This window comes from Arctopsyche grandis, chromosome 4, assembly GCF_051622035.1.
Source record: "Arctopsyche grandis isolate Sample6627 chromosome 4, ASM5162203v2, whole genome shotgun sequence".
In the NCBI taxonomy this organism is placed as follows: domain Eukaryota; kingdom Metazoa; phylum Arthropoda; class Insecta; order Trichoptera; family Hydropsychidae; genus Arctopsyche; species Arctopsyche grandis.
The window spans coordinates 15,366,554-15,438,642 of record NC_135358.1 but is presented as its reverse complement, the minus strand read 5'-3'; the positions used below and the strand labels follow the sequence as shown (position 1 = coordinate 15,438,642).

The following is a 72,089-nucleotide window of genomic DNA, read 5'->3' as shown; positions in this document are numbered from 1 at the left end:
AATGATGCTCTTTTAGGTTTTCACCCGTATAGAAGATTGAACGGAAAATTTTCTGAAAAAATAATGATCACTTCTTTCATAATCGTTTTTATTTTTTATTTTCTTTTTTTACCTAATTAATTTTCAACACAATTATCGTAAATAAAATTTATGTCACAATTATAATAATAAAATTTCAACACAATCATCAGACTCTAATAAATCAAAAATTGATTATTTAAACATCACATCTCGATAGTGCATTCAAAAATATACTCGGAATTTGATAATTTGTGTACTATTTGCCTATTAAAGTTAGTCCATTTTATTTACATAGTAAAAATATCAAACGTTACGTTTGATTAATGCCCACTTTTTATCAAGTGCGCGAATTCGTGCACCTGGTTATTAGTATATGTATGTATGTACATACATGTACTATAAATTAAACAAACTTATATTTTGTGTTGAATATCTATCTATAAAATATTTATTTTTATTAATGAAAAAATCCGATCCGATTCTATAATTAAATCATGGTTTAGAAATTGCAAATTTAATCTCATATTAAACTGTATTATATAAGTATGTATGTACCTATATGAACAAGCACATTGGTAGGTCTATCGGCTCTGCGCATAATGGGCTGATAAGTTTTCAGATATCTGCTGCAAAGTTAGAGGTTCTGAAACGGTCCAATTCAGGGTTGTGTAATGCTAATTAATTGAACCCACACTTTGACTGTGCGACCTAATAGCTTTCAGGGATACTCAACATCGCATTTGTACAATATATAGTACCCTGTCGAATTCAATTTGTTTTCAATTCAATGTTGTATTTCAGCAACAGCAAACGCTGCTCATGTGTGCAGCACGCAATAGGAGAGCTCGACCGGAAGTTCTCGAGGGGGTTTTGGGGGCCCTAGGGGCGGCGTCTGCGGGGGCCCTGGACGCGCAGGACAATGAGGGGCGCACGCCTCTGCATCACGCTGCAGCTGCGGGCCATGCGCGCCTGGTGCGTCGCCTTGTGATAGCAGGGGCGTCCCTCAACTCTATAGATAATGTATGCTGAAAACTCCATATTCCAAAAAATTCCATATTTTTTTCTATGCCATATTCAAAATGTCATCTACCTATGTATGTACACATGTGGACTATGATTAGATATCGAAACTAATCAACTACACAGATTTTATTGATAACATCACTAGTTTAAATATCATATTGAAGCACACTTCAAAATTACTATATCGTATATAAACTATTATTAAGAAAATACATAGAATTTTCTTTTGATTTGTTATTTTTATAGATTTCTAACAGTATCTGCTATATCGTTGCACTAACTTGTAAGCCTCATAAATTCAAAATTAAATTTTCTTCAGTAGAGAATGAAAACTGTTATAGCTAACTTTATTTTGTATAGCTTTTGTCACCCTTTTTTATATTATAGTTATGGTTGTAAAATTTTATACAAAGGTGAATCAGAAATATTTCTAAAATATAATATGAAAACATTGTTTTTAACAAAAATTAGATTCGCAAGGTTTGCAAGTTAGGGTTACAATATAGAAAAGTCACATACGACTGAAATTCACAATTAAACTTAGGTATCTAATATATAATTTCGAAAAAAAATTTGTAAGGTTGTAAGGTTTGGTACGGAACTTCAAAAACAAATCAAAGTTTCTATGACGATGGTTGTATATTATTTTTTTCAATTCAAATAAATTTAATAAAAAAACAAATTAGATTAACCATGTTTAAGCGGTTTATATTACAAATACCGAGCGAAGCTGGGTAAAACTACTAGTATCTGATTACATTTGACATTTCAGAACGTTCCCAACTTTTATTCAATACTAATAAATATTTTTTTTAATTATTGAAAAATTTATTATTTATGTACATACATATGTTGTAAGTAGTTTATATCACATGTACATATTTGGTATTTGAGTAATAAAGAGTAAACTGGGCCACTTTGAAATCGATTTCCTAGTGGACCTTCCTCAAAACGGACATCGAAAAATATTACAATTTACGAAGCTAAGAATATTACAATTTATGCATACATATGTATGTATATAATACATATCTTAAATCGAGAATAAAACAAAATATTTTGATACGCTATTTTCAAAAATAGATTTATTTTTTATATGTTTAAGTGCATGTATTTTCCTCTGTGTCCTATCTAAACGAATATTGTTTGCTTAAATTTTCTGCATATTATAAATATCTATATATGTATATACGTACATATACGCATGTACGAGTATACGGGTATACAAGCACTCTAACTGGCTCAAAATATACTTATTCATAGAATTTACATAATTTTATTTACATTATATTTTCGCACAAAGCCGAAACACGTTTTCCTAAAAACTTAAAAACCACAAACGAACTCCCACGGCCGAATTGTTTGCTTTCGAGCAACTAAAGCTTAGCTTGTGCAACCGCTAAATTATTGTTTCAAATCCCCATTACTATTACCCACCTTCTACAGATATTGTACACATCATTTCCATTCCGACAACACTTTTGAAGAATTGTTTAATTCGTGTTTGAGAGCAGTTGATGCGCACGTCATTGCACTTGGCCAGCGAACAAGGTCACCAAGAAGTAGTTTCCACTCTGCTTCAGCATGCTACCGAGTCTGGAGAGGAGCCTTCAAACCTTATGGACCTACGGGACAACCAGGGAGATACCCCATTACACACCGCAACTCAAAATAGGCAGACTGAAGTTGTGAGATTCTTACTAGCTTCGGGTAGTGATCCAAATGCTGAAAACTCAGTAAGTATATTTGTAGTTTTTCGTCTGAAATATTGAAAGTAAACTAAATAATGTACAGTAATTTCTTACTACGCTATCCAATATATTATAAATCAATTTAGGACGGTCGTAACTACTCATAATAATTATTGAGAACTCTTTTCTAATTGGGGAAGTTGTCAGGAGTGAAAAAACTCCATACAAAACCGCGAACGACAATGCCCCAAAAACACCCTGACAATGCCGCGCCAACATAGCCCGCACAGGACAAAATTAAATTCGTATGTATATATATTTTATATCCAATAAAAATTAAAACATGGCGTAACAATAATGCAATATGGCAATATGAATTAATGCATCATGAAATTTCATTCATATTTCAAATATTCACCAACAACTTGAGTCAATAATGAACAATAATTTTCTATTTTAAAATGGATTTTTAGTGACAGGCATCAACGAATGACTAAACAAATTTAAAAAGATATTTAACTCTTTCTGCTTGAAGTTGGAGTTCAAGTCTGAATTAATTAAAAAAAATCGTTTTTCAAAAATGAAAAATAAATTTCGAAAAAAAATCTATTACACCTTTTTAAAAAATATTGCGTATCAATAGTATAGAGGAAAGCCCAATTTTCAAAAACCAACAAACCCTTATAAATTTCTACAGTCTAGCAGTCCTGCAAAATCGAATAAAACTATAGTTCCATTTGGCGCGGCATTGACAGGATTGTTCTGCACAGTATTGTTATGCGCGAGTTTGTCGGCGCGGCTTTTTTGGGTCACCAATTTACATACATATTAGTATATATAGTAAATACTTAAATGTAATAGATAATAGGTATCAATAAAAAATAATAATGGGTCCTAACATATATTTGGATTGCCGAGCAAAGAGCTAAAAGTACTAAAAAGTCATATTTCATACTACATGAATATATAAATATGAATATAACAAATTCCTGGAAATTGCTGCCTCGGGTACAAGGTTTCGTTTTCATTCAATTTTGAAAAAATTCTGTTGGCTTTATAATAAGAACAACATTAAAAAGTATACTGTGTGTCGTTTGTGTGTATTTTAATCATATTCACCGAAATAAAACAAAATAAGAATATAATTGATTAAAATATTAAAAAACATATTAAAATTCAGTTATTTATATTATATTACCATATAATTGTAATGTACTACTTGAGACAAAGTTAAAGATAATATATTATAATTTGCCTAAAGTAGAAATGGGTGGGTATAATAAGAGTCCCTTCCGCTCGAAATTTCCCATGTAGAGTTTCAAAAGTGATTAGATATATAAATGTACATACATAATAATATAATTGATATCATTTTGCTCCAACAGAAAGGGTTAACTTGCCTGCATATAGCCAGCAGCCTCGGCTCCAGGGGGATCATCGATTGCTTGCTCCAAGCAGGCGCCTCCATTAGCAAACCAACAAAGGTACCTACACCCGCAGAAAAAGTCAGAAAAGCCGGTCACAAGTTTAAAAATGCACGAACACCTATTTTCCGCGTGAATTTTTCATGTGCGATTTTTCACAGGATGGAAACACACCGCTGCACATCGCCTGCCAAACAAACAACTTGGATATCGTTGAATATTTCATCGCCAAAGGGGCAGATCTCAACTGCCTCAACATGGTGAATATTCAAACATTCACACTTACGTACTGCATTCCCAGTGGTTCATTCTGGATTATTTTGTTCTATATAGCGTTTGGAGTCTGCGATGCACATAGCCGCTGCCAGGGGTGATGCTGGAGCTTGCAGAGCTCTCCTGGCTGCTGGAGCCGGAACCGGAAACAACGTCGGAGGGTCTCCATTACTCGCCGCAGCCAGGGGATCCTTCACGGCCATCGTGGACATGATAATAAAGACAGCCAGGCTCGACTACACGCCGGATGTGAGATTAAATATTTATTTGACCCATAAATAGAGGTTTCGATCGTCCTTCGCTATTTGGCACAAGGACGAAGGGTCGCTTTTAGAATTCCGTGTACATAGTAACGGTAGTCGTGGAGAGCTTTAGCCATAAGTTGAGGAACGTAATTAAGGAAATTTTTATCCGTTGTGCGATTAAGAACACACACAAAGGCTGAGAACTAATTGAGAAATTGTGAAATTCACAAAGCGACACGATCGCCTTGGGGGTGTGTGAAAATTTGCGCAAAATTAACGAACTGAATCGTAATGAAAACTCCACCTTGGAAAATTATGTTGCTTTTTTGTATTCATCTGTTATTATTTCAGCGCTGAATTGCGTTTTAATAACGGTGGAGTCTAAAAATACTCGCTTGAATTAATTTCATTCTTTTTTAATTTTACGTGTGAACAAATTGAAGAAAATTTCGGGAAATAAATTAAAACCAAGGCCAAAATAAAATACCTAGAATTTTAATGAATTTAGTTAGTCTTCTACACATACATACATTAAATGAATATGAAAATGCATAATTTTATCCAATTACATACATACATACATACATGTGTATATTCAATTAATTATTATTCAAAAATTGCTTATAATATATTATTCTACTTGCCTGTGTGCAAAAAAATTGTGCACTCGGTAAAATATTGTAATTCGGATCAACAGAATTAATAATTTTAAATTCAATTAATTAAAAAAAAAGTTTTTGTCGACCGATCATGTGAACGAAGTGATATGACGCGTCTGTTTCCACGATATACGATTCCAAGGGGAGAAAGAGAGACGGATCATGTAAACGAACATTCACACGAACTCCATAAGTACGCACGCAATAGACAATTATTATATACGACTAATGTTGTGCCCGATAAAATATCATGGCATGGGTTATGGGTTTTAAGTTATTAAATAAAAAAAAATATTTCGGTCCTGTATGTCGAACACAGCCCTGTGGCGCGGAAGCGGGAGCGCGTGGCGACTTGGCGCATGCTCCCGCGCGGCAAGACGGCGCCTGCTCCCGGCGCTCCCGATCCCGCGCCACGGCTGAGTTCAATCCGCACTCGGTCCAATTTTTTTCAAATACCTTTTAAATATATTTATCTTAATATTAAAATTTAATTGTTTAATATGAAAACAAATGGTAAAAACTACCTACCTACCTACATATAAACAATATAAAACACCGATAGAAAAATTAATTAATTAATTAAATAACTTTTCTATAGATGGCGGTATATTATTTCTAAATGTTTTCGGTCTATTTTCAAAAGAGGTGCTAGAATTGTTTCCCGAGAGAGTGCAAATAGGTTAAAAGGAAGACCGTAGGTAGGATGGATGAGAGTTGCGCACAATAAAGTAGAGTGGAAGCGTGTTGGAGAGGCCTTAGGGCCGGGCCGCACCGTGCAACTTTGTCGGCCGACTTGTTGCGCGACACGAAAAAATGTATGGAAATGTGTGCGACAAACAAGTTGACGAGTGTGGCATGTCCCATCTACCTGCATGCATTGGTCTGGTCGTCCTCAACCAAGTTGTTCGCCAGTTGAGCGGTGCGGCCCGGCCCTTACAGGCGAATGGCTGTAAATGATGATGAATAAAGGGCGGATAGAGAGCGTGCTTTTTCCAGGAATCACGGCATTTTGGGTCTATTCACAAAGCCAGAGTGCAATAAAAAAAGGTTCGGCGAACCTTTAACAAAGGTTCATCATAAAAATGAACAATGCACAACGAACAATAAACAAAGAACGGCACGCTTCCGGTCCGACCTCTAATGATGAATGTATGCAGTGGCGGATCATTTCACAGATGTACTAGGCACTCGCCTAGGACCCGCGATCCTTGGGGGAGGGGCCCAAAAGACTAAAAATTATAATAAATTATTAAAGCTTTAACATTTTTTAATTTGGTGAATATCTTTTAATTTCTGAAAAAAATGGCAGTATTAATTTATTTACTTTATTATTTATTCTGGAAGGGGAACCCATTGGAGTTGAACGCCACTGAATATATGTATGTATGTACCTATACATATGTTGAAAAATATATAACTCACATTACCAACGCAAAAGTTCAAAATTCGATTGATCACTTTGCCAACCACGGCATGAAGGTGTTTAAAATCTCAAAATCTTCTTTTATCGAATCCAATGAAAAACGGGCAGAAAACATGTATACCAGTAAAATTATTTTACGATATACGTACATATGTACTTGTTAAAAAATTAAATCCATGAGATAAAAAAATCACAAAAGTCACACGTAATTTTACGCGTGTTAGCTTTCCGTTATTTGCAATCCTCACAACCGAGCCATGCCATTTTTCGCTTTCATCAATAACAAGTACACACAAAACTCTCATCAAAGTTTGTCAGTGTAAACAAAGCCCAACGTGGACCTGTGTGTGTACATTGTTAGGATCGCTTTTTGTCCCAGAATGAAACTGACCTAATCCGCACACAGACACGGTCAATACTCATTAATTCGCACCCACTTCAGATGAAAATATTTACTCGCAAATCGATCTTAATTCAATTATATCCAGTATATAACAAAATAAAGTAAGTATATTGGGATATTAATTAGAAAATCGATGGGTGGATTTTATTCGTCGAAACTTATTTTAAGGTAAAGATTCTATTGCTACATATATATGGTTAGATGAAAATATTTTTATAGGTTTATGTATGACCTCTGGATATTTTTTTTTAATCCATTTGTCTATCTAGATAAATCTTTCGCCCACTTGTTTATCATCTGATTATCTCCCATAATCAGATGTCCATTTAATGATCTTATAACTGTCCCGCCTACTTCTACTACACACTTCTCACGTACTTATGTGTACATACATACATGTAGGATCAGGGTGCGAGGGATTCTGAATAATATACGTGGATATATGTAAATATTATTTATTTCACGTCTAACCGTCAGGCCTGCCTAAGAGCAAGTGTCCCACACACAGTTACATTGTTGCCAAACCCTCGGCCCATACACGCTATGCACTATACACGCTCGCCAACCACACAATCATTACGTTCAAAAATCTTTCCTACATACATATTCTTCTTTTGAGGTGTTTCACTTAACTCAATATCATATTTGAAAATATTACTCATTTTTTTCAAAAGCATCCCGTCCGTTATTTTTCCTGCATCCATTCGCAATTAAAAAAAAATACGATCATAAGATGCAATTTGAGATATATCCTACATTAATCACAAATGAAAGACAGGCGAGTCGCTTTCGAAAATTTTAACTAAACTTTTCAATTCGTTTAATATAATTCGAACGCGGATTGCGTTCGAAATAATAATAAGAAATTGTCGTCGTCGCCTTTCTATACAATTAATTCAATAATTTTACAAGAAACGAAACGACAAAACCTTTTTGTCTTTGTTTAATTGAATTTTGAAACGTAATCTCAATTTTAATTCAATACTATAAATCCTTGTTTCAAACAATATTAACTTTCAAAGCGTTGACTTGTTCGATGTTCATTTACAAATACAGTTTTGCTTCAAACCATCTTCAAGAAAAACATAAAACTCTATATGTATACGATGTTTTACTATTTATAATTACTTTAGATGTTGTGTATAAAATGAGTTATTATAGGTATAATGTACAATGTTTACGTTTTGCCATCCACTAAAAGTAAAAATGTCAACACTCTAATTTTAGTATTCTAAAAAAAACATCCATGAATGTGAATCATATTTTTCATATCAACATTTATTTCTTACTAATTAATATGCATGATTCACTAATATATGTATGAAGCATGTTTAGATTTGAAACGTTTGCTGTTTAACATAGAATATCAATAAAATACATTATCCAAATTTAACCACTGGGTAAATATCATTTAAATTTAATCTTAATTACTCGAAAATATTTACGAGTGAAACTGAAAATAGAAACTGAGACGGCCAAAATTATTAAATCTTTCATACTACTCCAGCTCTAGCCTCTACTCTCAACCCTAAATAATTAAACAATATTCTGCAAACGTAACCAACCGTGAAAATCACAAATTCGAATGAAAACTTTCAATATGTGTACATTAACGAAAATACTGCAGTACGAAGCTGGAACCGAACCATTTCCAGAACATTTTTTCTAAAACTTTCACGCTTCAAATACCGACACTCCCACTACCCATCACTTTTTTGCAATGTAGTCAGTTTATGTAGCAATGAAGCTTGCGAGTTAAAGCTTCGATGTAATATTTGAAACGAATTTAAATAAAAGTTGAAAACAAATAACTTTTTTTCGTATTTGAAGGAAAAGGTGACGGGGACTAGGACATTGACTGAAATACGTACCTTACGTAGTGCATATTCAAATATTTAAAGTCAGGTACGGCAAAATGAGACTTGTTAGGTGTTTCAAAACATTGTTTACAACTCGGAAAGCTACAACGATCTAAGCGTTCGTTAAGCATCACATTTACAAGATGACAACTCATATAATATATACATGCCAACTTAATCATTCATACATGCATTCATCTACATAAGTTAGAACACTAAATCCCACATTTATTCATTTAAAATTTATATTTACCATGGTGCCATTACTGGTTTTTGCCCCAAGGCGACACCTATGGCCAAATTTATACATATGTAATTTAAATATGCAAATGTATAACTTTATTATTATAAATTTGAAATTATATTCAAGTAATGGTGACAAATGAGGTTATGTTGCCAATTTGTTTTGAAACCATGTCTACAATGAAATCAGATAAATTGGAAGCGATCGTCCTGGAGTCACATATATCCTAGGTCTGACCAGCAACACCGAGCCAGGGATTGAACCCATGACCCTTAAGTTGATAAAATTATACGCTAACCACAAAGCTATGTTGCTGGTTATATGAATATGAAGTGATGTAGCTCCCTACCTCCTCTTTCTTCCACTCCTACTTTGATTATTCCTCGCAAGAGGATTTACCACACTATAAGAAAAGGGCAGTGGTGTAGTCGGGGCAGGTCACCACCCTGGTACTTCTTTTTGAGCCAGGTCGCCACCCTGGTACTTTGATATACAAATTGTTTTTCGAGTACAATTAAAAAATATTTTTGCTTATATTTCATATAAAATGTTGTATATCAAATATTGTGACTCTCGTTTTAATATTTGGTGACTATAACCGTATCCTCACTCAAATGCCCATTTGACTGTAGTAAAAAAATTAAAAACAGCCTAACAACAACCCATTGAAAAATTATAGACATTTTGATTAATGCCGAATTCGAATCATGTAACAAATTTTTCAGAACTGTATATTATATTGCAAAAAATAATAAGCCTTTTTCAGACCATTTTGATTGACTTTTCAAGTTAATTAGTATTTGATTTTTTTATAAATATTATATTTGTCTACCAATATTAGGATAAATATTTTTTAAGTAACGAAAAATGTGGGGGGGGGGAGTCGTAAAAAACACCACCCTGGTACGTTTTTTATTTAGCACTACACCACTGGAAAAGGGTATTCGATGACGTATGGATGCGAAACTTGGACATTGAACGCCAAGATGCTACACTAAGTCCAATGCACTCAAAGAAGTATGGAGCGTTGTATGCTTGGCATAACGAGGAAAGACAGGAAACGGAATACGTGGGTGAGAAGCCTGACAAGGGTTGTGGATATAGAGAATATAGTGAAGAGCTTGAAATTGCAATGTTCGGGCCACGTGGCTAGAAGAATGGACGAAATGTAGACAAAATAGGTGCTAGAATGGTACCCGAGAGAGTGCAAAAGGGTAAAAGGAAGACCGCGGGGAAGATGGGTAGACGAAATTAGGAAAATGTGTGGGGTGAGATGGATGACAGTTGCGCAAAATAGAGATGGGTGGAAGCGTATTGGAGAGGCCTTCATCCAGCAGTGAAATTTACGATTCATATCGCAAACGAGATCGCTCGTATGAAACGCCCGTTTTGCAACTCTGAATAGTATTTGTATGCATGCAGGATCGCAGCATCGACTGCAACCCTCATTCAACGGCTAGGCAATGCGTCCTTTGACACAACTCTCCCCTTCTCAAATCGTCAACTGAGAGGGGAAAATGAGCACAATGCGAAAAAAATACTTTCCATCCGGGTAGCAGAAAGGGGTAGTGGAGAAATTCGCGAATGGATTCGTACAGTCTGTACGTGCATTGCAGTGTATTGTACGTGTATAATAGTAGCTGGCATTGTTTGCCAGACGAGCAAGTACGATGAGGGCGTATCGAGTTTCAACCCCCGAGCATATTAGCCCTTAAAAGGTTTCTATTTGCGGAGCGAAGACTACCGAATAAGTATAGCTAATAAAGATGGATCGTCGTCAATTTTGTTACAGTGATAAATTTTGGCAATAAAAAGTACACGCACGCTTTCACTTTCACATAGGTGTTGTCTACTTGTGTTTTCTTATTTCAAATCAAATAAAACTTTCACTGTGTTCGCTCTCTGAAACGATGAAAGAAATGTTATGGTGGTGTGTGTATGTAATTTTAGGTGGTATTTGGTAAATTCGTGCATGTTTGATGGTAATGTCGCGTTCGGTTACGGCAGGTGCGTTTACAATTCGCGTCCAATTGAATTATTAACACATAGCCGCCCCGGTAAGCCAGAGCCGCCCCCTTGCTGAATAATCTAGGGGCGGCTTGCTCAGTCGGGTGACCAACATCCCTTGAAAATTGGTGCTGTAAATTTAAAAAGTCCTGTTAATATTCGTATATCCATATACATATGTACATACATACATATGACGTTTAGAATTACATTTGGCATTTAAAAATGTATACCCAAAATTTTGCGGGAGATTGGTTAAGCATATTTTATATACATATATATATATACAAATATAACGTCTGGACAAGTTAAGACCTGTCGTATTGAGACAGATTTTTGAACGTGTCGAGACAATAGACGAACCGGATTAACATTACAGACCGTAGTTCTGGGTTCTGCTGACACTCTTGAACGAGCGGTCATCCTGTGTGGACCTCCTGGGTCAGACCAATACATCCTGGGAGGCATGACCTTTATTTGCATCCTTTAGCCATCCCTACGAACAGCAAGAAGAGAGAAAACGATCGAGACATGTGGGAAAATTATGGAGCCCACAAATGAAGTTCCTTGATAATTCGCGTATTGGCAACGGCTGTGTTTGTAATATGCCGAAAATATGTTTTACTAGGCGCTAAATTCGTCTCAGAGTTTCCAATTATTCATATCCCAGCACTCCTAATAGAAACGCCGTAGGTTATAAATATAGGTAAATACTATACTCCTTTTTATACAAATGCCGAAGAAACTTCTGTACTCTCTTGATGAGTAATCGGTATTTCACCTCAAATGGACTCCAAATCTCAGGCTAAACTTTTGATTCTGAGTACCAGAATACAGAATACAGAACAGGTAGCTCAAGCGGGTTGTAAAAATGATAAGCATTCCACATAACAAATCCAAGTATCGTTGAAAGTCTGTTTCTTACATACATACATACATATATGTGACGATCAAATGTCCATCCAGCTTCGAAATTAATTCCCAAAGCTTTATACATGTGCTGACTCATTTCAGATCGTGCTGTCATTGGGATCTAAAATGGAATCAATCAAAAATCTTGGAAAATGAAAAATTAAGAAAAAAAACTTTTCAGGATAATAATAGTACGAAATAAAGATGTTTTAATAATTACTTTTAATTTAGTCACACGTAATGAATTCTTTCATAATAAATCAATTTTTTGATATGTACATATATGTAGGTATGTTACCAAAATGCCACTTTTCCCATAGAAGAAATTAATGCGAAACTTTGGCATTTAAATCCAAAATAATGTATAAAATCAAATGCAATCAATAAAAAGAGACGATAGAAAACGAAATACATACGTTTATAAAAAATTATGACTGTGACCGTGGAGCAAATAAATGCATACATTAAAAATCCTATCGGTGTGTCATGTGGCTAGAAAAATGAACAAATTAGACAAGAGAGATATGTACATATGTATGTTAAGGTAAAGATAAGAAATATGTGTGTGGTTATGTAGGTGAATGAGCGCTGCTCATAAAAGATATAATTAATTTGATGTATCTACATAGATTTAAATTATTTTATTTTTTCCATTTAAACGAATTTTCGTTTATATTTAAAAAGAAATTGCATATTTTTATTTATTTGTAACGAATGGTCACCCTAATATTGGCCACGCCGCATGGCCGGTGGTGCACGACCCTTACGCGATCTGAAATACCAGGACGACATGAGAGAGTATCGGAGTCGAGGAGGTATCGCAACCCTCGCACCTCCGTCATATCAAAACGAAGGGGTGGCATTCTCACCGGACGAGTAGGGAAGGGGTGAACTCGCGAAACGACTAACAGTAGGCGGGGTTTTATTCCTCTACCAACCCCCACTCGTATGCAAATTAAGAAATTTGAAAGAAAAACACTTCCCCCATAGACTTACCCACCTCTACCCCCCTCCCCCTCACGCATAATAAATTATCTCTTTACAACCCTCTGACAACACTGTATTAAGTATGCATACATTTATATGTAGATATTCAACGTTTTTCTTCATTATCAACATCATCATCTACAGGCATTCAACATCCACTGCTGGATGATGGCCTCTCCTTCACGCTTCCACTCGTCTCTTTTTTCCGCAACTCTCATACATCTCACCCCACACATTTTCCTAATTTTGTCTACCCATCTTCCTTATGGTCTTCCTTTTACCCTTTTGCATTCTCTCGGGTACCATTCTAGCACCTCTTTTGTCCACCTTTCGTCCATTCTTCTAGCTACGTGGCCCGCCCATTGCCATTTCAATATCCTCACTCTGTCCTCTATATCCACAACCCTTGTCAGGCTTCTCACCCACGTATTCCGTTTCCTGTCTTTCCTCGTTATGCCAAGCATACATCGCTCCATACTTCTTTGAGTGCATTGGACTTAGTGTAGCATCTTGGCGTTCAATGTCCAAGTTTCGCATCCATACGTCATCGAATACCCTTTTCCAGTGATGTAGTGCTAAATAAAAAACGTACCAGGGTGGTGTTTTTTACGACTCCCCCCCCCCCCCCCACTTTTTCGTTACTTAAAAAATATTTCCACTACCCTTGTCATACTTCTTCCTCACGTGTTTCGTTTCCTATCTCTCCTAGCATACAGCGTTTCATACTTCTGTGATTGCATTGGACTTTGTGTAGCATCTTGGTGTACAATGTCCAAGTTTCACATCCATACGTCATCACTGGCAAAACACATTGATCGAATGATGAAACATAATATGTGGTAGACCGAGCTTCACTCACCAAATAAAATACGAGGCATACAAAATATTTAATAAATTGTTATATGTCCATTGTGCAAGTTCTTTTTACTTTATCTATGTACGTAGTAATAATAGATGAAGTTTTGTGATCATGCGAAAATTTGAACTCGAGATTTTGACTGATTCGAACTCAGAATCGATCACTGATCACGTTTTCATAATCTAGAAAAAATGTGTGTGAGTGTGTGTGTGTGTGTGTGTCTGTGTATTTTGGGGATATTTTGAACACCGTTAGTCCTATCGAACTGAAACTTAGAATCGGTTACTGAAATTCTTATCGACACAATGAAATTTTTTTGTCAAATTTTTAAGTTGACCGGAAATGGCACCTCATTCAATGAATTCAATTATCTCCCAAACCGCTATCGGAATCGGACTGAAATTTTTTTACATGTAATTAAAGTTATAAATTTTATAACCTAATATTTTTTGAATATTTTTACCTGAACCGGAAGAAGTACTTTTAGTCTAGAGAACCGAGGTTTTTTATGTTTTTCTCAGAAACCTTTTGGTTTATTGAACTGAAATTTCATATCAATACCAAGTTATGTATAAAATTTGGTAAGTATCCGTCAACCGGAAGTGGCAGTTTACTCTTGTTCGATTTTTCTTCCACTATTTTTTTCGACCCCTTTCAATATGTGTGCTGTTTACGAAAAAAATCAAATATACATATGTAACTCTTGCATCAATGTGATGAAAATAAAAAAAACCACTAAATTTAATAAACCAGGAGTGTGATTTTTTCCAGATCAAAAATGTTGTGGCCACTATTCTGTCCACACCCCTGAACGTATCAAGCTAAAAATTTATATTTGTATTCTTTATGTACTAACTTAGAGCTGATAAGATTTTGGTCAGAATTCGTAAACCGGAAGTAGTATTTTTTTTAAAACAATATTTCATTATTTTATTTTGACCTTTTAAAATATTTTAATCTTTTTGATATTTATTGTGTATAATACTGATAGTGATTTTAAGTAATAAAAAAAATTGAACAAAATCCAAAAACCGGAAGTAGAACTTTTGTCTTGTGCAAGTTTCCATACATTTGCGCTCAATTCGTATCGAAAATGCTGTCATAGCTATTAATATTTCATAATGCTGCCGATACGTGTGAATGTGTCTGTACGGTTCAATGTCGATTTTTATTGTGTGGCCTTATATTCCTCAAATACATAGATAAATTCATGGGTTGCTCACATCCGAATTTTTTTTAATTGGAAAACACCAAATTTTGTGTACTTTCACATTAGGTGTACTAAATACACGCTTTCATTCGTCTGTTTTGAGTAACTCACATATGTACATCTCACCCTACACATGTTTCTAATTTCATCCACCCTTGTGGCCTTACTTACACACTTTTACATTGCCATTCGAGCACTTCTTTTGTCCATTCTACTGGCTACGTGACCCACCCAAACGAGATTAACTCGTTTAAAGATACATATATACCTATAGAATATAAAAAGTTTGGGGTAGTATGTAGTACATACTACCCCATACTTTTTTACTGTATTTGTATTTTTATTATTTATTTGTATTTGTATTTTTACTGTATTTTTTTTTTGTACATACTATGTACTGCTATACAGTTTAAATGTACACTTATTTGATATCTATGTATGAATTATATTTATAACCTGTACAGTATAATTTTTAAATAAAATACGCATTCGTGAGTTAATAACGAATACAATATGCATGTACATAGATCTTAGATTTTCAGTCGCCTTGATGGAACTTGAAAATTTTCTGGTTATCATTTTAAATCAAATTATGTAATTAATATATAATTGCTTTGAAAACTTTCCTTGAAAGATATGAAAAGTGGATGAGAACAATCAGGTAATTAGACAACGTCTGCAGTAAACTCGTATTTATTATCTTACAGTGATGCTCCTATTTAAACACTGAAAAGTACAATAGAACAGAACATCGTAACCTCTGGATATTCGCAGCACACATTGTTTACGACTCGTAGAGTTTGTCAGCTACGTACATATGTCGCTAGTTATTCCGTTTATGCGTAGGGATAACTAACTAACATCGGTTTTCTCCATCACACGCGATCTCACTCGCACGCATTAGGCCGAAGTGCTGTTCGGAGAACACATATTACCGCGGTGCACAGGTTACGATGCTCTCCGATAGAATCATTCATGAGATATTCCTAATAGAACAGATAAGAAACACAAAATCCCAATGCGTTGTTAAGGTTTATACGTATGTATATCTCTTAGCAGTAATTATATGTACGTTACAGTGATATATACTTTCACTGGCATTTTAGGGAATTCATATTAAAATAAGGTAAAACCATCAGCTCAACAACAATAAGACAAACATAAGTTGAGTAATGTTTATATTTCTAGGTAAGTTACATTTTTATACTTATTTTGTATTTATTTTATCATCTGGTTACTCCCTCCATCACCGGTTGGTCTGTAAGTTTTCAGGAGAATATCGAACACTTGTTCCGTTGGAACATAATAAAATATTTGTGAATCCTGCCACTGGGAATATTACATGTTCTCTTACCCCAATAGATATCGTCGTATTGTATTTATAATTTATAAATTTATTCTATGATATCCTTTCACCAACCAAGGCCGCAAGAGTATACTTCTACTAGTGAAAATACTTTTTCTAGGGTATACAAATTCACTGTAATATTATTTATTTTAAATAGTAGTTCATTATTTTCTGGAAGACATTGCTTTTCAGATTTCTACTTTAGATTAAAATACATACTTACATGACTTCTTATCGTGGCGTTTTATTATTTTTTAAAACAATAAATAAAATACGTTTGAATATACCTATACACATGTAAAAGGATATGATCTTAAATAACTATAAAGCTATTGTGAGATATGCTTCCACCGACTAAATTAGCGAAACTATACTTCTACTAGTGAAAGTAGACTTTCTTTGGGGAATACAGATTCGCTGTAACGTATACATATTTTGTGCAGTTCATTGTTTTCTGGAAAACGTTGTTTTTCAGATTTTTATTCTAGATTGAAATAGATGACTTCCTATTGTGGCATTTTAAAAATATGTTTGAATGTTTGTATGTAAAAAATAATGATCATAAAATAATAGCTTCGACAATTTATTTAATATTTTTATTTATATATAAAATTCCAGACTGAAGAAAGCTCGGCAGCCAAATGCAGCGGTTCCACAGTAAAGCCCATCGTATCAACGGTGAGAAGACGATGGAGAAGCTCACAGGAAGACCTCAGTCAAATGAGTAATGATATTGCGCTGAAAGCAAACTCACCCAAACAGTACTAGTTCAACATAAAATTATACATAATTTTATACATCAAACTCGTGAATTAGATAATCCCAATTTGTGAGTAGTTAATAAAGCACTTGACGTGACTAAAATTTGTTTCAGATGGGAATGACCACACGAAAGATGTTCTGTGGAAATTGGCACACCGACAGCTTGCAACGGAAGAATGGAAAAAGCTAGCATACCACTGGTCGTTCACAGAAGAACAAGTGAAGGCAATAGAACACCAATACACTGGTACGCACCACGAAAACATGCATAATTATAAAATTACCATAATATGTATGTATTATGCATGTGGTAAAACTTAACATTCAGGTCCTTCGAGCTACAAAGAACATGGATATAGAATGTTGCTTATCTGGCACCACAGTTTACCCAGCGACACCAACACGATGAAGGAGCTGAGCGAAGGTCTGACTGCAATTGGAAGAAAAAATGTTGGTGATGCTCTCAAAAAGATGAACGATCGTAGGAATGGTGCAAAGGGCGATGGGTGCGATTGTTCCAGTTGCAGCATCACCTGAGATCTGATTGATTCATTGAGGGCAGTTGATGTATAAATTTTGCCAAAACCTATTAATCTTAAGCTAACAATAAATAATACCTATTCTGAAAGTATTAAATTTTGTCTACATAGCTTTTATATTGAAAATGTTTTATTTTTATGATATTGAATATAACTGCAATTGTGTGGGGAATAAAACTATTATATTACTAAATGTATTGTAAAAAGTATATTCAATAAGAGTTTATTAAAATAGACTATCATTATTAAAATCACACATCCATAATTTACTTTAATTTTATATAATACTAGTAATACATACGTATATACATATAATACTAACTCATCGTATTAAGATCTGAAAACATCCATGAATCATCCTAAATTTAAAACTTGTCATACATCATATTTGTATCATCATTCACAGCCATTCGCCATACACTGCTGATGAAGGCCTCTCCAACATGCTTCCATTAATCTGTTTTTAGACACATTTTTTCTGATTTCATCCACCCATCTCGCCTGCAGCCTTCCTTGCACCCTTTTACGTTCTCTCAGGTATCATTCAAGCACTTCCGTCCGTTCTAACCACCTTCTAAACCCACGTATTCCATCTTCTATCTCTCCTCGTTATACCAAGCATACAGCGCATCATATTTCTTTGAAAACAATAGACCTTATGCAGCATTCAGGCGTTCAATGCCCAAGTTTCGCATCCATACATCACTATATACAAAAATAATTAATAAATTGTGTATAAAAATGTAAATATTGAAATATTACTAAAAATTATGTATATTTTGAAGTGTGCTAATAATAATGAGAAAAAATTCACATATGTAAGTGATGTTTTCGTACTCATATTGAAAGTCAGCAGAAAAAGTTTTAATTCACTTTTTGTTTTTACTTACCAGAAATAATCACTCTCCATCAAAATTCCATTGTATCTATAGATATATAATGTTTTAGGCCAACAATATTAGGAGCAATTTGCATTGTATCCGAAAACTTAATTTATTATGGACTACCGTCACCTCCCTGCTGACCGTCCAAATTAAGAATTGTAAATAAAAAATAAATATCAACCTTGATGTCAATTAAACTTTAGAAATAGATAAAATACTTATAACGCTTCAGCGAGTTGTTTGTGTCAATTGGAAAATATATACGAACCTCTTGGTAAGTGGATCACACGCCACGCAATTCTTGTAAATGTATAAATGCACAACTTTCACATTTAAAATGCATCGATTGAAAATTATGTCAAAATACGAAATTGTACATGCGTCAGTCCCAAAGAATCGTTGCTGTATAATTTAATTTTATGTTAAATTTGTAATAGTATACTTACCCTCGTGTTTATAATCTGAATGTGTGCCCATTGAATTTTTCGAATAAATAAATGTTTAACAAACAACGTGTTTTCTTAACTCACCTTTATAATTAAGCTGCAACACCACTGATGTGATGATCTTTTTTGTGTGTAACTTATAATTATTTTTATATTGAATGAGTAAATTGATACAAGAGTAAGAGAGAGGAGTGAGAGGATACATAGAGATAATATGATGGGAAATCGTTGTAATGAAATTGAAAATACGATATATTCTTTAAATTTTCCTTTTTATCTACGTTTTATAATGTTCTTACAAATAGATATATAATCCATAAGATATTTCAAATATTTGCAAGTGGTAATATTATTATTTAAACTTGTAATCATAATTCATAATTAAAGAAAGCTTATTATAAGAAACACTACTGAACCTGTATCTAATTACGATACATATAAAGGCTAAGACTAAAATTTACCCAAGAATACCTATATCAATGCAGTATCTACTAAGTATATGCTGAAAATAATTAATGTAACATGTGTACAAGTTATAATTATCAATACTTAAACTTCGCACAACAATTTTTTTTAAATTAATAATTTAAACCGTAATCAACTAATTATTTTAGGTAGTAGGACGTCCTTTTCTATCATATAATGTATATATATATGTATATGTATATAGATAATAAACGTAAACGTTAACTTATACAAGTCTATTTCAGTTTTTTGATTTGATTTGATTCTAAGACATCATGCTTGCACAACAAATTGACACATTATTAACTAGGGAGAGGCCCATTTCCAATATAGACGATCAAATCAAAAAGACAGAAACAAATGGGAGAGCTCGACCGTTACAATTAACGGTCACGTACCGCTTCAGCCCAACACATTTATTGTGTACAAACTAATATAAAGTAATTATTTTAAATTTTATCAAGTTAACCGTAATTATGTTTAATAGGTAAAACTTATTCTGTAAATATATCTTGTGTCTGTACATCAGTCGAAAATTTCCTAAAAATCGCGAGTGTAATGTACTTTCCGTTATTTTACTATATTGTTTAAGAATTAAGACTTTTAATTAAGACAAATAAATAACAACTTGCTCTAAGTATATAATTTTACCTTTAAATATCTGTGTCTGTGCATATCATATAATATAAGAGAATTTATGTATAAATTTTACTAATAACCTTTAAGAGTAAATTACCTGAATTTTGCGATTAATAATAATTGTAACATTATTTAAATCTGATTAATGTGGAAACGAATTATGTTTACATACAATAAAATAGTTGATCGTGTTAAGCACATTTTCCACATCATAATTTAAAATTACGAATACCTTTTAGTATAAATATTTGTATATATTTATATATATATACACGAGTATATATAAATATGTATCTCAGCAGAATCAGAGCTGGAGGAATGCTGAAAACTAGGCGCCAATATATAAATGCTTTCTCTGGCCTATCTTTTAATGTCATAATACAAAACGTTACCGTCAAACTACAATCTAACGGTTGTGTCAACAGATAATTAGTCAATTACGATGGTTAAATTCATTAATTAAATTTATAATCTTTCATATAGATGTATATAATATATATATATGTATAAATATACATATGTATTACACAATTTTACTTCTCAATAATTGCTTCAAAGGTCACTACACAAACATTTCTAAATCGCATAACTAAATTAATAAAACTGCATTTACTAATATGTATATTATATCAAAATGTGTTTATGGTTTGATTTTTTTTTTTAATTTAGCAATGTACAAATGCTCAAATTACCTACGACACTATAAAGACAATTATTTATGATGCAATACAGATAAATACGTGATAAACATTGATTGCATATTGACAAAAACATAAGGATAATGATAAAATAATAATAAAAAATATTTTATCAAAAAAAGGAGTATAAAGCATCAGCGGCGGTTCCAAGTCCCAGAATAGTATTGAGGCAACTCTAGTATGACAGACAAACATATCGAGTAACAATCTTACATATTTTCTACCTATTTCTTTTAAATCATCCAATAAATTTCTATACAATAAAACCATTTTGCACTCTTCTATAATCAGTAAAGATAATTTTTTTCATTACTTCTTTATATTTCAACAACTAGACTTTATTCATTTAAGTTAATAATATTAATTTTGTGAAGCACGATTTTGATGTACTTTTATTGTACAATTTTACTTTCTCTCACATAATATGATTGTATAATACAGTTTGAACCAAATTAGCTCCTAAAAATCCATTTGGATAAGGCATCATAAATTATGTATATCCAAATCATGCCAGCAATAAAATACATTATATTAAAATAAAATGCTCTTCGCTAGAATAATATTAACAAAAAAATATCAACAATTTTAATTCGAAAGGCTTAGCAGAAGTCTCCTCCGCGAACATAAAACCATACTTGCACTAAGAGATCACATGATAATTTAAAATTTGAACGAGGATAATGCAATAATAAAAATAAATCGTTTTATATTAAAATATGTATATATAATGACTGGAATATAATAACTCTCAGACACATAAAATGAAGAAGGATCTTCACAAGTCACACAAGATTTACTCTAGATGTTAAATGCTTCTCCCCCAATTATTAACCTAATCTTTCACTCCTAATGACGTAGCAATTACAGATGTAAGAATTAAAAGTTAATAAGGTACCTCAATTTGTTTTAAATCGATAAATTACATATACATATATAGTTGAATATAGATATAAGATCACAACAAAGTAAATAAAGTAAACTATTTTATAACAAATATGCCGGGGAGTGCAGATTTCTCAAATGCGACCAATCAAATTCACAAGGCAGCCATTGTTTATCAAATGTTAAATTACTTAGAAAACCTTACATAGCCCCTTAAACCTAACTGTAAGAATAACAAACAAATTACCTATGTCGTAAAAAACAAGGAACATTTTGTGTCCATACTCACTAGTAATAATTATAGAAGCTTAACCAAGCAAGCAATATACAAATTATCAATGACAAACACTTAATTGGCAATATGTATTTAAGGAAGAGCTATATAACTGATTATTATCTCCATTAATTATATCACTATTTACTAAATGACTCTGATTGACGCATTTTGAAATCTGATCCCATCCCATATTCCTTAGCTCCTTAAAATCTTTATACAAATTTCCTATACTTGGTGTAAGTTTGTTAAAATAGTAGATAAATATTGTAGGCGATATACAATTACCAATTTTATATATTTCTTTTCTCACTTGTTTGTAGATTAGGTTAAGTTACAAAGTATTTTTATGCTATTTAAACATATTTTATCATAATGCTTATGCAACTTGAGCGTGTGAGGCTTAAAATTAGTTAACTTATGTTTGCCTGTCAAATTGATACATACGATATATATAAATAAAGAAAAGTAACAAATTCCTCTGTAATAATTAAAATACCTGATGAATTTACAATTAAAGCATAAATTTAATCCTAATCAGTTCTAGTCTAGGGATATATAACCGAGAATCTAATATTTATATCTTAAATGTAGGATTTAATGTCAAAACTAAGGAGGTTAAAATGTCTGTCATAAGACAAAAAAATAAAGTCCATTTAGAGTTGCCTCAGTAAATCTGGAAACCGTCTGTCATACACGCGCACACTGAACTAACGCAAGAGAAAAAATTAAAACAAATACAACCCGAGCCACAAATGCAATCCGCATCACTAATTAAATGCCAATATGCAGCTTGCAATAACTACAGGTTTCACAAAACCATCCAAAAGTGTAAACCAATAATAAAAAAATATGATATAAAATAATATATCAACCAATCATCAAGCCCAATTGTATTGATTCGCTCATTTACCATTTTCCATTTGCCAGCCTTTTCACATATGTAATTATGTGTCGTTTCATAAAATAATATTTACCATAAAAAAAATTATAACACTTTGAGGTGAAGAAAAAACTCATTCGAAAAAACATCTGTTTTCTACGTGTGATTGTGATTTTAATTTCGGATGTATTGGAAATGCAAGCCCCAAGCCTTGGAAAATAACACAAGTTCAGTAAAATTGAGGCCATCTATCATCACAACCAACTGAAAAATCCAACTGAAGGAAACAAGCTAAATGCAACTATTTAAAGTGATTAATATATGTATCTTAACGAGTAATATTACTGCAATATTTTATGTGGAGTGCTCATTAAACATTATATGTTAAAATTCGTGTGTGAGGCATCCTATATGAATTGGATTGGACATGATTCATCATTCCAAGATTGTTTGTGTAGTCGTAATTTCCAGTCAAAAGCCAAGTATAACCAGAAACAAGCTGACTACCGAAATGATACTGGCGAAAGGTGTTCGACTTAAGGCCCGACTTTAAACAAGACATTCGAGATTGGTAGATGTTCCTTTCGGAAACCATGCTCTGCGAATCAGACAGCGGTATTACATTCATGTTATAATCGGCGTGATAGAGAGGATCCGAAGGAAAAACAGCCGGATTGTACGCAATTAAAGGATAACTTTCATTCTGTGAGATTGTGTACTTGGTGTCAGAAGCATGGTAATCATTTTGAAGTGCATTAGTATCGCTATTTCGATAATTTGAACCTGCAAAGGTGGATAGAGAATTGGACATATCAAGTTGAAAGTTCACAGCAGAGTGTCTCACAATTTCCCCAGGTGACAAGGAGTAAACACAATCGGATTTATTGCGTACAGAATCCACGACACATTTAAAATTCGCATCTGAAACATCGTATTGGCTATCTGATTCGACGGATACAGTAGAGTCCTCTGAATGGTAGTGAGAAGAAGTAACGGTGAGTGGCCGGCTAGAAACTAAATTACTGTCTGCTGTATCGATGGACAATAAATTGATATTGGAATTGTGTTGTATTGATGAAGTTGAGAGGGCAATTGGGCAATGGGGTGCAGAATTTCACTTATGGTGATGTGGCGGTCATGAGGCAGGCCACTCCTTGGTAAAATCGAAGTGCTTCTGTGGTGGCAACTGACCCGGCTGAGTGGTAGGTTGATGCGTTGGATGTGCAACACCTGCTGAATATCCACCTTCGCCAGCTGAGCCATATGCTGATCGTGGAGGCACTCCACCGTATGATGAGCTCTGATAAATAGTGTATTGTGTTATCTATTGATTACAATAAAGTAATACTAAACGTTAAAATTAAGGAACTTATATTGGAATTCAGTTGTATAGGCAAAAAAATTTCGATTAACTAGAAAAGTCATATATTATAATTAAAGCATTACATCCCACAAAATTCCGTATTCATTCATAATTTTTTATAAATATAAATATAATATTCTGAATAATAAACAGTAAATTATCATATGTAGCTCATTAAATACAAGTAAAATATTCTTTAGTCAATGAAAGAATTTAATTGATTAACCTGATCTTGCTGTTGGTATTGTGGTGGATATTGTTGATACGCTGCATAGTCCTGAGTAGGCTTTCCACCGCCGCCTACGCCACCGCCCACTCCTGCGCCACCTCCCAGGGAGCCCGGTGCTCCTGAACCACCACCCCCGCTACCTCCACGCCCATACATTTCACCTGCAACGGAAACACACACAATTGGAAAACATTACATTTATCCATTCTCCTCATTCACCTCTCACAGACCACAAACTTTCAAAGCAAAATTTCACTAATTCTATCTTATTTCGGTTAGTATAATGGTGCTGTTAGATATCAATCAAGTATTATAACAATCTGAAAAATTAAACGTGTGTGCAATCTTGGAACAATGAAGCTACTATACGATCCCACTATAATCTATACCTTTTCTGAAGCAAAATGATACATGTTTAGAACCACTGATGAATATCCCATGTTATCAAATCACACATCTTTTTTCTGACCGAAGGTTGTCCAAATTGGCTTAACTATAGTTTAATTATTATTTAAATATAAATCAGTCTAGTAATTTATACTAATTATGAAAACTACATAATCAAAAAAACCACTATGTACACCAAGTATAATTTAGTCAAACATCAAAATAACATGAAGAAAAAAAGGAAAAATTATCAGACTAGTTTGATTTTTCGAATAAAACTAATATCACCACTTTTTACTTTTTTCACTAGTAAAAAAAAGAATCATCGCTTCACTTTTGAAACATATTAATATGTGAAGCTTTAATGTTACTAGTTCTAAACGGGATACAAACCAGATCCTGTTGAAGTTGAATTCTGCGGCATATTCCAGTTATTCCAAGTCCCTCCACCTGAGGCGCCTGCTGGACCTAAGCCACGATATGTTGCTGATTAACCATTCCTCTCTTTATAAACTTTAAAACGTCACTAGCAACTCCCAGATGCTGAATACTTAATTAATTCATACGTTCCATACACACTTAACTAATAAATAAATAACTATGTACAACGTTGAAACTGAAATAAGTGAAATTTACACCTAAAAATACCTTACAAATATATCAATAATGCATAGTTGGAAATTGGTTCTTCAAATTATTTACTTCAAAGTCATGTTCAATTTACCACATATTAATCCTTTTACACACATGCTTTAGATCTTAAAAGTGATGATGAGCAGTAAAAATAAGCAAAAATAAAAACAGAGATTTTTTTTCATTGGAGCATTCTAAAATGTTTAACAAGATATAAAACAATCTCTCAGTATACAAAGTGTGACAAACTATTCAAATATCAATAAATACACAACACCTAAATTCACACATTCAATTCAAAATAATTTTAAAGAAAATGGTGAATAAAAAAATTTGCTGAAAATCTAAAGTTAACTAGCATGTGTAATATAAATGTATTTAAAAGATAGTGTCACATTGATAATATTGACACAAAATTCAATTTTCTACCATTATCCAAATATGCAGACATAATAAAAATATACTAAAATAAACACATAAAATTTCACTTACCATAGCTGCCATACCCCTGAGTTTGAGGGGGATGCTGTTGATAGTTATTTCCCCATTGTGGCGGCGGCCCTTGAGGTCCCGGTGGAGCGCCCCAACCCTGATAGGATCCGGGCCCACTCGGAGTTCCGTACCCAGCATACGATCCCTGTCCAGGGCTAGTGCCCCAACCCTGGTAACTGTAATTACAAAAACATGAGTAAGTATATAGACATAATCAAGTAAGCTGAGTCAAGAAAAAAAATTATTAAGCAAAATGAAAGGTTTAAGAGCCTGAAATCAATTAAGTAAAGGTGGATAACAACCTATGCATGATGTTAGGTCCAGCCATGGGCATGTTGAGGGGAGGTCCACCCATCTGTCCATTGTGGCTCTGCATCATCGAAATCGGAGCACCAGCTGGTGGACCCCATTGGCCTCCATCAGCAGCACCCCCACCACTGCCCATTTTGCCCCCTGCACCAGATCCATCGCGTGGCTCCGCTCGCTTGATCTCCACCTATAAAATCAACAAAATTGTTAAAATTTGAACACTTCACCACATATAAGAGGTATCAGCAATTCCAAAAAACTAAATTATTACCTGTTTTCCTTTTAGATTTATATAGTGTTCCTGGGTAACACGCTCAACAGACAATTCATCTTCAAATGAAAGAAATCCAAAGCCTTGAAAAGTAAAATGCCTGATTAAAACACTGAAAATTTGATTGAAAATGTAAGCAAAGCCATATATCCAAAATAAAAACCTCTTGATTTCTTCTTCTCTTGATCATACATGATGACGACCTCCATAACCTTTCCATAGCGGCAGAAGAAAACCCTCAGATCAGTTTCGGTCACGTTGGATGGTAGACCACCAAGGAAAACCTTGGGATAACCACCACCCCGCTTTGGTTTTTGTAAAGTGCGCGGATTGCATGGTTTGGGATCAATGGTCCTAAAGTAATAAAAATAATGTTTTTAAAATGATATACATGTGTATCACAATTATTTTAAATCGATTCACATTTTATTTAATATTCAAGTGTATCACACCAAATAATATAGTAGACGACATTTGTCCAACTCCACAATCTTACTGGTGAGAAGTATGATTTACCACAAACATGAACGCCTCCAAATAATCCATATTTGGACACTGCCTGGATGTGGACCATTCACGTAAAATGATTCGCAAAAATTCTTACCTTCCATCCAAAGTGTGCGGTCCGTTGGTCAAGACTACGTTCACAACAGATGGTTCAGCATAGGTGACAAATCCAAAGCCCCTGGACCTTCCTGAATCATTATTTTTCATTACAACACAATCTATAACTTCCCCATAACGGGAGAAGTAGTGTTGCAAGTTTTCTTGAGTTGTCTCCCATGACAGCCCACCAACAAACAGTTTTCTATAAATTAAAATAAAAAAATATTGTTTGAAATTTTTGTGCTATATACAAAACAAACATGAATCTCATATCATAAATATACAAAGTCATCATTAATAATTTCTTTGTTTTATGATTTCATTGGAGATGCACGAGTCATATGTGAAAATCAAAAGAATGCTTCAATTCAAAACATTTCATGTTGATCTTAAGATCAATCCATTTCGTCGGCGGAATAATTTTAAAACATGATATGGAAACGTTTTACAAAAACTGTTAATATCACCTGATTTAAAAAGTTTACATTTCATTTTTTAATTTTTAATAATTCATGATGGGTACTTCAATATAATTTATAAAAACAAAAGTGAATTTTGAATATTGAAATTTTATTTTCGATCATTTATTTCTTACAATGAGACAATTTAAAAGGTTAATTGAGATTACCTAGCACACAAAACCCTTCATTAGAAGAATTGGGAGAAAACGTTTAAAATTATATTGTCATTAAAACTACATCAATTCTATTTCGTGAGTCTTGAAAATGACACCAGAACCATATTCATTTAATATTGAAACAGATCCAATTGAAATTGAACATCAGATATCAGCCTTATGTCAAATGTGATGATAAAATGTTCACACTCTTACATCATGGGATGACCTTTAACCTAGGAACGAATTTAATAGGGTCACAGCATGCATCGGCATCAAAGACTTCCTACAACCCTGAAAGAACTTGTTTCAACACTTGTAAAAGTTATTGTGAGTTTTTATATCTGTGGCTTTCATCTGACTGGCGAATAGATCCATATTAGTAAAAAAAAAAAAAAAAAAAAAAAAAAAAAAACCCCGCAATTTGGAGGCACACTTCATTAATCTCTGAATTCTGCTAAATATGATTCAAGTTCATTGTTCCTCGACGTCATAGTTAAACATAACTACAGCAAGAACCTCAACAAACATGCGAAACGGAAAACAAAATAATTTTCAAAATGGACGAGCCTGGTCACCAATCAATACCAACCGAATTGCTAATGTTTGGAAACAGTTGATCAGGACGTCATTTTTCGATCAAAATATCCTAGTCTTCGAAATTGAAACTATGATTAATATTCAGTCTATAAATTTTAGTCCGTCCACTTCAGGAAGACATCTGGGTAAAGCGTACATGCTGTTACTTACACCCCCTCTCGACCTGCAAACCCTTAACGATGACCAATAGCAATTCACTTCAGTGTCACATTGCATTTAAGTCAAACAGTACAACACTGTACGTAAATCGATAGAATTTTACTTTTATATTTCGTTATAGTTCTTGCATTGAAACTGAATGAAATGAAATTTCGAAAACAAGAGATGAAAACTAATTCGATGAAGATTGTGAAAGTGATGGAGATTTAGGTATCCATCTGTTACAATGCTCTATTCGATCAAAATTTACAAAATGCGCAAGTATTGATTTATTTATGGAATACATAGATTTTTTTTTATAACTTAAAGGCATCATTAGACGCAATTGATGTACATAGCCCCTGAGTGCAGCTAGCATTGAATGTTACATTTTCAATCTTTTTGTATGGGACGAAAGCGGGTCTACTCTGTAAGATTGATCCTCGTTTGACCGAAACGGATTTTATAAATTTCTCAACTGCTTGAACAGGAGTGTTCAATGTTTTTTGTATATATTTACAAACTCCCATTGAAGCAGACGAGAAGTCAAAAAAATCCATTTCAGTCAAACGAGGATCAGTCGAACCGAGCGTACCAGGACAAAAGCAGACTCTATGAGCTGCAGACCTATAAGATGTGGATAAACAAAAGGGAGGGACGGCTGAGAATCTCATGAATGACGCGTAGAACCAATGCAGAGGTGCTAGCCCTGATGGAAAACCATATTGAAGTGCGCAACAATGTGCATAAGCGCAAATTAGATTATCTTGGACATGCGGTGCGGAACCAGAAATAAGATCTCCTGCGCCTAGTAATCCAGGGAAAGAGGGCAAGCCAACGCAGTCAGGGGCTGAATCTCGGTTGAAGAATCTTCGGCAGTGGTTTGGCCTTAGCACCCGAGCGCTGTTTAGAGTCGTGGACAAAGTATAGATAAGAGTTCTAGGAGGACAAGGCACATGAAGATCGATTTTTTAATGGTGGAAATTTATGTTTTAAGACGAAATTATTGTCAACGTCATGTTATGGACGGCAAAACTAAGTGATATTTTTGAAAACCTATATTGTAGTTCGTATACCTAGGAGCAATAATCAATATGGATGTCAGTTCTGAAATGGAGATGAGAAGGATCGAAACAGCAAGAAATGACTTTGGCAACATGAAATAGATGTTTTGTGTTGTCGAAGGTCGTCTATAAAAATGGCGCTTTCGAATTCATGTACGGATACAAAATATGAATGCGGCAAGCCTGAACACGATAGAGTCCTTTGAAATGTAGTGTTACCAGAGGATGTTAAAGATATCATGGAAGGAGCATGTAACGAACGAAACAGTCCTCCAGCTTCTTTACAAAAAGAGAGCTTATTGACACGGTAAAGTGCTGTAAAATGGAACATTTTGGCCACGTTATTCACAACCTCAAATATCGCCTTCTACAAACAATCATAGAGGGGAAAATAGAAGGCAAATGGCCAAGAAGCTCTCTTGGCTCCGAAACATCAGGTCATGGATGGGACTTGGACACGAAAATGCATACATATTCGGCATCAGAAGAATATTGTAGTCGATAAGAAACAAAGAAATGGTTTTACGTTCTTACAATATTCATCGAATTTTACCAACGAGGCGGCATGTACCCTTTGACTGATGTCTTCACACAGCGGATGAAGTATGATGATGTAGTTTATTATATTAAAGCCCAGTAAGATGGAACATTTTGGCCACGTTATTCGCAACCCCAAATATCGCCTTCTACAAATAATCATAGCGGGGGAAAATAGAAGGCAAACGGTGAAGTTCTCTCGGCTCCGGAACATCAGGTCATCAGGACTCGGACTCGAAAAATTGTTTAGGCTTGCCCACGGTAGTCGCCTACATCCGAATACAAATTCGGAATAAGAAGAGTATTGTATAGTTGATAAGAAACAAAGAAATAGTTTAGACGACTGATGTCTTCACACAGCGGTCGAAGTATGGGTGGTGGAGTTTTTATTAAATATGGTAAAAATTCTGCCAGATGTCTGAAAATGAAACATTTTACGAATCGCTTTCTAGCGACTCGCCACATATGGAGAAGTGATCGAGCTTGCATATGTTGGATTTAACCTTAAATCCGACATGGAATAAAAAGACGTCGGGTTCCAAATCCAGTTGAGCAGTATCGATTTTTGAAAAATATGTACATAACACCTTTCGAGGAGCGGGGGGTGTAAACAGTTATTGTTTTGCGAATTTTGAGGAACACGTGATTCGTTACGTCAACACGCTTATGCAGAGAAAGAGAAATTGGTCTGCACGTGTGATCCTCGGTGGAAAGGAGACGCTAGCGAGGGGGGCACGGGAAAGGATTTGTGGAAAGGTCGAAGGGGCATTTGGGAAAGGGCGCGCGCGCCCCTCGCCTCTCCCCGCGCCACGCGTCCCCTGGTCAATAACCTCGCATATGGAAGCGATCCTCGCATATGGCGGGCCCAGCCGAGCGGCATTCTCGGCGTAGGGCGCCTCGAAACAGGCCAGGGGCCATTATTATGGGGGTAGAATATGCAAGTGAAGGGCGCGGCCCGGTCCGTTTGCCGGCGGCGGCGGCGGCCATCAACCGAAGCCGGCGCGTTGCCGATGCCGATGCCGATGCCAAAGCCAAAGTCAAAGCCGTTGCGGGGTTCCGCCCCCCACGCAAAGCCGCCCCCGGCCGCGTCTCGCCCCCTTCGCTTCGAATCCGGCGAGGGCCCCCGGAGCCTCCGCCCCCGAATGCGTTGACACGTCCGCGAGTGTCAGCGCCGGTTCTGGCGGCCGGCGACGCGCCGAAACGTGGGAGCCTCGAGGGGCCCCCGGGGGCGCAGCGCCCTCTCTCCTTCCTCATCGCCCCTCCTGGGTCTCCGCCCTCCGACTCACCCCTTCTCGTCGTCGTCCATTTCTTGAGTCATCCGCATCCCCGGGCGGTTGGAGCGGCAGCCGCACCGACCGCTATGGCAGAACAACTACATCCGGACCGACAGTACCGCGTGCCCAAACCGCGCACTTCGCTTTCGCCGATTGCATTATTTCGACTTTCTAATGATTGGATTTCGTTACTAAAATTATAATATTATTTTTGAAATTGTTGAAGTTTCGATTTTGGGGCTCAATCGATATTTAAAGTAAATTGTGTTTAATTCGATTGCAAGCGGTCGACGGCCGCAACTGTCGCCGGCTATGGCCGCAATCATTCATAAATGCGAATCGCTTCGATTTTTTCTTGTTTTCGCTGTAATGCCTAGTTTGATTGTAAAAAATAGTCTGATCTTATAATTTGTTCGTTCAATATTAAATTATTCACTTGTAAACCTAATTTTTCAAAAAAAAATATATTTTTAAAACTGACATATTACTAAAACCGATATATTTCAAATGTCCATTCATTTTTCTTATAAAAACTTATTTTAACGCCTTATTGTATTTAAATACAAAATTGGTTACCTAAGAATGTTTTTAAAAGTTTACACTAAAACTAAACTAAACAATGATAAATTATGATTATTTAAAAAAATGTAAACGGAATAAAAATGATTATTTTAAAAAATGTAAACGGAAAGGAAATAAATAGTAAAAATTTCTCATTTAATGGCAGTATTTATTTTTATAGATTTAATTTAATTTTATATATACACATATATGTATTATATTCACGTTCGAGTTAAATAATATGGACTATGTCAATCATCACTTTGCTCAAAATGTGTGAATATTAGGAATAAAAAAATAAATATTTTAATTTTGTTTAGTCGCATATGGCTCATGACCTATTTTCTATGATGTTAAATTTACGAACACACGTACGAAATAAAGCATTTTGCAAATTCTCTTCACTGTTTGTTTTGCACATTGTGAACAGTAAAATTTCAGAGAATAAAAATATTACACCTCGAAAACAAATTCATCGAAATATTTTTCACGCATAATCTTTAATAATAATTAATCCTTTTACAAATACTTAAAATGAACGAATATTAGCAGAATAATGTTTTCTATTGCTATTAATTGATGTTATCGTAAATTAGATTTTTTAAATGAGATTATCTGGTCTCATTTTTTCATTATTAATAATTTAATTATTTTTTTTATTCACATTATTACTTGCAGGTAAAATTTTACGCAAGGGCTAACGGTGTAACCGACACATTTTTTGACAATATTTTTCGTGTTGTGCATTATTGCTATCCTTATCGTTTAGTATGACACTACCTATAGAAAAAGTGAGACGGATATATTTTAGTATACTCCGACACCGCACAAAAGTTGAAGATAGTGGAACTTGAGATGAATTTAGAACTTGGCCAGTTGTCGGTATGAATTTGACCGGGTTTGACGTGTTTTGTGTTGTGTGTAAATCCAATGTCAATGCAACTAGTTGTCAAAATGCCATTTTATAAACATCGTTTCATATTTTTTTACTCGAACTGCTATTTATCTTTCGAGTACGACTAAAAATACTCTAATTTTTGGGTAATCACCGCCGCGATAACGAATTTGTGCCAAAATTCTTTATTATAATAATTGTCGTACATTTTTGTTTTCTTCTCGTAGCTCTAGTGTGTGATGCACATCGTGTGCAATTATAATTTTACACGTGAATATATCGAATTTCTAAAATAGCAACTCTTCATAAATAAGCTTCTTCACGTAGCAAGCCGGCGAGTCTTTCTAGTCATGGAATTTCGAAGACGTTCCTAATATGATATACTTTCTGCTCGATTCTGCGATGAGATACCAACTTCCAGTATGGTATTAATCTCTCGAATATCATGACAATTCTCATTGACGACCAAGCATGGTATGTTACCAAACGGTTCAGTGGAAATCGTGTGCCATTTATAATGAAAGTTCTCTAGCAAATGATAGAATTAGTGTCAAAATGGCGAGGAGAAAAAGGAATTTCCACCTGATAGCAGGATTAATAGTCGGACTGTTACTGGGATATCTAGTCAAAATTTGTCTCAAAAGTGTATTCATAAATAGCAGGATGTTGGACGCGAGCAAATGTCCGGGAAGCGACAGGAGGTCGGAAGCGTTTTATAAAAACCAAGAACCAACCATAGTAGAACCACTAAAAGTCATTGGATTGCTGGACAACGGCGAAACTATCCACAATTCTCGACGATCCCTTCTATTTGTTGGGGTTATGACCGCTGACAAATACTTGAAAACGAGAGCTGCAGCAGTTTATAGGACTTGGGGTAAAGAATTGCCAGGTCGCATGGCGTTCTTCAGCTCTGGCTATTCAAAAAGTTCCTATTTACCCTTGGTCCCACTACAGGGAGTTGACGATAGCTACCCGCCTCAGAAGAAGTCCTTTATGATGCTCTTGTACATGCATGACAATTTCGTCGATAGGTTTGAGTGGTTTTTGAGGGCAGACGACGACGTCTACATAAAAGCCGACAAGTTGGAGAATTTACTAAGATCTGTGGATAGTAGGAAACCCCAGTTTATAGGTCAAGCTGGTAGGGGGAATAACGAGGAATTTGGATCGTTGTCTTTGGAATATGATGAAAACTTCTGTATGGGAGGACCAGGGGTCATTCTCAGCAGGGAGACTCTGAAAAGGATAGCGCCTCACATCAAAGAATGCCTCAAGAGTTTATATACGACCCACGAGGATGTGGAGCTGGGACGCTGCGTGCAAAAATTTGCAGGCGTTCCATGCACTTGGAGCTATGAGGTATACTTTTTGCAAATATTTTAGCTAAATATTGTCGAAGGCCATCTATGAAAAAAAATATAAGAAAAATGCCATTTACGTCGTTGACAAGTATCATTGTTTAATTTTAGACTATGTATTATGAAAAAAAATTCCGAAGTAAGTATGAATGTTTGTATAAGTGTGGAAACACATCCGTATATTGATTCAAATCTAGTTTTTGTCCACGGTTGGTTGTAGTCCAAAGTTTTTCATCCATATACATATACATACAAATATGCTGATTTTGAACAGTTAAGATTTGGTTTCAATTCATTACGAAAAAGCATACTTGTAATACATTTAATTGCCAATTAACGTTGATATTCGTATAATACGAATAATGTATTTTTTACTTCAGTTTGATTGAACTAGCGCCGCTTAACTGACTACGTGAGTTCATATGAACTTTTACTAATTGTTCGTAATTACCACACCATAAAACTGTTATTTAATGGTCTGAGAATATTTAACGATTCAACCAATATTAGACCCGCCATTTGTAGTACATCAATGATTATAGACGATAATCATGTAGACATCGAAAAGTTCCTTGTAAGGATAAATCAACGACTTGTTTGGTTTTTCGAATGTCCTTGTCATATCCGACGTATCCTTATTTGCCGAGAGGCAATTGAGTCCGTGTCCAATTTCTTACGATTCCTGCTGTTTAATTGGGTCGGCATTGAAGGTCCCCAGAAGCGCCGGATCCGCACCATCATCATCATCATCTGCCGTTCTGCCCACTAGGAATCGGATCGAGTGAAAACGCGAGCCGGGGAGAAAATTGTATTTAAATTGGATCGGCAGGACGCTACTCGTAGAAGGCGATCCACTTGCTACTAGGATAGGAAATGGTCCATTATATCTCGAGAGACGTGACAATGCCAAGACGAGTATGTGCAACCGCTCCCGAATGCCTTCTAGACTTGGGGCTGTTTCGGAGCTCGTGCCTATTCAAATTGGCAAATTGAGGATTATTACCCTTAAGAAGATCTGCGTATGCTTTTTGCCATCATCGTTGGAGCAAATGTCTAAACACGTACTATTCTATTGTAACAATTTGCGTGATACGTATCTTGTATAAAAGAGAAGACGCTATACCTAATACTAACACTCTCGTCATTTCTAAATGATATACATATTTATCTTTGAGTTTTTTTTACTTATTTGTGTGAATCACTCTCGTATCTTATTTGAGTTTTACTTACTTTTATTTATGTACACACTTCAATTAAATTCAGAGGCTACCAACTTATTTAGCCCACCTCACCCTTTTTTGATAAGAAACTACTCAACGCCTCCTTAGAAATATACCTTATTTAAGTGAACAAACTTAGTTTTGAATCCATAATCCTGGATAGAATAATAATGAAGGTATGTATTACATATCTGCTTTTACAGCCAGAACTACTAGTACCTATTTTTTAATACAAATTTAAATTCCTAATTTGTGGTTAATTATACCAGTTCTTCTTGTAACGTAAAGAATCTTTTGTTTTTGTACTTAGAAAAGGGTCCAGAATCCAATCGGCTATATTTATTTTAAGAAAATCTTCAAATAGTTTATCAAAGTCAGAATTAAGAATCTCCAAGTGCTGACAATAGATAATTCAGTATTTGTTATGTTTTTAAATTAGCAAATTGTGTAAAATCCCCTCAAACTAAGCTATGTACAAAATCAGTTTTGCCATGAACGCAGAAATAACAGTTTTTTTTATTAAATTCAATTAATCGCGTTGGAGTTTCAGATTTGATGAATTAAATTTGTTATATATAAGTCTGTCAAATAAGCAATGTCATTTTTTTTCATCGTTATTTTTTAATAACTCCAACATTGACTCAAAACAGTTTATAAAACCGATCCAAACAGACACCTTTTTTGGCCAACGAACTTCTGTATAAGCAGCAAGCGGTCGAATTCTTCGCAATTTTCAATACAAAGCTGTCCAAATAATCTCACATTCAATTGATTATAATATTATTGATTGCTTGAATCGTATAATGTAAAGACCTATGCAGTAATTCACTCAGATTTTTGGCAACAGCAAAGTATGTAAGTACTGATGATGATTGGGCGGTAGCGCCTACTTTGGGAATCACTTAAATAAATGTCATATTTCATCTACATATATTGTCATATTGTCATAAATGGCATCTATGTACATACATATATTGAATGTACATACATACACATATTCAATGTGAAGTCGATGGCCTTTTGGCATGACTATTTTTAAAATACATACATGTCTAGCCTCACGGTACCTAAGCATTGATTACGTATACCAGGTTGTGTTTACAGTCGATAAATTCAGTTTTCACATTTCTAAATTTATCATTCTCGATTTTTTTGAAAAAGATAATTATGTTTCGTCTAAACTTGCATATCTACCGATAGACCTAAATTCATTGAGCAAATATTTAAGGTTCAATAAAATAAGCATCGATCCTAACCTTATCAAAATGGCGTTGATGTCACGGTTATCTGTTGTTTTTTTATGTATTTGGTTTTTCCTAGTTTATTTCATACGAATTTAATTCATTTTTTTTCCTATGTTTTTTTTGTGTCTGATATATTTTACATGTAATCGGTGACTCGAGTTGTTTCCAGCAAGTAAATTGTGAAGCAAGCGATGTCTAAATTTAAATAAACAAAGTTTTTTTTATGACTTCTTCTTTAAAAGAAACTCACGACTTCATATTTGCTATTATCTGTGTTTGAATTAGTGATCGACAACTACATAATTGACATAGGTTTCGTAAACGTGTGGCAGTAATGGTTCAAATTATGTATATAATAATATTCATTTTACATACCTTTTAAACCACAGTTTAATAAATGTTTAATACACAGTTTAATACATGAAATCAATAAATAGACACTAGTGAACAAATTAGCATATTGAAATGATCACGCCATTGTACGCGCTAATCTTATCTCCTCATGTATTTTGGCTAGCTTATGTTGATGGGTATTAGTTTTCTTTTAATCGAATATTTGCATTATTGTGTTTGGTTTAACTGTCAAATGGTCAGCTCAAAAGTAACCGAATCGTGTGACCGCATTTTTAACGAACCGTTAATGGCCGACCGAATCTTGAACTTGGTAGACAATTTTGTGGCACGCTTGGAATCAGAAGGCCTTCCAATTGCCAAATCAATCTTCTATGTAAGACCAGGATGCAGGATGTCCCATACATACGAGAATAATCTTTTACGATGAAATGTAGGTCACGACGATTCGTCGTTAAGCCGATTGAGTGGGTACGATTTACAGTTTCATCTTTGATGAAACACATCGATTGTTTACGGAATAAGTAATGCATTAATTTCTTCGTGGGTTACATTTTTTTGAACCGCAATGAAGTTTTTATTAGTATTTGTGTTCCATTGGAGCGATATCGTATTGCTTGCAATACATACCGAATACGATGAAACCAACAAAGTGTATTTTGCACATTATCGACCAACACTCTTTTTATGAGTGTATGTTTGTAGGCTTAAAGTATGCAGCTTAAAACATTTTTGAAGGTCGTGTAAATTGAAATTGAAATTTAAAATCACACGAATATTTGGTTCGGTGATAATTCCGCAAAAATCGATCTCGCAGACGTCACTAAAATCTCGATCATGGAACATCTGGCACCCGAAATTTTCATCCATAGAGAATTACCCACACGAACTATCATACTAACGAGAACTCGAGTTCCAGATTATTCGATATTCGCGATTTTCGTAGCAACGATTGTTGTGCGCGCGATCACAATGTGCGAAATAATCCGTTTACCGAATATTTGTTGCACTTCTTAAGATGGTCAGGCTCCAAAATATCAATTTGTACACTTTTAAGGTCTGTTCATACCTATCCGGCACAAACCGGCAGCAGCAGGTATCCTGCAAGTACAGACAGTATTCTTTGGTACATCTTACATATATATGGACGCATTCATACTCCATTCATGCATTCATACGCGTCCATATAGAATGTACCAAAGAATACAGTCCGTACTTGCATGATACCTGCTGCTGCCGGTTTGTGCTGGATAGGTATGAACAGACCTCTATTCGTAAACGTTCTGTCGCGTGAAAATTATGTCGGCGAGCGTTTTGTCCTTGAACATTTTGTCGTGGAACTGTATTCAAATATTTGTCATAGATATTATATGTATTTAGCATTGAAAAGTAAAGATTTAATTTGAAAATTAGATCTACCTGTATTTCAAGTTACATGATTGTCAGCGGAAGAGAAGAAATGGGCTTAAAATTTCAAGTCTTGAATTACGGTCACTCTGCCGTCTAATATTTAGTTTGAATACTTTATATATAATATTTATATATTTATTTGTAAATTTGGATAATATTGTAGTAGCTTCTGTTCTGTTTACCTATGTACTTAAATTGGATCAATAGATGTTGAGCCTAACAAACTTAGGGCATTGAGCACACATACACTGTTGGGTTTCTTTCAATTTGAATAACCTTTCGCTGTCGATCGTTTATCTTCTCAATTTATATAGATATAATCTACCTGGAGGATCCTTTGAAATATTTTTTTTATTTTCATAAGACCGGTCCAGTGCCATCCGTCAGGCTTTCGATTCAAACGAATTATACGCAAAATAGAAAAACCTACCTCCTACCCTTCTTCAACACTACTTTCTCATATATGTATGTACATATATATATATATATATATATATATATATATATATATATATATATATATATATATATATATATATATATATATATTTTTTATATAATTAAAATATTACGTACCTATATTATTTTATCACCAATCAAACTATTTCGCCGTTGTCATTGAGAAAGTACGGTGACATCATTAACACAAGTACTGTTGGACGGCAATATTGGTATACATAATCAAAGACACACATTTTAATACAGCTGATGGGATGAATTGCAATTGTCTCGAATTTAGACCAATAAAATAGATTTATTGTCCAGTTTGACATTCTCAAACTGTTTTTAATGTATTCTGCGCACGCAATGGTCAATACGTTATGTACTTTAGTATAATACATACAGACATACATAGGAGTTAGGGACCTACTATGTTTAAACTCAACCATAACATAAGTGTAAGAAGAAAATACATTGGAGAAGAAAATAAGTTGGGACTCAGTGAATTTATATTTTACTGTGTAATTTACATCATTCATAATCATCTGCCGTTCACTTTGGGATGTCGTCATTTACTAAATCGACCATATGCCTGAGATTTACACTGAATTATAGCAATTTTCTCGACGTTGTTAACGTAGGAACGTATCTGCAGTGGTGTAGTCGAGCCAGGTCGGGGCAGGTCGCCGCCCTAGCACTTTGATTGATATGAAAACTGTTTAGTGAGGAATAAAAATATATTTTGGCTAATATTAATAAAACTTGAGACGAGAAGAATAAGAGGCGACTTAATTGAAGTCTTTAAAATAATAAATAATTATCATAATTGTCCTATGTCCAAACTCATTGCGTTCAATGAAGTCAAACTCTCGGACTCCAAAAAGAAAAATTGAATAAATTGAAATAAATAATGAAAAAATGAGGTGGGGGAGGGGGGCCATAAAAATTAAACACCGCCCTGGTACTTTTTTTATTTAGCACTACACCACTGCGTATCTGAGGGGGGAATTTAGTAGATTTTGAGTCGTATCTTTGGAGATGTACAAATTTGACGATGTTTCGTTTGGGTGATGCTCAAAGGGGTTTCGTCGACGAGTTGCGCGCTTTAATTTATGGGCCTGCCACTCACTGTTTTTGTTTCCTACGCCCCCTTTTTAACCGAAACCAGTTTGATTATAATCCTCGTTTGCTAGCCTGGTTCACCCTCAGGATCGCAAGACGCATTCTCGCATCGCTGATCCTGGATGTTGGTTTTTGCTCTCTTTTCAACTCCCACATTTGGGATCGCAGAATCGACTCCTAACATCCAGCGTTTCTTTAAAATTGTACTGTTTCTTGTTTACATTCATGGTATCTGCATAGTGTCAGACTTACCGAGCTATTTCTGAAGCTCAACAGCATAAACAAAGTTTGCAGCATAGAACAATTTGGTGTGACAATTTTTTTGCAATTTGCGTATGCGATTTACTCAAGCAATGAGTATGCTAATTGCTCAAGATATTATATAGGTAAATTGTATGTACATTTGTAAGATAAAATATAGCATAATTCGACACGATTCATTTACTGCAAAAACCACTTCCTCAATACCGCGAATTTGACGAACCACGAAAGTTGATCCAGTTAAACTCGAATTCATTTATTTACATATAAAAACCACATGTCTAAATATTCTGCCATGCGGTAGAATAAGTATCAATTTTATTAGTAAGTGTAGAGCTATTTTTAAAAATTCTTTTTATATGGGGAATTTTTCATAAAATAAATATGTATATAATTACTACGGCAGACATCCACTAATATGTATAACTACGCGCACCTTGTGAATACAAGTCTTTATTTTAATTTAAAACAATTGTACAAATTAGTAATTCATAATTTAGGTGAAATGAAAGCCCTGAATTTAATTTTAGATCTTTTTTCTTTATCGATTATTAATATTGAATTAAATTATTTAAATTATTATCGTTCATCTCATAACTAGACATTGGATCGTCATCGGAGCAAGGGCAAATAACAATAGACCGTTACATCAGAGTTGAAAGCAAGAAAGCAAAAAAGCTTTAAAAAAATGTTTTTTCTACAAAATTGACTATGGCAAAACCCTCTAGCCCGATACCTATCCGATGTCTACTCATAACCAAAGATTGGCGCTGAGAAGGATTATTTTCAAATAGCAATAGACCGCTTAGTTTGTGTTCAAATTAAGAGAGCAAAAAATCATGATTTTTTAAGAAATTGACAACATTTTTTGTGTGAAAATAATCCATCGACCGCCTAAGACTGCTTATAACTAGACTTAGGCGTTGGCTTGGTGCTCGTTAAATAACAATAGACCTCGCCATTACCGTACAAAGCAAGAGAGCAAAAAAACATGGTTGACAATAGTGAACCATTTTTTGTGCATAAAGCATCGTCCGAACGCCGTCCTTTGCTCATAACTCATAAGTGGCAGATTTTACCCAATTTAGCTATTGACATGGTGTTCAGTATATGTATTACAAAATACATACATACATATATACATACATGAAAGTGGCGTGCCGTGGAAATGTCTTTATTTTTGTCGCACAGACTTCCTTACGTGTGCGCGAGAAGGATAGAAAGTGACTAGATGACGTTATACCGAGTCCACTTGTATTCTGCTCGCGCACACGCAACTTAGGCTGTGCGACAATAACAGAGAGATTTCCACGGCCCGAAACCTTAGTGGAAAAATATTATACCTGTTTAATCAGAATATGAACCGCCACCATTCTTCATATTTATACAGGTGCGTCATTTAAGGGGGGAGGGGCTAGGGTGGGCAGCCGCCCCCCTCTAGATTTGAACGGGTTTATCCACTTGTTTAATTATTATTATGAAATTGAATTAAAATACTAAACCATCAAAAATATAATATTGAAATTATTTGGAACATTATCAGACAAAAACGTTTTTTCCCAGAAAAAATTTTTTAACTCTCAAATATATTTTCTTTTGTTGTTTATCTTGCTTTGAAAGATATGTATTTGTAAAACTCGTTTATCCTACGAAACAAATTGTTGAATAGGATTGCCTTTCTATAACTGAAAAAATGATTAAAAGAAATAGTCAAAATTCATATACACTCATTTTTTAAATATAATACACCCCCCTCCCCCCCCCCTAGAAAGTCATTCCTTACTGGTCAAAAGTTTTGCCCTCCCCTGGGAAAAGCTGAAATGACGCCCCTGTTATACTCTTAAATGTTTTAGGAAAAATCATTTAAATACTCTTCTCAAGACTCTATTATGTAGTATAAATATTTGTCATGCTGAAGCAGCTATCCTTGAAATCGAGAATGCATTCAAAATAATCGTTGAGACTTTTAATTAACATATGTACATATGTTTGCACTCGTATTAACTGGAAATAATCTATTTATTTTTCTCCTTTATGTATTTTTCCTATCATTATGTTTTCTTTCTGATCATTTCTGATGGCCATTATATAGATATAAAATTGAATATCATATTACGGTGGTATACATTTACATATCATGTACAATAGTCAATTTACTTCATCTAATTCTGCTACTAAGTTGGAATCGTGTACGAAATGTACTCTAGAAGTTCTGGAATCTTTGGTGCGACATATGGTGCATATTAGTGCAACATGCACCCCCCATGTCGTCTGGCGGCAGATTCTCATCGGATGCACACTGGAAACTACTCATTCACAACGAAAATAAACAAATATTCGTTCACGAGTGCTTGTATATTTGTCGAAATTGTTCTATGGGACTTTATGCAATGTTAATTTATTTAATGCTCTCTTGCATATTTATCTTGCATGCGTTATTCACTCTTCGAGTGCGTACTTTGAGGTATGTACGAGTGCATAGGATACAAGTTCACGTCGCGCACAATTGCATATTTGATCTCGTTTCGTAAGATAGACGGGGCTTTTCAATCTTTTTTTTCTACAATTATTATTTTTCAAGAAAATACACATGTATTGTCGTGAGGTAGAGTGGCTATGCCAAGTGGAGCGAGAATGCGAACAGTCTAATTCCAACTACTACCCAATTCTCGAGTAAATCGTCGCCTTATCTCGCTCATTACATACTAGCACACATTCACACTATGGAACACAGCTGGCATGAATCCACGCAAAAAGTGTCTCATTTTATCGGTCGTTGTTCGCTCATATTTCACAAAGTAATCTCGGTCAAGGTCGATGAAAAGTGAGATCTTCCGCGTTGTCGTAGTAATACGCAGTTGTAACCACTGATTTTCTCACAAATTAGCCACGTAGAATTCTGGATCATTTGTGCCACTATAATGTGTGTTCTACCCGCTGAAAATGCCAAAACAAAATAGTTCAATGGTCAGCAATGTGATTAGTAAATGGATCGTTTGGTAATTTGAGTGTAAGGCAATATCTAATATATAATTTCGAAAGAGACTTTGTATGTATTTAAGTATTGTTGTTTGAAACGTTGATTCGATTCGAATAAAGTTAATAAAAAAACAAATGAATATTTACAATTAGATTCGCCATGTTTATGCTGTTGATATTACAAATACTGAGCGAAGCCGGGTAAAACAACTAGTTTATATTTTATAATGTTGGAGATCATTTGCAGTGAACACTTGCACCGCTTTAAGAACCGCTGGTTTAAAAATTTAAAGAAAGCAAAAAAACATCACAACGATTGTTGGAATTTGCTGTTTGAAAAGCGGTATGATTTTTTTGTCATTGTAATGTATGTGAGAACATATCAGTAATGAATGCTATAGAATTTATTGTGAGATCTGTCGTTAGATATTTTAATAAAATTTACTGTATTCAGTATAGTACATAGTTGAGCTTTTAGAACGTTCTGATCAAAGAATGTAAATGAACTTCGTAAGTGGAATTTATTTCACGCTAATCCAAATAAAGCAAATATGTAATACCGTTTTCATCTTGAAAAAATTTCTAGAGCACACATTTTAACACGTATGTATGTTTGTATGTATTTAAATACAAATATCAGAATTGTGGTGTTTTCTTCTCCGAAATGATTCAAAGTATACTCTGAACTTTTGGCTACAATATCAGATTTCTTCAAAATTTTCGAATGCAGACGTTGATACATCGCCAAGTACAAGAATATAATCGATTTTTTTTTGTTGTTGAATTTCACTCACTTTTACAAATTTTCTGATATTTTATTAAAAACATATAGTGTGTGAACCGACGTTTTTCCTTCGATTGTAAAAGGTCGTTCATAAAAGACAGGATATACTTTTAACAGAGCTCGTTTCAACAGCAGCACTTTTACAATAGACACAATACCAATGAATGCACATTAGTACTTTTTTATAACAATTATTTGCAAGCGAGGTCTGCTGTCAGCTGCCCGCCCTTTTAGATACATTTATTTCAATATTTAATTTCAGCGTTTGATAACCTCAATAAAAATGAACTCATTTCAAAAATTGATTAGTAATTAAAAATATAATACATCTTATTGCACTACACGTGCACCAGTGGCGTGCCGTCATTGGACTATAGTAACTAGGTAAATCCCATAAAATCATTTACCTAATATTTAAAAATATCAACAATTGAACTACAATAAATTAAAATCGTTGTAAATATTGATATAGTTCACTCGGTAAGCGAAGTTAAGAAATTGGAATCAGCTCACCTGAGGTAGTAGTATGGTAGTAGATTGTTATGGTATGGTCCGCTGCGTTGTTTGCTTGCACGGTCTCAATTCTGTTCCCTTTGCGATACTAGCGAATTGTTACATATAGGCGTTCTGTCGAAGACAATACATTTTTTAATGTACTCATCTCTTCAAGCGCTCATGGAATTTTCACTAAGAATATTCTGATTTGTATCTATCAAACATCATTCTAAACTACTATTTTTTTTTTGTTGTTAAAATAACACATTTACAAAGAACTTTTCGAGTGCAAATATGACAAGGGACTCGGTTCGCGAAACGATTCCCTCAGAACAGGGGTAAGCGCGCGGAAACAAATAACAAGGCATTGGAATGTTGTATTCTCGATCAATTGCTCGACAAATCATTCAGAAGATGAAGTTTTGAAGGAAAACTAGATGTTATTAAGACAGTTAGGCGACTTTCTGCTGGCACAAAAATGACAAATTATACTCGCCACTTCAAGACAGATTATTATAATTAAAAAATTTAAATATTTTTTTGTCCATATTTAGCCCCTGTTTTAAAACTCACGGCACGCCACTGAGATGTTCCTTTGTATGACCAAACTTTTAACATAATTTACATTCAATAAATATTACATAAAATACGTACATATGTAGTTGTTTCTATCATGTATGTGTATGTAAATTTATTTTGTTGTTTGAGATGATTATTAAATATCTTGGCTGGAATAAATAGTTAAATATTTCCCGTAAATAAATATGCTTCATAGAGAAGTCCTACATATATACTCGACTGTCAATTTGCATTGACATGATATTTTTTAAATAATATGTTTATTCATTGAAAGTGTCGAATGTAAAAAAGTCAACAGCACAGTTTGCCAACATGACCTATTCATTTCTGTCTTCGCTTTCTCATTATTTAGCATTTTCGAACGTTTGGCATTTCGCAATTACGTAAATCGATTATATTTGTAGAAAGACATGCGAAGAGATTTTCATCAGCGGAAGATTTTACATCTCGCCAGCTGCTAAAATGGTTGCACTCTCGATCCTGTGAACCATAACTGGATACTGTGGGTTTTTTTCCAAGGTAAACTGGTCGATTGTCTCTTGTCTTCTGCATTGGCCATTTTACTTTCTTTAAAACCCTCCTCTACTATCGTTATTTGGCGAATTCTCAATACCACCAAGAACTGTGTTGAACATTTATTTTTTGGGGTCTTATTTCAGTAATATAACTGTACTCGTAAAGTGGATAGAAATCTCAGGTCACTGTGCTCGTGTGTTTTTTTTCAATCCCGCGATTTCCTTCTCCAGTGCTTCACAAACATTTAAAATGAGTTTGGTTTAAATTGTATCATTCCATGTGAGGAAAATTATTACCCATATAATTTGTGTATGTGCATAGATTTCAAATTGGTATATGAAAATATTTGCACACAAATGTAACTGCATTGGATATTTCGCTACATTTGTCGAATTGATGAACTGAAATGAAAGAATATCAGCATTCTAAGAACTTCCGTTATGTTTGACGAGAAGGTTAAAGTTTAAATACATTTTCTAAGAATCCCAAGAATAAAACCTCGTTTTATAAACATACCATTTGAAATCATACTTATGTACGTCATATTGCATATACATACATACTTGCCTACATATGTATATATAAGTACGTATAAACATTGAATTAATATTCTTCTCGTTTGTAATACATGTATGAAATCGATGTGTTTGTTAATATGGAAAATCTTTTTAAAATCAGACTTTGATTCAATAATAATCAGCCACGTTATTTCATAGTCGACAAAAGCATTATAACGTACATACATATGTTTCTTCATAATTTATTTGTTTCTTTTGCGTACATTTTGTATACACACACACATATGTATATTTCTAATTAGTTAAATATTAATCAGCATGTACGTCACGAGTGCATATGTAGTTTTAAAATTTAAAGGAAATGTTCACATATTACATATGTTTGATGCTAATTTTCTGAAAACTTTCCCGATTTAGACTGACTTAACAAAGTGGGAGATGGAGAGATAACTAACTTGGGCGTTTAGTCATACGTAAATATTCTCGGTTTATTTGACAATACATAATATTATTATTGTACTTACATATTGATGTATGGACGTATGTTATTTCAAGAAACGTCTAAAAATTTCAGTGAATAATTGGATAACTTCCAGATAACTTAATTTTTATCATTTAAAATATGTAAATATCAGGACATTAGATGTATGTATGAACATGTCAGATAAATAAAAACTACGTACTGTGCATTGTTCTCTAGCTCACTAAATTATAGCAAAAGTAGGATATTGGATACGAAGAACTAATTTCAGAAACTAAGACGTGTTGAGAACAGCATATTTATAATAACAATGAGCATACAAATGGGAAATGGTTCCACGACAAAATATTTAACGATACAACGTCCACGGCAAAATAATAACGCGACTAAATGGTTACGGATAAAATGTAAACGCGACATAATGCTCACGGACGAAATGATTAAGCAACATAATGTTCATATATAAAACATTAATACGTTTAAAAACGAAGGTGTGTCATGTTTATACACGTCCTTTGACAGATTTGAAAATGAATATCAGATAAGCTAGTCTAATTGAAATTCAATCATAAAGCACACTCGTCGCTTTGGAGCAATCTGTTAGACGAGTGTGCTTGATTAATTGATGTTTAAAAAAAATAACATTCATTATCATTAGAATTTTTGAGTTCTTCGCACTGATTTTTGAATTTTTGAGTTCTTCGCAAACAATGATTTTTTTCACTTTCTTTAACGTGAACCTTTGGAGGCCGTATTTTTTTCAATTGTAAATGATTTTCACAATCAACAGAATTACGTTCAATTTACATATTTATGTACATACGTTCAATTCACCATCCAATATTTAGGTTTTTTTTATATAATAGGTTATTAAAAATACCATAATGATCGTTGCGATTTTGAAATATGAAAACGATTTTACTTGTAAATTTTATGATTGGACTGTCAAATACACACGTTATTTGAATTATTAAAAAAAAAACAATATCAATTTTATTTTACCATTACGATTTCTTATTAATACGAAGAATTTGTAAATTCTTATGATAATCAATTTGTCCGGGAGCATTATGTCGCGTAAAGATTTTGTCCATAACCATTTATCGCATTATCATTTTTTCGTGGGTGTTTTATCGCGACACCATGGGAAACACGTCCCATATAGAACTTTATCATTTTTACTTTATCTATGTACGTAGTAACAATAGATGAAGTTTTGTGATCATGCGAAAATTCGAACTCGTTTTTATATGAAGTTAGGCGATGAAATACAAAAGATAAAAAAAAATATTTGATATTACTATGTAGATATCGGATAATTTCCCTTCGTCCTTTAGTTATCACTAGAGATCGGACCGGAAGCGAGCCGTTTATTGTTAATTGTTGGTGTGCTTTGTTCAATTTTATGAAGAACCTTTTTATTTTGCACTCTAGCTTTGTAAATAGACCCAAAACGCCCTGATTCCTGGGAAAAGCACGCTTCCTATTCGCCCTATAGTTATCACTTCAAATTCACAGGAAAAAATCCTTCTTCCAGTTTATTAAATTTAGTGATTTTTCTTTATTTTCATCACATTGAAACAAGAATTACATATACTTGAATTTTCTTGTGAAGAGCACACATTTTTAAGGGGAACGATACTCATCCTATTTTATATACATATAACTTGGTATTTACCTTAAACTTTTAGGTATGAAATTTCAGTTCAATAAACCAAAAGGTTTCTGAGAAAAACATAAAAAAAACGTCGATTCTCTATTGTAAAAGTACTACTTCCGATTGAGGTAAAAATATTAGAGTATTAAAATTATAATTTCTATTACATGTAAAAAATTTTCAGTCTGATTCATTCAGTGGCTTGGGAGATAATTAAATTAAAAAAATAATGAGGACACCTAGGTATAAGGGGAGGTACCATTTCCGGTCAACTTAAAAATTTACATCGTATCAATAAGACTTCTTCTTTATCGATTTTCTCATGTCTGAGGGTCGTGACTTCCCTTCCTTCTTACTTCCAGAATGCGTCTCGTTACGCTCCTCCAGCCCTCCCGACAGCCCGCAGTGATTTGACTACGGTCTTCCCAGTCGCTGTCCTGACCTGATCGCTCCATCTGGTTGGGGATCTTCCTCTTCCTCAACGCTTCCTAGAATGACCAGTTTTTTCAGACTATCCTGGTCCCGTCTCCCGATGTTCCCAAAGAACTGAAGTATCTGTCTAAGACAGATCGACGACAGTCTGTCGCCAACCCTCAGCTTTTTCAAAATGGAAGAATTGGTTATTTTTGTTGTCCAGGGGATTCTGAACATTCGACGCCAGCACCACATCTTGAAAGCGTCTATTTTTTTCGTTCTTCCACTCTTAATGTCCATGTCTCCACACCGTATAAAAATACGGGGGTGACCAAAGCTGGAACTATACGCATTTTCATAGACACGGTGAGGCCCCGGTCCTTCCAAATTTTAGTAAGCTTTGACACGGTATTTTTTGCCAAACCAAACCGCCTTTTTTTACATACCTCTTATACGCTTCACTTACGATTACAATTCAGAAAAAAATTTGCCTCTTATCCGATCGTTTTCATACTTTGCCATATTGCTCATTTTGGTCATTTATATAAGTAAATGGATCCTCCGCCATTACGATGGTGCAAAAATATCGCGATAGACGCGTTTGAAACTTCTCCCACGAAAGATTCCTGACGTTTATCCAGCGTTTGTTTAGAGTTTGCTCACTTTTCGCCATGTCAGATTTCAATTGTGTAAACGCCTATAATTTTTTTTTTCTCTATATTTTATAAAATTTGCTTTATTACTTCAGACACACACCCTCCGTCGTCTGACAACGTTGACCCGAGATAAATGAACTCATGTACGACTTTTAGGTCAGATAGAGCATCCGTCCTCACAAGTTTATCATGTCGATCCACTATCATGATCTTTGTTTTCGCTCTGTTCATCTCGAGTCCTAGCATTTCGCTTTCATATCGTAAACGACGGAGTAGATCCGCCATTACCTCTTCGGAGTTGGCTATGAGCGTATTGTCATCAGTAGAGGTAGGATAGTCACAGTGCTATCCATTGTTCGGCAAACCTTTAACAATGCATTTACAACCTTTGAACAATACACGGCCCCCTCAGGCTCCGGTGACTAGTCATCAGCATATCTGAGGTTGGATATGCTTTTACCCCCCAGTTTTACCCCTCCCTCCCAGTAATCAATGGTCCTTCTCATGATGTATTCTCCATACATGTAAAACAAAATGGCAGATGAAATATACCCCTGTCGTACTACTTTATAAATAGACTTGGAGTTTTGGAGTAAACAGCTTATTTATCCTCACTGACGCAGAGCCGTCCCGATATAATTTTTTTTATCAAATACACAATCAATAAAAAATCAATAAAACTAACGTTGTTCAAAAAATCCCTAAAATTCAAACTCACCCCTTGGAGTGTTTTTGGTGATATATTTTCAGTGTTTGTTTGTCAATGATCGATAACGGTGATTCCCATATTTGAATAAATGTAGGGGAAACTTGTTGTAATAATAATATTGTACGAATTAACAAAAATTAAAGCCACGCCCATTCACAGCTGGAGTTTATCTAAGCATGCCGCGCCGTACAATTGTGTGTCTGCGTCTTTAGTCACTTTATTTTGGAAAACATTATGAAATTATTTTTTTTTGCGGAGGTACAGACATATATATTGTAATATTTACACTGCACAATGTGCTTAAAAGTTACTGCGTTATCTGTGTCTATGTACATACATACAATTTCGGTTAGTATTGTATTACATATATGAAATTTGTACATTGATACGAGTCTCGACCCGATAAAGATAAACCAATTTGCTTTTTTTCTATTGGTCTAATCTACTGGAAATGCACACAAAGTTCATTTTAAAACGCTTCATAGACCGCAAATTACAGTATGCATTTTTTGTTACATATACATAGTTAAATAAACATATACATATATGAACGTACATGCATAGCTCAATCATATCAATATGTTCGATACTGCGTGGAAGATATGCGATATAGCGTCATTGGTATAATATGCGAGGTATAAGGATTTATGCGATGAATTTCAATTGCAGTAAAACGAGATCTCTGTAATTCGATGCGCAAACAATTATGTAAATACTAGGTTGGAGCGAGAAACGCGAATTTTTGAATTTCATCGATGGACTTAGTTGAAAATCGTTGTATCAATGTAAGCAATGTCCTGTGCCTCCAACTAACCAATTTATCTCGAAAAAAAATTCGAAAATTCGTAAGTGAAAGTAAGAAGAGGTTAGTAAATATATGTAGGTTTTTTTCGTACATACATATATCTCTTTTTGGGAATATGATAGTATCGATTTTTATATTACTTTTGGGTCAAAATAGGTCATTTTAACCTTCTTATATTTGATAAAATTCGTAATTTTTTTGTATTCAAATTCACGCGACATAAGGCTCACGCGGCAAAACGCTCACGGTCATCATATACTCACAGATAAAACGCTCACACGACAAAACGCTCACGCGACATTACTCACAGATAAAAACATTCTATTGTACAACAAAATTTAATCAATCGTGTCATGACGAATTTACACACACATACATATATACTTATATATATATATATATATATATATATATATATATATATATATATATATATAAATAAATAAATAAAATACATGATATACATATATACGAAGTACGTTTTTTAGCGTTTCGTGTTAGCGTTTTGTCGTGTGAGCGTTTTATTTGTGAATACAATGTCCGTGAGCGTTATGTCGTGCGCATTGTGTCGTTGAGCGTTAGGCCCGTAAGCATTTCGTCGTGTAACCCATACCAACATCCATTGCGAGTGTGGTGCGCTTTGTATGGGGACTTTCGAGCCAAACAGCTTTGAACATGTACTTTGAATTCTCGTTTATCAGTCGAAACTTATTATTAGAGGTAGGATAGTCACAGTGCTATCCATTGTTCGGCAAACCTTTAACAATGCATTTACAACCTTTGAACATTACACGCCCCCCTCAGGCTCCGGTGACTAGTCATCAGCATATCTGAGGTTGGATATGCTTTTACCCCCCAGTTTTACCCCTCCCTCCCAGTAATCAATGGTCCTTCTCATGATGTATTCTCCATACATGTAAAACAAAATGGCAGATGAAATATACCCCTGTCGTACTACTTTATAAATAGACTTGGAGTTTTGGAGTAAACAGCTTATTTATCCTCACTGACGCAGAGCCGTCCCGATATAATTTTTTTTATCAAATACACAATCAATAAAAAATCAATAAAACTAACGTTGTTCAAAAAATCCCTAAAATTCAAACTCACCCCTTGGAGTGTTTTTGGTGATATATTTTCAGTGTTTGTTTGTCAATGATCGATAACGGTGATTCCCATATTTGAATAAATGTAGGGGAAACTTGTTGTAATAATAATATTGTACGAATTAACAAAAATTAAAGCCACGCCCATTCACAGCTGGAGTTTATCTAAGCATGCCGCGCCGTACAATTGTGTGTCTGCGTCTTTAGTCACTTTATTTTGGAAAACATTATGAAATTATTTTTTTTTGCGGAGGTACAGACATATATATTGTAATATTTACACTGCACAATGTGCTTAAAAGTTACTGCGTTATCTGTGTCTATGTACATACATACAATTTCGGTTAGTATTGTATTACATATATGAAATTTGTACATTGATACGAGTCTCGACCCGATAAAGATAAACCAATTTGCTTTTTTTCTATTGGTCTAATCTACTGGAAATGCACACAAAGTTCATTTTAAAACGCTTCATAGACCGCAAATTACAGTATGCATTTTTTGTTACATATACATAGTTAAATAAACATATACATATATGAACGTACATGCATAGCTCAATCATATCAATATGTTCGATACTGCGTGGAAGATATGCGATATTTTATTTTATTTTATTTTAAAAAAAATCAATACCACAGAGACTTGACAGGTTGCCCCAAAGCGTCAATGTGATTTTAATACAAATAATAAAAATCATAAATAAAAAAAACATAAGAAAATAATAAAAATCATAAATAAAAAAAAAACATCATAAATAAATAATAAAAATCAAGTAAAAAATATGTACACAAAATAAAAACAAAGAAATAAGATTGAAAAATTTATATCGTGCTATTTAGGATGTGTTCCACCAACTCAACATAACTGGCATCGAATAGGTCCAAGTAATGTGCCAGTAAGTTAAGGAGTCGAACAGCTCTCGAGAGGGGGGAGTTCATGAGCACGTTTGATTTAGCCCTAATTGGTAAAAATATATCATGTTTTCTTAAAACTCTACGATTTTCCGGGGCCCAGAATTTTAGTTTCTCCAGGATAGTGGGATTGTGAATCTCTCCTCTAAGTAATTTTACGAAATGTTTCCCAAGAAATAAATCTCTTCTCTTTGCCAGGGAGTTGAAACCCAAAGATCCCAAGACAAAGGCACTAGGGAACAGATATGGATAAAATCCAAATGTCTTCAGATATAAAAATCTAAGGAATTTCCTTTGGACTCGTTCCAACATTAGAGAGTAACGAAGTTGATAGGGAGACCATATAATGGAGCCAAACTCGAGCACACTGCGAACTAATGTACAATATAAGAGACGAATGGCAGTGAGCCCTAGTTCGGACGAATTACGGATTACGAATCCAAGGATTTTTGTTGCCCTATCACAGATATTCTCAATGTGAATGTTGAAACTCCAACTATTTTCGAAGACTATTCCCAGATCAGATATAAATAATTCTCTCTGAAGAAGAGAATCATGAAGTTTATACGGATATTTAATAGGAGAACGAGAACGAGAGTAAGAAATGACCCGACACTTTAGGATATTGAAGGGAAGTTTATTAACATTAGCCCATTCATAAATAGAATTCAAATCCTCTTGCAAATAAAGAGCGTCAGGTAAATCAATTATTCTCTTATAGATTTTTAAGTCATCCGCATATAATAAAAATTTAGAATGGTGAATAGAAGATTGAATATCGTTGATAAATATTAGGAATAATAAAGGGCCAAGATTTGATCCTTGGGGAATCCCAGAAGTGGCAACATACTCATAAGAAAAGCAACTCCCAAACTTAACGAATTGACGTCGATCCTGTAAATAAGAAATAAAAAGACCAACAAGATTATAAGTAAATCCAATAAAACTTAATTTACTAACCAAAATTTTATGATCAACTTTATCAAACGCCTTCTCAAAATCAGTATATATTACATCCATTTGATTATTACAATCCAAAGTGCTGGTTATGTCATTAGAGAAACATAACAAGTTGGTAATTGCTGATCTGGCCGGACGAAAGCCATGCTGCTGATCAATGAGCATACTTTGAAAGTGATTAAAAATGTATCTGTGTAATATTACCTCAAACATTTTGGCTGGCGCTGACAAGATAGTTATTGGTCTGTAGTTCCTTACACAAGATTTATCGTCCTTCTTATGAATAGGAGTTACTTTAGAGCATTTCCATAAATTGGGGAATGAAGAGTTCCTTAGAATTAAATTAAAAATGAATTTTAAAGGTTCTAAGAGACTAGCGTCATTGGTATAATATGCGAGGTATAAGGATTTATGCGATGAATTTCAATTGCAGTAAAACGAGATCTCTGTAATTCGATGCGCAAACAATTATGTAAATACTAGGTTGGAGCGAGAAACGCGAATTTTTGAATTTCATCGATGGACTTAGTTGAAAATCGTTGTATCAATGTAAGCAATGTCCTGTGCCTCCAACTAACCAATTTATCTCGAAAAAAAATTCGAAAATTCGTAAGTGAAAGTAAGAAGAGGTTAGTAAATATATGTAGGTTTTTTTCGTACATACATATATCTCTTTTTGGGAATATGATAGTATCGATTTTTATATTACTTTTGGGTCAAAATAGGTCATTTTAACCTTCTTATATTTGATAAAATTCGTAATTTTTTTGTATTCAAATTCACGCGACATAAGGCTCACGCGGCAAAACGCTCACGGTCATCATATACTCACAGATAAAACGCTCACACGACAAAACGCTCACGCGACATTACTCACAGATAAAAACATTCTATTGTACAACAAAATTTAATCAATCGTGTCATGACGAATTTACACACACATACATATATACTTATATATATATATATATATATATATATATATATATATATATATATATATATATATATATATATATATATATATAAATAAATAAATAAAATACATGATATACATATATACGAAGTACGTTTTTTAGCGTTTCGTGTTAGCGTTTTGTCGTGTGAGCGTTTTATTTGTGAATACAATGTCCGTGAGCGTTATGTCGTGCGCATTGTGTCGTTGAGCGTTAGGCCCGTAAGCATTTCGTCGTGTAACCCATACCAACATCCATTGCGAGTGTGGTGCGCTTTGTATGGGGACTTTCGAGCCAAACAGCTTTGAACATGTACTTTGAATTCTCGTTTATCAGTCGAAACTTATTATTAGAGGTAGGATAGTCACAGTGCTATCCATTGTTCGGCAAACCTTTAACAATGCATTTACAACCTTTGAACATTACACGCCCCCCTCAGGCTCCGGTGACTAGTCATCAGCATATCTGAGGTTGGATATGCTTTTACCCCCCAGTTTTACCCCTCCCTCCCAGTAATCAATGGTCCTTCTCATGATGTATTCTCCATACATGTAAAACAAAATGGCAGATGAAATATACCCCTGTCGTACTACTTTATAAATAGACTTGGAGTTTTGGAGTAAACAGCTTATTTATCCTCACTGACGCAGAGCCGTCCCGATATAATTTTTTTTATCAAATACACAATCAATAAAAAATCAATAAAACTAACGTTGTTCAAAAAATCCCTAAAATTCAAACTCACCCCTTGGAGTGTTTTTGGTGATATATTTTCAGTGTTTGTTTGTCAATGATCGATAACGGTGATTCCCATATTTGAATAAATGTAGGGGAAACTTGTTGTAATAATAATATTGTACGAATTAACAAAAATTAAAGCCACGCCCATTCACAGCTGGAGTTTATCTAAGCATGCCGCGCCGTACAATTGTGTGTCTGCGTCTTTAGTCACTTTATTTTGGAAAACATTATGAAATTATTTTTTTTTTGCGGAGGTACAGACATATATATTGTAATATTTACACTGCACAATGTGCTTAAAAGTTACTGCGTTATCTGTGTCTATGTACATACATACAATTTCGGTTAGTATTGTATTACATATATGAAATTTGTACATTGATACGAGTCTCGACCCGATAAAGATAAACCAATTTGCTTTTTTTCTATTGGTCTAATCTACTGGAAATGCACACAAAGTTCATTTTAAAACGCTTCATAGACCGCAAATTACAGTATGCATTTTTTGTTACATATACATAGTTAAATAAACATATACATATATGAACGTACATGCATAGCTCAATCATATCAATATGTTCGATACTGCGTGGAAGATATGCGATATAGCGTCATTGGTATAATATGCGAGGTATAAGGATTTATGCGATGAATTTCAATTGCAGTAAAACGAGATCTCTGTAATTCGATGCGCAAACAATTATGTAAATACTAGGTTGGAGCGAGAAACGCGAATTTTTGAATTTCATCGATGGACTTAGTTGAAAATCGTTGTATCAATGTAAGCAATGTCCTGTGCCTCCAACTAACCAATTTATCTCGAAAAAAAATTCGAAAATTCGTAAGTGAAAGTAAGAAGAGGTTAGTAAATATATGTAGGTTTTTTTCGTACATACATATATCTCTTTTTGGGAATATGATAGTATCGATTTTTATATTACTTTTGGGTCAAAATAGGTCATTTTAACCTTCTTATATTTGATAAAATTCGTAATTTTTTTGTATTCAAATTCACGCGACATAAGGCTCACGCGGCAAAACGCTCACGGTCATCATATACTCACAGATAAAACGCTCACACGACAAAACGCTCACGCGACATTACTCACAGATAAAAACATTCTATTGTACAACAAAATTTAATCAATCGTGTCATGACGAATTTACACACACATACATATATACTTATATATATATATATATATATATATATATATATATATATATATATATATATATATATATATATATATATATATATAAATAAATAAATAAAATACATGATATACATATATACGAAGTACGTTTTTTAGCGTTTCGTGTTAGCGTTTTGTCGTGTGAGCGTTTTATTTGTGTTTATAGTCACAGTGCTATCCATTGTTCGGCAAACCTTTAACAATGCATTTACAACCTTTGAACATTACACGCCCCCCTCAGGCTCCGGTGACTACTTATTATAATCGACCCAAACAAACTTCAATAAGTAAATATTGGATGCTTATTTTTTTTAAAGTAGTAGAAATCAATACTGTTCTCAGAAAAGATATATGAAAAAAAAACCTACTTTTTCCAATTTTTTGTCGAGATAAATCAAATGGTTGTAGCCACAGGACATTGTTTAGAATCAATGATTTTTTTTTATTTAACGTCCCCTTAAAGTTTTCACGAGTTCCATCGATGAAAGTTCAAAATTTGCGTGTTTCGCTCCGGTCTAATACATACATATGTACATATGTAGCAATATCGATGTTTATTTCCGGTTCTGATGCTTATTTCCGTCGCAAATTACTTCTATGTATCTTTGCATACGTAGTTTTATCTCTGTGTACCTATGTTTGTAAGAAGCAATAATCTGAAATAGCTCAAATTTTATTGCTGCTCATAAAATCGAGCCAAAAATTCAATAAGCAGGAATTGTAGAAAAACTACTGACTTATCTGTTAAACTTGACGTATTGTCATAATATTTCAATAGAATTAGTTACATGTAAGAATCGATAAACACTTCCGCATAATTAAATTCGTCAACGAATATGCAAAGCTGTAAGTCTGTTAATCGTTAGTGTGATCCGTGATGAATGCATAATAAGCAAATCTTTATATTCCGCATGGTCTAATTATTACATACATAATGTATATGTTTTCCTCATTAATTTCGATGAAATACTCATATTAATATGTGAATTTACGTTAATTATCGATTTTATTGAACGTCATTAAATATTTGCCAAAAGGTCTGTTTATATTATCCAGCATTGCACGTCAACAGCTCGGCACAGCACTGCATGGAAAGATTTTTTCTCTTCATACTGTACAGCACCGCCCGTTTTCGGCACGTTCATACTTATTTTGGATATACATTACAGAGCGCAACGATACACCGCAATACTGTTTGCGTCATATTGTCGAGTCAATATTGTCACATGGTAACACTTTGGTTAGTACGGGTGCACTCGCCACGATGATGTCACGTCATGCGTGAATATTTCCTCACCGGCCAAATAAAACCGTTTAGGTGACGTGTTCTGCGGTATAATATGAATAGATCGTGTCGGTTACTGCTGTAGAAAATAACCTTTAGTCGTTTCCCTCATAAAATCATAAGTTATAAGGCATTTTGAATAAAATTAATCGCCGACATTATTATAATTTAATCTTTTTGCTAATGATTTTCAATATAAAAATTTAGACATGATAATTATATAACTTTTTGATAAAACTGATAGATTCTCATTATATCTATTTGGGTTTTCTCCAAAATATTTCGTAAGTTTCGTCACTGTTGTTTGTGTACAAATAATGTCAAGAGTTTTTCAAGCGCATATCACGTAAGTCAATATGAACAAGTATATTTTAGTCGATAATTCCTTATAAAACTTCAGCAATTTCGTATTTTTAAGGTTGATTTTGCTGTTTATATGTATGTATGTATCTACGGAAGATTTAATCGTAAAAATGATAAAACTGTAGGTTTATGTACATCAGTGGTGTAGTGCTAAATAAAAAAGTACCAGGTCGGTTTTTAATTTTTACGACCTCCCCCCCCCCCGCTTTTTTCGTATCCTAATATGTATCTTAATATTGGTAGCACAAATATTTATAAAAAATCAAATGCTAATTAACTTGAAAAGTCAATTAAAATGGTCTGAATAAGGTTTATTATTTTTTGCAATATAATATGATATGCAGTTCTGAAAATTTTGTTAGATGATTCGATTTCGGCATCATTCAAAGTATCTATAATTTTTTCAAAGGGTGGTTGTTGGGCTGTTTTTAAAATATTTTCTGAACTTAAATGAGCATTTGAGTGAGGATGCGGTTGTAGTTACCAAATGTTAAAACCAGAGTCTGCTCACAATATTTGGTGTACAAAATTTTATATGAAATATAAGCAAATATTTTTTTTAATTGTACTCGAAAAACAATTTTATATCAAAGTATGTACCAGGGCGGCGACCCGGCCCGACCTGGCCCGACTACACCACTGATGTACATACATACATGTGTCTGTTATAACATTAAACAAAACATTTAATTTATTGCCCAATAATAAGTTTTATTAAAAACATATATATATTAACTTGCCAATTTATTGTTTTTGTGTATAGCATCCGGCACTTATCATTATAGATATCGAATAATTAGTTTGCATTACGTTATATCCTAAATAAGGTCCATACGATTTATCAGTTTATCAATACTAACGTGAATATCGATACAGTTGAAGCGTTCGTCTATGATCCTTTTTCAAACAAAAAATATATATGTAGATATCTAGTAGTTTAGAACTTCCTTATGTTATGTTATATTTAAAGGTGTATTTATCTCAAATAAATCAACTCCCTCCCTATCAAAAAAAAAAGCAAGTCAACTTCTCAATTGGGGTCATAAGACGATTTGGTGACGTACGAATATGTTATATGTGAGACTTTCATCCAATTACGGATATGCCAGAAGCGTGATTGCATAATGAAGATTTAGGATCATAATTTTTTATGTTAAAGATGCAGAGCTGGTACAGTAATAAATAATTAATTAATAGTTGCAATTTGAATTCGTAATGTATTTCTCTTATAATTAGATTTCAATTAGCATAAATATTGTAATTATTCAATTAAATAATTATTAGCCTTGAAAATAATACTTCTGAAAATCGCCACTTCTTATTACCATATTACCCTTCTCAAAAGTAGTTATTTCGAAACTATTTTTCGCCTTCATACTATTAAAGTTTGCTGGTCAGCTGCAAAAACGACGTGTATGCGTGTTACGAGTAAAGCCGGATGTTTGGACGAATTTACACTGCCAAATGCTACAAGAACGATATTCAATATAATGTTATAGTTCGCAGGAACTTGAGCTTTTTCTCAATAGGAGCTTATACGGTTATTTGCTACATATGTATGTACATATGTCCAAGTGCATATTTCGTTCGTTTGTTAACGTACAAGTAGTTTATGTTAACATACGCGAACTATCACACTAACGAGAACTTGAGTGGCAGATATTCCGTATTCGCGATTTTCGTGACAATAATTATCGTTTGCGCAATCACAATGTGCGGAATAATCCGTTTTCCATACGCTTACCTTGAAACGGGAATTATAGCAACGTTGTAATGCGATTTCCATGGGATTTCCCTTTTAAATACTTAACGTTTTGACATCTCAAATATGACATGCGATACCTGGTGAGTCTATTTGAAGACAGCTTTTCACTGTTAGCACTTGAACTAACACTAATAGTTCGTGTATGAACAAACTAGTATGTTCATGAATGAACTTGGACTGTAATAAAATTATGCAAGATGGGCGTGGGCGATGGGTTACATACATATATAAAAAATTGGTTTTGACAAAAGATACTTAATTGAATTGTTCTAAGAGAGATCCGATTTCTTCACATCAATTAATCAGTTATCATCAAATTTGTTCACACCGATTGTCATTTTGCATCGTCATAGGAAATGTGCCTTGAGAACATTTACGTTCATTTTCTTTATATGTATATTTCAGTGATGTCACTATTTATGAATTATTATATTTTATACATACATATGTACATCTCATGCCACATATGCGATTGTAAGTGTTTTGATTTGGTGCCATTTTAAATATCGCATCCTGTAAAAATATGCCAAACACATTTTAATTTGAAAAATGATAGTGCCATTGAAATGCACATTTCTGAGAAACATATTTTTTTAAAAGTTAGATCAAGGGCAAATCGAATGAGACTGGTAAAAACTCCAGACTGAGTTTGGTAGTTCAACACCATTGTGTCTCATGCGGTGCAATAAACTGCGAGTCGACTCTCTGATCGCCGAATTCGTATCGCCTTTAAACGATATACATAGTTAATACAAAAAAAGCACGAAATTCATCTCGGACTCTTCTCGGTTCGCCTGTAAAGTCATTTATTCCATTTATGTATTTTTTGCCGGATCACATAATGGTATGCGGTGTCGATAACCTGAAAGTTCCATGTACTGTACACGTGCAATTCATACGCGAAACGATAATGAAATGCATTTAATGTTATAAATTTGCATAGTTTTAGAACGAGTGCTTTTGAACTTGCCGAGTACATATTGCGCTATAAGGGCATCGGAACTATGTAGAAGCTACGTGCTTCTTTGAAATGAACACTGACGAAGTTTATAAATAAGTTAGCTAATACATAATTATCCCGTTTACAACTTGCTAGCTTTATTTTTCGATTTATGACCGTTCCACGAATGAGAAAATAGTAATTGTTTGGTTTTTTTTTTTTTTAGTAAACAACGTCGTTTCCTTAGCAGTTCATTTTTTTTCACTTTTGTATATGTGAACACTAGAATGTTGGATATTCTATATTTTACATATAATATGCATTATGTTCCTATGGAAAATTGATTTATATAAGTATGCTTTTGTTAAAACAATATATATTTTTTTTATATTCAATACATATGTATTTATATTATTAAATTTTACAGAAAATTTGTGTCTTTTCATATTTTTTTATAGATTTTTCTTTTACATTCAATTGACAAACGCCGGAAGTCTTAAAAAATATTTAATCGAGGTCGAGGCTGAATTAGTATGCCGAATCTGACACTGAATACGTTCTTCATGAAGATGGACACTGACTATCATTTTGCCGATAAAAATCTCAGCTTTTAATTCTCTTAATTCGACGATACATCTTTGAGACATGTTTGTTTTAATGTTAGTTAAATATTTGACCAGGAGAAGCGCGAAACTCAATTGACGAAACCTTGAAACGTTCGAAAATGTGCACAAATAAACGTAATCGATAGTAAATATTCCAAAATGCTGAAATCACTTGCAGAAAATGTACACATTTACTTAAGTACATATACGAGATTTTTTTTTTTCACTTTTCTTGTTGGTTTATGACTATAAATACTACGAATTATTTACAATTTATATGGCATGATAGTGTATATTTTCAATTAGGGGGTCACAGTGCAGATAAACATTCTTGTATGAAGTTTTCAGAAACATTTTGTTGAATATTACTGTATTTAATCTTATCAACTCGTATGTTGTAGTCGTGTTTGATATTTTCGATAACCTAAAGGTTAGAAACTGCATTGATAATGATTGTGGCTAAGAAGTTCCAGAGGCCCAACCAGGATTTAAAAAGAAAGCTAAAAAATAGTATAAAAAATGTTTCTTATAAAATGTTCAAATTTTTGCTGTCTTATGTATTCAGAAATTCATAAATAATATTTAAATTACCATCTGTTAAGTTATACAAATATTTAAATTTTTTATATTATTTAATATTTAAACTTGGATTACTACATTTTTTTCCCAATTTGTTTATTTTTTTTTAAATACACATCATTGCTATATACATGCGTTTTTATGTATAACAATGAATAAAATAAAATAAAATACGGATAACTATATATAAATTCGGTAATAAAGAAATTAATTTATATTCACCAATGAATTGAAGAATTTTATAGAGTGAAAATTCTTCTTTCGAATATGATTGGTTAAGGTATTTAATTTCGTGAAGCAAATCCATCCCTGATGTACATATATATGTATATGTAAATATACATAAATATGTTTCAGCGATATTTTATATAAAATATAATTCCAAATTACCATCTATACCGAGGACAGTTAGCTGTTTTAGATGTTTTATTTGTGAATCGTTGATATTTGACAGTCAACTTCCTGTGTTCCTCGTAAATTATAATATTTTACAATCAGTATTGTTACTTCGAGTAGAAAACTTAAGTTGAATATATGTAGAATGTTTTATATGTTCAAAGAAAACCAAATTATTTTTTTTATTTTTTCAATTTAATAATCAAAATAAGAAAAATGGGGGCGCCTCACAGTGCCCCTTGTCTATTGCGCCCTAGGCACGTGCCTAGTCTGCTGCACCTTTGGGCCGGCCCTGTACATATATCTTCATTCATAACTTTATTCATTATGAATGATGACATATTACTTTATTGATTTGGCGTGGGATAATTTTCAATATTTTAAATGTAAATGAGACAAAACAATATGTCATGCTTTTTTTGCATATCAAATTATTTTCGTTTTTGCAATATTTCAATGAATTTTGCTGGTTCGCAAATTGCTGTCGAGACATGCGTGTACACATTTAAAATATGTACTGATTTAAAAAAAAAATTGTGATGCAGGTGGAATAAATTAAATTAATTTTAAAATTAAGCACGTATGACTCAATAAATAATATTAAAATGCGAGTCTAATAATAAATCAGCAAAAAAATTAATGGTCAATATACTACAAACTGCTATTAAGTAAATATATTTGGAACTGAAATTATTATCATGTTACATTTAATTGGAATGCACAATAGTTTAAGTGGTCAGATTTTACGACGATGATCTGTGTGAACAGATATGTAGGCGTTACTATGTCAAACGTCCAATCAAATCTGGTTTCCTTCGTTGTCTTTTTGATTTATTGTTATCATCATCTTTTCCGCTTGTTTCTTAATCTGAGACAGACGGACTCGTTAGCGACCCCAAAAAATCTACATATCTACGCAATAGGTGCATCTCGTCAGCAGTGCAGCAATTCACACTTGCTAATTTGCATAAACAGGATGATGTTAATTCACCATTGTCGCAACAGCTAAAACCATGCAACCATAAAGACATGAAATTAAGTACTTTGATCTTATGGATAAGTAATATATTTGCATCATGGACATACATACATACATATGTACATACGTACGAGCATGTTAACGGTTTTTTAATCAAATAAGAACCCTATACATACATACATACATATTACAAACATGTGTATGTCTAGTAAATATTTAAATTTCTATTAATTTTTTAATTTTATATTTTGGAAAAGATAATTTATGTTAATAAAGTGAATATATAATTATATATAATTAGTATTATATATAACTTTTCTTATTATAATTCGCAACGAATGTCAATAATCAGAAATACTAATATTTTTTTTACAGATGCAATCAATACTATATCATAACTCAAGCGGCAGCATGGCATTTACGGGGAACTTGAAAAGAAAGGAAGTGCACCAAGCGATTACAATGCATCCTGTAAAAGATCACAAGCACATGCATAGAATAAATACATATTTAAAGGTCAGTATCCATTGCATTATTTTTTACTTATTTATCAATTTTTATTCTAATATTTTTATAATGGTTTAATTTTAGAATCTGAAGATACAGGACCTGAAAGAGGTAGCCATTTCATTACACCGTGACATTTTGACAGCATCCAAAGAATTAAATGTTCCTATAATCAACGTAGCTTCTCATTATATTGCCATATCTGTTCCGTTATATCCTAACATTCGTGGTCATCCTGACTTCTTAGGCGACACTCATATATTAGGTGATTTGTTATTCTTTCTTATTAATTATAATAGTAATATTGTTCATTAGATTCATTTATTAGTGATTTTAAAAATACGGCAATTGTTTTTATATTATAAAAAAATAGTCACAATGATTTTGAAAATGCATTAAAATATTTTCAATTATCTGTGATTAATAGGAAACCAATTGCACCTGTATTGTTAATTTTTTTTTATTAATTTGATATGGATTGATCACCGAAATAATATGATATATGTAGTACACATACATATTTAATCATGGTAAAACTACTTTTAAGTATATTTATATGTCAGATATCCTACATATTTGCTGCATTTCATAATATTTGTTTATTTTATTTAAATTCGAAGATAATCCTAATGGATTATTCTCCTTTTGTAAACTTCGGCCAATGCACGAGAAAGTGAAATACCAATAATTAATTATTAATAAAAATATTCTTCAATAAAGTCATTCAAAAAATACATCTAGTCATCAAAAAATAACACGCAGTGTCTCTAACTGCAAATTAGTCATCCCAAAATTGAACTATCCATAAGGAAAACAATTACTCAAATTTATTATATGCACTTTATTTAGTAAAACAATCTTCCAATCAAACTAAAATACGAAATAAATAACAAAAACATAAAAATAAAACTTAAAACACATTTTTTGAGAGGTCTAAGCTTCTAAAAGCATACTTTTCTATCATTCTGTGTGTTATATATTACTATGTATTATGTATTGGATGCGTACTTTGTATATTGCACATATACAACAAAGTTCACACATGTGTGTGATATAAATTCTCGATGTCGATAACCCGACGGTGTATGGATAAACCAAAAATGGTTTTTTTACACCGCTTTCTTACTACTATATATTATATATGTATTTTAAAAAAGAGAATGAATAATAAAGATAAAGATTTAGTTATTTAAAAATTTGGACCATAGTGGCATTACAGGTAATTCCTAATTCGCCACAATAATCAAAAGTAAAACATAAGAAAAGAAAAAATTAGATTTTCTTAAACATAAGAAAATATACACCATAAAAATTTCAAATACAAACAGAATGTTTGGAAATTTCTTACATCCACAGCCAGCCAAAAGTAACCAGTTGTACCTAAAAAACATTCCCGCAATGCCTAAATGGAGAAGAGTAAATTACAATTCTACTCATATACTCATACACAATTCTATCAATTATGATAATAATGATAACTAGACAAGTGGGTTAAAATAATCTCTGATAATCTACGCTTACTGAGGTGAAAGAATTCACCTTCGGGCACGGCAGCAACGATTTCATTTAGAAATCTGATAGCTTTTGAAATAAAAGCCATCCGATAAATAACAGTGCAGGCAGGAAGTACAACCATCAAATGATGATGTCTGCCACCCACATAATTAATGATAATATAAAGCCCCAACTGTTCCAGGTATGACGGGCTTGATTCATTATCATGTAGAAGCTGGAAAAAAAACGAATGAAAAAGAAGTTTCTTCTAAGTTCTAAGGAATTATACCAAAGGATGCCCGAAACGAAAGGAGGGGGTTAGATATATGGGTAATACCTATACTCTTTCCTATATAGGAAACGAAGAAATGTTTTTTGCACTTTCTCAATAATTAAAGAGTGATTTGCTTCATGTGGATTCCACACAATAGTATTATACTGTAGCTCACAAGCGAGTTGACAAGCAAGCAGGAAATCAAAGGATTACAGAATAACCATGCGTATCTTAAGACAAACCCGATTCAACAAAAGGAAACGTCAGTGACTAGCTTGATGTGGTTGTGAAAGACGAGTTGAGGATCAAAAGTGATACTCAAATCAGCCATAACTTAAACACTGCAGCAATATAAATAAAATGGAATATCTGTGAAAATAGAACGAATGTGCACATCCATAACTCATTACTGCACATCTATTAATTTTGAGTTCACGACTTAAAGCAGAACTATACTTGATGACGGCATCAATATTAGCTTAAGATGAGAAGCTAGCTTCTCATCCTTGACCTTTAATATGATGTATTAACATAGTTCTACTGAAAATTTCCGATTCAAAAACAATTTTATGAATTTTTTTTTTGTTCAATAGTAAAATAAATTGATGTAACGTAGACAACAGTATGTTGTTTTATGTATGTATGTAGTATAGTTTTTATTTTTAGTTTAAAATTCCATGTCTTCAATTTCAGGAGTTGCTCCCAGTCTCAACCGGTATCATCCAACAAATGTAAAGAATGTCCTTTCATGGAATTTTTTATCTAAATTAGTTTTTTCATCTGACAATGCCAATCCAAGACGACGAATGGAAATGTCTACTGTTGAAAGTCTAGAAGACATAATTAGAGAGGTTACTATTTAAAATGTATATATACAATGTATATACATAGATATAAAACTATTTATTTTATTAAATTTTCATGCATAATGCGAATTATTAATTTCAGTTAATGGAAACTATAAATGGTTATTCGAAACAGAGAGGGCGTATTATTGAATTTAGAGAAATTTTATATGGTTACCAGCGACTAGATCCCATACATGGTGCTGATTATATTTTAGATATTTTATTAGTTTATAAGAAATATAGAGGCCGAAAGATGACTGTATCAGTTCGTCGGCATGCCTATCTTCAGCAAAGTTTTACAGGTTAAATTGATTGTAATTTTTTATTTATGAAAAATATTATGTTATTTGATACAGTATTAATTAATTTAAAATAACTTTCTAGGTGTTGAAATAAGAGAAGTGCCACTTGGTGAGCCTCCCATCACCAGACCTCTAGAAGATACAACTACTCAAAAAATAGATTATGACATGGATCACATTTATCCTATGGAGGATCAAGGCGGAAGTGCCAATAGCATACCGTTTATTAACTTTAAGAAACTCAATGTTCCTATAAGAGACGTATTTGAGACAGGCTTAATGAAGTTGGGGAAAACTTTACCGAATGTTTTCAAATATAATCGAGATGAAGACGATTCTGTAGCGCCCAAAAAAATAAACTTTATTTTACCACTCTCCGGCAGATACGATACTTTCGTTAGATTTATGAAGAACTATGAAGAAGTTTGCATCATGAATGACAAACGAACTTCTATCACAATAACATTATACAATGATTATAAATATCCTGGTGATTTCAACAAAACAGTGAATCTCATCAACAGATTCATTGACAAGTATTCACGTAGTGAGATTGTGCTAGTGAAAATTAACGATTCTCAATTCTCGAGAGGACTTTCGCTCGAGCAAGGAATTAAAATGTGCAAAGACGATGATTTACTATTTTTCATTGATGTAGACATTGTCTTCAACGCCGAATCTCTTCAACGAATTAGACTCAACACCATCAGAAATTACACGGCATATTTTCCCATTGTGTTCAGTGAGTATAATCCGTCGGTGGTGTACAGTGACGAGTATAATCGAATTAAAATCAGAGACAGACTATACAATACAATAACAACAAACAATTTTGTGTTCGACAATAGCATTTATACGAGATCGGAAATAATTTATCGTGTTGATCGTGAAAACTCTGATGATTATGGATACTTCCGACAGTTTGGTTTCGGTATAGCTAGTGTGTATAAGAGTGATTTTGTGTCAGTAGGTGGATTCAACACGGACATCAAAGGTTGGGGACTCGAAGATGTGCATTTGTTCGACAAGTTTGTGCAATCTAATGTGTCGATTTTCAGGACGGTGGATCCCGGCCTAGTCCACGTATATCATCCTGTCGACTGTGATAAAAATTTAGATGTAGCTCAATACAATATGTGCGTCGGTACAAGAACTAATACATTTGGCAGTACTAAACACGTAACAATATACGTGCTGAACCACCCAAACGTATTACCTAGAATGAATTCCGACACGGTTAGTGATAAGTCAAAAGTTGTGCCTCCAGTTAGATAATTTTTTTTAAATTTTGTCATTTGATTTGTTACTCATTTTTAATTGTAGATACATAGATTAAATATTTATGCAATATATATATTTTGGAAGAAAATTTACCAATACAATTCAATTTTTGTATTTCATTGTGTTTTCATTTCCCTTGCAAGCAGTGGCGGCTTGTGCCTCAAACTGTGCAGTACCCCCAAAAAGAATTACGAAAAACTCGCATTTACAACTTGCTTTTATATATTTTCTATATACTGAATGTCAAGTACAATTAAAATTAATAATTACGATTACATATCAGTTCATATTTTCAATACATATATAACTACACAAATTTCTTAAATATAAAAGAAGTTCAATATATTATGGGGAATGAAACTAGTTTTATAAACAATCTATAGATGGATAATTATGAGATTTGCAATTTTCCAATTACATTCATGATTTATATAAATTTATAATTATACAAACAAAAATCTGCCTTCATGTCATAAGAGAGAAATAAAAGTCGGAGCCAATTTCTATAATTTCTCATCCTTTTGTAACAGAAACGATACAAAACTTGCTGAAAAACTTACATACATAATTATATTTCGCTTGGGAAAATACTTAATATGGCAAAATAATAATAAATTGTTTTTATTTTTCATCATCCACATCACTCATTCATCATTCCAGAAATGCCAGTCACTGGATTGTTTAATATTATTATTATGAAACTGGAATTTAAAAAGGTCGCTCGATTTTATTTCCATTGTATTGAAATTTTGGTAATTGGATTATTAGTCACATTACGATCGCCCAAAAGACAATTTTTGCCGTGAAAATCGCGAATATGAAATATTTGGCACTCGAGTTCTCGTTAGTATGATAGTTATCGTTAGTATGATGGACTTTTCGGCAGCCAGATGTTCCGTTATAGAGATTTTAGTGGCTTTTGGGCGAGCTCTTTGTGACCAATAATCACTGAACCGAATTTTTACCTGTTTAAATTTTGATATGTATTCATTTCCAACTATTGATCATTTCGCTAATTTCTCTAGATGGGTCACTACAATTTTTGTTGCAGTGTGGGCGCAGATAATATTTATCGTTTACTGTGTTGACTGGTTAAAATGATAAATTAATCTTTTACAAACGATATATCGGTGCATTGTGGTAACCAACATTTGTTTTTTAACCTATTTTGTAATACGTGGGATCAATTAATCATATCCGCCGGTTGATATGTATATATGTACATACATACATATATACATAAATAATTTATTTCATTACATATTTTTTGATTCAGAACATTTGTATGAAATAGCAAATTATATGTATGTAATTAAAATAGTTTCGGTGTATATTGAAAAAAAATTATGAAGCAAACATCCAATTTTCTTTTTAATTTTGTGAAGACCCGGTTTTAATTCATTGTTTTAATTATTAACAGCGATTGATAGTTTTATTAATTTACAATTATTGATTTGTAAACAAATAGTTAAATATAATTTTAAAGAAAATTCCACAATTTAATAGACGATATTAAGAACTTCGATATGTGTTATATTCAAATAGAATCACAAACAGGTTTGAATCCATTCTACAATAATTTATAATTTTATTTATAGCTTTGCACAGTTGCTGGTAGATGTCTCAGTATGACACAAAACTTTTTCTGTTTCTTTTTACGAATATTTGCGTCATTTGCTTTCAGTACACTATTTTAATTTTTGGGATTACAAATAAAGATCTAGAATTAAATTGGCAATTTATCACATAATAACAACTCGGTTGAATTTGGATGGTAAGTCACCGAAGTACATCAGTTCCCATGATTTTGTGGGAAAAGAATCGTCAAAAAGGCAGTTGCTCATGGCGTCCTCATTTTTCGAACTTGTTTACACGCTCGCCACATAAATTACATTAGTGGTCGGGATGTGAAGGTCGAATTGTGTACAATCGAAGCGGCATCATTCCAAGTGGTGATCTCCTCCACACTTTCACTCTTCACCGATGATGGTGTTGCACGCGAATGAGGCAAACCTGATAAAAAAAAAGAATAACGGAAAGGCCGTTCAATTATCTAACGCTGCCAAAGAAGAACCATATGCGTTTGTATGACCGAGACTCAATTTTGGTTAAGCTCTCAAATTGTCTTCATTCGACAATACATACATATATATGTATTATATTTCCATATTACACAAAATGCTTTCAATTCAAAACTCAATCTGTCTTGAACAAGAAAAATTCATCGGGTGATATATGAACACGTGCTATTTATTATTTAACCCTTTGAGTTCTGACGTATTTTCTATTGAAAACCCGCCACGCTGAAAATTTCGCCTTCATTTCTAGAATTATTTAGAAATACAATAGAAAGCATGTATAAAAATTGTAGCTAATCTAAAACAAATCCTAGATAACCACCGCGGAGGATTTAGAATTTTGTAAAGGTGTGTTTATATTCTCTTATATATCTTGCAACAATATAAAATAAACAAAATAAGTCTATTAATGAATCTATTTTTCCAAAAGTAGTTCCAAATTCTTCATTGTTTTTAAAATGCAATGCTCATAATCAAAATGCCAAGCCACAATCTCAAATACTCAGCAGTTATGGATTTCCATCGGGTAATTCTGCTATGGTTATAGATTCAGAAATTCCGGTCTAAACGAGTCTTTATAAACGTTGAAAAATGAAAGACACGGATTACACGACCCATGTTCAATGAATTTTTTTCAATGCTACCTTTAAAGGCTTTAGCAGGTAGTATTGTTGTTTACTTTGTACATGCTCAATATACAACGCCTATCGGCGCTTTGCAGGCCCATGGGCCTTGGTCAGCATTCAAAGGGCTAACTAATATTGTAATAAAATTTCATGTATGTACATATGTATACGAATATTACAAAAGATGTACATTGTATACATACATACATATATTATTCACATAATTGTGTAAAATCATATAAAAAGTATAATACATATGTAGTTCATATCTTTAATTATTCATGCAATTATTTATTGCTTTTGTAAATTGCCCTGAAAATGATTTTCCTTTGGGATCAAGTTGGAATTTGATAGATATTTTAATTATATAAGAATTTGCATATTATGTTTAATTATTATTGAAGAAGTAAAATGTTTCAGAACCAACTAAACAATTACGTAGAAATATTGTTAAATCTCATACAGAAGGGTATTTGATACCATATTTAATAATTAATTTCGCTCATTCTGATGTACATATTTATGTATGATTGTTGTTATAAAATTGTATATATGTACATATGTATGTACATATACTTGTATTTTTTTCTTTTCGGGTAAGTAATTAATTCAAACTATGTATACATATGTCAAATAGTTTTGTTTTCAAATATACATTTCATTATTATTATTTTTTCTTCATTTATATCTGATTCAATTAGGAACAAGAAAGTTCATATCCTGATTCGCTTGTATTTGATTTTCGTTTTTGGCATAAAAAGAAACCGAGGAACTTATTAGGAGTGGTTAATTATTAAAAAAAAATCTCCAGGTCGATCGATTAAATTCATATTAATTTAGAATCCTACAATTC

At 33.5% G+C, this 72,089-nt stretch overlaps 2 protein-coding genes across 4 annotated transcripts; one reads left to right on the top strand and one right to left on the bottom strand.

Annotated features, from left to right (window-relative positions):
- Window positions 1-19,481: 19,481 nt before the first annotated feature.
- Hrb27C (Heterogeneous nuclear ribonucleoprotein at 27C) lies at window positions 19,482-31,696 on the bottom strand. Of its 3 annotated transcripts, XM_077428788.1 has the most exons (9): window positions 31,592-31,675; window positions 27,349-27,552; window positions 26,908-27,098; window positions 26,745-26,827; window positions 26,467-26,660; window positions 26,165-26,340; window positions 25,433-25,507; window positions 24,650-24,813; window positions 19,482-24,360 (listed from the first exon to the last, which is right to left on the bottom strand). In XM_077428788.1, the coding sequence occupies exons 1-9, from the start codon at window positions 31,627-31,629 to the stop codon at window positions 24,196-24,198; spliced, it is 1,290 nt and encodes a 429-aa protein (XP_077284914.1). In that variant the 5' UTR covers window positions 31,630-31,675; the 3' UTR covers window positions 19,482-24,195. The 3 variants fall into 3 exon arrangements, with proteins under 3 accessions (XP_077284914.1, XP_077284915.1, XP_077284916.1); XM_077428789.1 differs by lacking the exon at window positions 25,433-25,507; XM_077428790.1 differs by lacking the exons at window positions 19,482-24,360; window positions 25,433-25,507 and having other exon boundaries at window positions 24,467-24,813; window positions 31,592-31,696.
- Window positions 31,697-33,010: 1,314 nt separating this feature from the next.
- Chsy (Chondroitin sulfate synthase) lies at window positions 33,011-68,650 on the top strand. Its single transcript, XM_077428787.1, has 6 exons — window positions 33,011-34,397; window positions 64,202-64,342; window positions 64,418-64,598; window positions 66,795-66,952; window positions 67,050-67,251; window positions 67,334-68,650. Exons 1-6 carry the CDS (start codon window positions 33,507-33,509, stop codon window positions 68,524-68,526), a joined length of 2,766 nt encoding a protein of 921 aa, XP_077284913.1. The 5' UTR covers window positions 33,011-33,506; the 3' UTR covers window positions 68,527-68,650.
- Window positions 68,651-72,089: the final 3,439 nt, after the last annotated feature.

Bases quoted from the DNA above. Each gene is read 5' to 3' on its own strand.
- Hrb27C (XM_077428788.1), bottom strand. From the start codon at position 31,629: ATGCGGATGACTCAAGAAATGGACGACGACGAGAAGGG. The intron at 26,341-26,466 runs GTTGTTATCCAC...TTGTAATTACAG, and splicing joins GGACCTAACATCATGCATAG to TTACCAGGGTTGGGGCACTA. The intron at 24,361-24,649 runs GTTAATCAATTA...ACTATTTATCAG, and splicing joins AATACCAACAGCAAGATCAG to AGCTCATCATACGGTGGAGT.
- Chsy (XM_077428787.1), top strand. From the start codon at position 33,507: ATGGTATGTTACCAAACGGTTCAGTGGAAATCGTGTGCCATTTATAAT. The intron at 64,343-64,417 runs GTCAGTATCCAT...GTTTAATTTTAG, and splicing joins GAATAAATACATATTTAAAG to AATCTGAAGATACAGGACCT. The intron at 66,953-67,049 runs GTTACTATTTAA...TATTAATTTCAG, and splicing joins TAGAAGACATAATTAGAGAG to TTAATGGAAACTATAAATGG.